Source organism: Oryctolagus cuniculus, chromosome 4, assembly GCF_051225735.1.
Source record: "Oryctolagus cuniculus isolate XC-2025 breed Fujian yellow rabbit chromosome 4, ASM5122573v1, whole genome shotgun sequence".
In the NCBI taxonomy this organism is placed as follows: domain Eukaryota; kingdom Metazoa; phylum Chordata; class Mammalia; order Lagomorpha; family Leporidae; genus Oryctolagus; species Oryctolagus cuniculus.
Window position 1 is genome coordinate 153,385,105 of NC_142870.1, and position 72,089 is coordinate 153,457,193.

Here is a 72,089-nt window from a genome sequence, read left to right on the forward strand (position 1 = left end):
CTCTGTTGCAAAACCCAGGGGTTACTGAGTACTGACCATGTGTCATTCTCAATGACATTCTCGCACTCAATCCTCATAACCCACTAAGAGAATTTCCATGTTGCAGGTAGGGGAACAGAGTCACAGTGGTGAAGTAGGTCACATGGCCAGTAAGTAGTAGTGCAAACCTTCCAGCCCAGAGTAGGCTCCTAAGCTCTTTTCACCTGTCTGCACACTATACCACCCATGAGTAGCCTTTAGGTGAGGGTTTAATGGAAACTCGAGTTTCCCTGTGGGAATCCTGAAGGGAGTTTTGTGGGTGATCCTGTGCCTGGCTGGAAGATTGCCTGCCTAGCCTATGCAGGAGGTCAAGAGGACGTGGTACACCACGCCTTCCCAGGGAAAACCCTGGTTGAGGACTCAGCACACTGAGACCCTCCCATGACCTGACTGCTGGCAGGGAGCAGGGGCCCCAGGCACATTCCCCCACCTCCATTTCCTGTTGAGGGGCTTTGTAATTGTCAGCTAGGTAAGCAGCTCCTGGTATGGCCCAGACCTATAAGAGCACCAGGAAGGCTATGTGGGCTATGTGACCTTTGTCGCTCCCCCTCTTCGTGGAGGAACGACACTAAACCCTGCCTAGGCTTCATATCCGAGTCACGGCACCATTATGTCGCTCCCCCTCTTCGTGGAGGAACGACACTGAACCCTGCGCTGTTCTTTTCGTCTGCTCGGCCCTCCCCGGGTTTGCTGCTGGTTCTTCCCGGGTTGGCTACTATCCCTTCCACCTCCGTGGAAGGGCAGTTCCCCCTGGCCACATTCCCCACTTCCGCAGGGGAGCGGCACACCGCCGGCCGGCTTTCTCGGGGGCTGCACGGGTTCCCTTAGATGTTCCCCATAGATGTTCCTGGTGCATGCCGTCTCTCTCCTCCTTTATAGTCCTCCTCCGCCAATCCTAACTCGGCTGCCCACACGCCGAGTACGCTGCTCTCCTCCAATCAGGAGCAAGTCCTACAGTTTATCAGTTGAACTGGAGGCAGCTGTGCGGAAGCTGTTTACTTCTCTCCCAACGCCACATTGTGGGAGAGCAGATGCATAGAATAAGTCTTAATTCGAGTAACTTAGTCTAGTCCGGATTGCTCCCCACAGATCCCCCTTTCTTTTTATTTTTTGGCGTTGATACGCGCCTGTCTTCGGTGTCCCGCGGCACACACTCTGCTCTACTTGCTAGAGTTGCCACAGGTTCTTACAAGTCCTATCAGGCAAACCGAATCCGGGTCCTCTCTTCGCCATGTTGTGAGGAGGTTTTTAGGCGCTGATGCGTGCCTGTGTTCGGTGCCCTGCAGCGCATGCTCTGCTCTGCTAGAACTGCCTGCAGGTGCTTACAAAACCTATCAGGCAAACCGAATCCAAGCCTTCTCATTGCCGTATTGTGGGGGAGACTTATTAGTGTTGGTTTGTGCCTATCTTCGGTGACCTGCAGCTCATACTCTGGTCGAGCTGCTTGCTGGCGCTTACCGCCTTAATCAGGCAGACCGAATCCAAGCCTCCTAATTGTTGCATTGTGGGGAAGCCTTACTGATGTTAATTCGTGCCTGTCTTCGGTGACCTGCGGCGCATAAGCTGCTAGCCGCCCAGGTGCTCATCGCCTCACTTATCGGGCAGACGGAATCCAAGCTTTCTAATTGCCATGTTGTGGGGAGGCCTTTCTATTTCTCTATTTCTCTATGTCCAGGCATTCCTATTTCTCCCATTTTACTTCTATCTTCCAGCATTCCTATTTCTCACTTTACTTCTAAACTTCTGTTTCTCTTATCCCTGCGGCTTTCCGGCACCTCGCCCCGCCGGCGGGTTCCCGGCTCTGCGCCGCTTCAGCCCGCGCGCCTCTCTCATCTGCGCAGCTTCCCGGCTTTGCGCGGCTCGGCTTCGCGCGCTCTGCGGTCTCCACGCTTAACCCTTTCGCGTCTGAACCACAGCCTCGCGCCAGCCCCGTTCCCTATCTATTCACGCCCCGTGCTCTCTGCACGCGGCGGCTTCCGCGAGTAACACAGCGTAGCTTACGTGTCCGCCACTAGCATTCAATCTAAGTTCCCCGGGCTAGCCTGGCGAATTCAACCCAGCGTACGTCTCCACCCCACGGTTTGGCTTCCCGTCCTTTGCTCCCCGGGCTAATCAGACGGATCCCAACCAGGCTCACGTTTCAGCTTCTAGTTTCAACTTTTCGCCCCCTATTCCCGGGCTAACTTGAGAATCCCAAAGTGGCTTTCGTGTCCGCCTTGGCCTGCCCCCCACGGCTTCAATTTCCCTAACATTTTTCTCTACCCGGTATGTTTCCCCAAACTTTCCTCCAACGATATTCCTCCCTCATTTCTCCTGGCCTCTCCCCACAGTCCGCGTCCGAGTCTGTTTGTTCTAGCTTTCACTTTCGCTTTCGACCTTAGAGATTTCTCCCAGCTTCCCCCCGTAGTCCGTATCCGAGTCTATGCCTAGGCTTTCAATAGCTTCTTCCGGCTCCTTTTTCGTCCGGCTTTTCCCTAGGCTGTTTGCTAGTCTCTCTCTCCGATATTTTCCCTAGGCTGTTTGCTAGTTTCTCTCTCCGATATTTTCCCTAGTTCTTCCCGTTTCTTCCCTCCTAAGTTTTTTATCCGTCCTAGGTTTCCTATCCGAGTTAGGTTTCCTATCCGAGTCACGGCACCATTATGTCGCTCCCCCTCTTCGTGGAGGAACGACACAAGACCCTGCGCTGTTCTTTTCGTCTGCTCGGCCCTCCCCGGGTTTGCTGCTGGTTCTTCCCGGGTTGGCTACTATCCCTTCCACCTCCGTGGAAGGGCAGTTCCCCCTGGCCACATTCCCCACTTCCGCAGGGGAGCGGCACACCGCCGGCCGGCTTTCTCGGGGGCTGCACGGGTTCCCTTAGATGTTCCCCATAGATGTTCCTGGTGCATGCCGTCTCTCTCCTCCTTTATAGTCCTCCTCCGCCAATCCTAACTCGGCTGCCCACACGCCGAGTACGCTGCTCTCCTCCAATCAGGAGCAAGTCCTACAGTTTATCAGTTGAACTGGAGGCAGCTGTGCGGAAGCTGTTTACTTCTCTCCCAACGCCACATTGTGGGAGAGCAGATGCATAGAATAAGTCTTAATTCGAGTAACTTAGTCTAGTCCGGATTGCTCCCCACAACCTTCAAGCTGATTGGAGAAGCATAGCGGCACCAGTATCTGCTTTATCCTATAGAATTAGTGTTGCTACCCTGAGCTAACTACTCCCCTTTGCCTGCCCTTTAAGCTTGTGCCTAACTGCTAATAAACAGACATGTTCACTGAAAATGTCTCCAGTGCTTCTTGTTGAAGAACGCCATCGTCCCACTATCCTGACAGTGTGGGTCTCATGGGATGAGCCCACGGAGTTTGACCAATGAGAGGCAGGTTTCCAAGAAGCCCTCACCGCAGATGTGCTGATGGTCCTGTTTGAAACTGGTGTGTTTGACATCTTCTGTCGGAAAGTAGTTTGTGAATCACCTACTAGGTGTTCAGTTGCAGTCATTTGTTACCAAAGCCCAGGAGAATACGCAAGGCAGCTTGCTTGTGTGTCCTCTGAGCTGGTGGAGCTGTGTCGCTCCCCCATTCGTGGAGGAACGACACTAGACCCTGCGCTGTTCTTTCGTCTGCTCGGCCCTTCCCGGGTTTGCTGCTGGTCCTTCCCTGGTTGGCTGCCGACCCTTCCACCTCCGTGGAGGGGCGGTTCCCCCTGCCACTTTCCCCACTTCCGCGGGGGAGCGGCACACCGCCGGCCGGCTCTCTCGGGGGCTGCACAGGTGTTCCTTCAGATGTTCCTGGTGCATGTTGTCTCTCTCCTCCTTTATAGTCCTCTTCCACCAATCCCAACTCTGCTGCCCACACGCCGAGCACGCTGCTCTCCTCCAATCAGGAGCAGGATCAGCTCCTGCAGTTTATTGGTCGAACTGGAGGCAGCTGCGCAGAAGCTGTTTACTCCTCTCCCAGCGCCATATTGTGGGAGAGCAGATGCATAAAATAAGTCTTAATTCCAGTAACTTAGTCTAGTCTCAGTTGCTCCCCACAGAGCTGGGCACATGTGATTCCAACATTGCCATCATCTCAGGGCTGTGATGTCTTTCCTCAGACTGTTTAGAGCTTGTCCTGGTTCTCTGAGATGGAAACAGAGGGAACGCTGTGCCAAACAATTGTTAATTTTCTTTTCTTTTTAAAATATTTATTTGAAAGTCAGAGTTACACAGACAGAGAAGGAGAGGCAGAGAGAGAGGTCTTCCATCCACTGCTTTACTCCCCAATTGGCTGTAACGGCCAGAGCTGCGCCCATCCAAAGTCGGGAGCCAGGAGCTTCTTCTGGGTCTCCCACGCGGGTGCAGAGGCCCAAGGACTTGTGCCGTCTTCCACTGCTTTCCAGGCCATAACAGAGAGCTGGATCAGAAGTGGAGCAGCCGGGACTCGAACTGGCACCTATATGGGATGCTGGTACTTTAGGTGCCAGCTTTACCCGCTATGCCACAGTGCTGGCCCCACAATTGTTAATTTTCATCCCACTTGTGGATAATGGACTCTCAGGAGAGTCTAAACTCTCTCCTTGGCTTTGGGGCTTGGCAACCTGAAGGCATTGCCAACCCTCATGTGTGGACAGGTGCAGCTGCAGATCTGCTCGTTGCTTCCTGTTTGTCCTCATGCTCTCGGCTCGGGTGTCCTCTCCTGGCTCTCAACCTGCAGCTTGAGCAGGTTTGACCCTGCTTTCCTCCTGGTAGCGCCAGGAGATCCAGGAGACAAAGTCAGACTGTGCTCTTCCTACCCTTGTTTATTGCTGCATTTGTACCACACTGAACTGGTCAGGAAAACCGCTGGTGAACCTCATGTGACTCAACTTCCGCTGCCCAGCGGGTGGACTGTTATGAGCAAGTCAAATAGAAGAGAACCACCACCTACTGGTTAGTTACTCTAAATATCTCCCCCTCCTTCTTTGATGACAGATGATCAAAACCTTGGGATTAGATACAGGTAAGAAACTGCCCCTTCTCCACCAGCTGGGTGTGACTGTGATGGAAGCTCACAAAATACTGAGCAAATGAAGAGGACAGAATGGAAAGAAATTGATCCTCCGTGGTTTCAGGGAGTCTCTCAATGGACCGACTCTAGAGCCATTTTCCTTTGGAACTTGTGTTTTATGAAATAATAAAATATCCTCATTACTTGAACAGTTTTAAATTGAGTTTTCTGTTAGGTACAGTGAAATACATCATGATATAATAAGAATTTCCTTCTCATTCTTGTTTGTAAGAATACAAAACTTCTGCATAGAATTTAGGGTTGCACTGGCTGCGCATCTAGCCCATAGTCCACCGTTCCTCTTTGTCTGGCTGCCCTTTCACACCTGGCCATTCAGGGGCCAGACTCACTCCTGCTGAATAAGCTGCCCTTTATCTCCATTCAGCACCAGAAGACCTGCAGCACAAAACCCTAAGCAGAGTGCCCGTGGGTGCGCCTCAGCGGGGACAAGTGACCCACATGGAGCAATAATTAGATGACTTCTAGAACTTCTTTGTCCAGGGTGGGAGTTTGGCCTAGTGCTGAAGAGGCCCGCATCCCACTTGCCTGGAGTACCTAGGTTCTGTGGGGAGCAACTCGGACTAGACTAAGTTACTGGAATTAAGACTTATTCTATGCATCTGCTCTCCCACAATATGGCGCTGGGAGAGGAGAAAACAGCTTCTACGCAGCTGCCTCTTGCCAACTTGAGTGATGACCTCCAGGAGCTGATCCTGCTCCTGATTGGAGGAGAGCAGCATACTCGGCGTGTGGGCAGCTGAGTTGGGATTGGCGGAAGAGGACTATAAAGGAGGAGAGAGACAACATGCACCAGGAACATCTGAGGGAACACCTGTGCAGCCCCCGAGAGAGCCAGCCGGTGGTGTGCCGCTCCCCCGCGGAAGTGGGGAAGCTGGCAGGGGGAACCGCCCTTCCACGGAGGTGGAAGGGTCGGTAGCCAACCCGGGAAGAACCAGCAGCAAACCCGGGGAGGGCCGAGCAGACAAAAGAACAGCGCAGGGTCCTGTGTCGTTCCTCCACGAAGACAGGGAGCGACAGGTTCTGTCATTGGCTCCTGCTTCTGACTTCAACTTCCTGCTAATGCAGACCCTAGGAGGCAGCAGGGGTGGTTTCAGTCACTGGATTCCTGCCACCCACGCAGGGGACTTAAACTGAGTTTCTGGCTCCTGACCCAGTCCAAATGCCCACAATAAGGGATGGAGGAGAGCTATCCCTATTTATTTAAAATTTCTTTGTGCATGCAAAGCATCTGAAAACATTAGGTAGAAAAATCCAGGGACACAGATTTGCTTGACATTCACTCAGGCACCTCCTAGAGATGTGACCTTGGGTCATGTTATTCAGCTGCAGGCCTTAGTGTTTCATCTAGGAGGTGGGAACCAAGCATCCTAGAGCACCACGGTCGCCAAGGTCAGGTCTAACAAACGCCGGCCCTTCCCCGCCTCTCCAGGCTCTCTGCATTCCAGCGACCCTAATTCTCCCTCGAGTGGTCAGAAGTTCTCTGCCTCCTCTCCCCGTGGGACTTTCCCACGTGCTGTTCCCTCCGTGAAGGACGCTCTTCTGCTGCTCGATCACCCTCCACCGTTTGGCGATCCCCTGTTTGTCCTTCATGCTCTCGGCTCGGGTGTGTCCTCTCCTGGGTCTACTGTGCGGGTGAGTTTCCTTTGCTGCTGTCCTGGAACCAGGTCCCTTTCAGAGCGTTTACCACCTTAAGCCTGGGGGTCTTAGTGCATGGCATTCTCCTTGGGCAGCCTAAACTTGCAGGAAATCAGGGGTCAGGTCTCAGGCTGACTTCTGTTGGATCCCCAGGTGTCTAGATCAGTGCTTGCCCTGTAATACAAATGCAATAAAATGTACGGAGTGAATGCACACATGTGCAGATATCCGAGATTTGGAAGGGGCTCAGTAAGTCCTAGCCATTGCTGTAATGGTGTTCTCCTATCACATTGGCTCGTGTTTTCTTGAATGGAATCCTGGGCATTTCATCACTAAGGCACAAAGGAGCTGAGGATTGGGGATGAACCATGGGACCGTATCTCTCTGAGCCTCAGTTTCTCCGTTTACTCTGAGTTAGAGCCTTACTTCTCTGGAGCTCGAGGCGCCCTCAGGAGTGGGTTCAATTGCAGGATGGTTCACTGATTTTTTTGGAGGGAAAGAAAACACACATCATTAGACAAAAATATTTTATTGAATCAACTTCCAAAATGTATACACATTTTAAGGTAAAGAGGTTCTGTGCCCAGCGTCCTTGGTGCTGTGCATTTGTGTGTCAGAGTCACAGGGAGGGGCCCAGGGCCTGTCCCAGGAATTTGGTTCCAGCAGGCCTGGAGTGGCACATCTTCTGTACATGAATTCAAGGCTGTCTGCATGATACTGGCTTGCAGGCAGTAGAAACCACCACTTCAGGGGAACTTGGGTGGAAAAATGAGACTCAGTGCCGTGGAAGAATTCAGAGCTCCTATGTTGTTCTGACCTTGTTTCTCCTGCCTCTCTTCAGGTCTTCTCAAATGTTCTTGCAGTACTAAAATTCTGCATCTAAAATTCTACTAAAATTCTGCATCGAGCTCTTTTAAGAGCTACTGTTGGCTCTCCCCTGTGGGAGACTGTTCACTAGCAACCTGGGTGATGCATTCGTGAGAATTGACAAGGGTGCCTGGACACCATCCCATGGCCCCTGTTGATGAGCCCAACTGTTTACAGAGAAGAGAAAACGTATGCATCTCAATTTCTTGATGTAGGATCCGGACAGCTCTGCTTAGATTTGGAGCCACGGGTCCCAGGGCAGCTCAGGTCTACACGTAGGAGAGCCTGCTGTAGCCCTGCTGGCTTGGCTGCCCGGCCATCTCCCCTGTGGCCTGCGCCTGGGTTTACTTGAACAGGAGCCTGAGCCTCTGCCTGGGCTTTTGTTACTGCGCCGGCTGCACAGCAAAGCCTGTGCGAGCTCCCTCAATAAAGCGTCGCAGCACACTGCCTTTCTGAGCAGGCACATTCAGGGCTCTTAACGCACGGCATACAGGGATGCTATGAAAATCAAATGTGCTTTATTTATAAGTCCCTGTGCTCCCCCTCCCAACCGCCCAAAGAAAAAAAATTGCAAGCAGTGGATGCAAATAATTTTTCAAATCGATCGTTTTATGAAAATGCCGGTTTTTATTCCGTCTTTTTTAAGGACTAGAGAAACACATAAATGACAATTCCAGAAACCGTAGATTTATGACTTTTTTACTTTCCAAATATGTTGGCACAGAGTAAAAAAAAAATAAAATTTTGTAATTTCGGGAAGAGAATAATGTACTTTTTTATTAAAATGGAAATGACACACTGCTGCATATCTAAGTTGATTTAGTGTTTTTATTAGTTATATAACTGTTTTAATACCTCACTAACTATTGCATTCTCCCTTAAGGTTTCCATTGTTCACATACCCTAGAAACAAATTGATAATTCTGAAAAAATAAAGTATTTCTTGGTTGTTTGCTAACAGCAGAATAGCAATCAGTCACCACAGGGTTACCACAATGGGCATCATTATATCTGGATCCTTATCAATTTCACTATACGGGGAAGTATTATTGCTGTATACCGGAACTCCTTTGGTGTTATTGCTTAATTTTAATTGTGATTGTAAAATGTGAACAATGTGGATCTTTAAACCACAATTAAACACCTGCTATACTTGTTGTCTGTTGGCATTTAAAGATATATTGAGTATTTAAAAACTGCTGATTCAGATATTACATAGAACGTAACAATAGAGGTAATTTGAGAACGAATGCTTGCTCAAGGAGGAAGTCAGGGGAAAGTTTTGGGAAGTCAGGTAGGTGGGTCCGCATGGAAGGCCGGGGGAGAAGGCAGGCCTGGTAGGAAGCGGGTCATTGGCAGAACGCTCCTCTGCCTCTTCCTGCCGGGGCTCCTGCCAGCTTCCTCCAGCAGTGGGAATCCGGCTCTGTCCCACTGACAACTTGTTAATGAAGAACGTCCCTGCAGGAAGCACCTGCCCGGTGTTGATGAGATATTAATAGGAGAAATCACAGAGTTACCGAGGCGCAGGGGAGTGGAGTGAGGAGAAGGGGTAATGATCGCTGCTTTCAGCCCCAGGTCCCAGCCCAAATCAAATGTGGAAAAGAGCTGGTCCTGGCCTTAGGGGCCTGCATCCTGCAGATGAAGGGTGACGTGAAGTTTCCTGAAATCCATATTCTGAGAGCACTGGTCCCCGAGCTGGGTCTGCAATCTGCAGCCCAAGGTTTTCCTCCTTTTTCTGTTTTTCTGACGGGTAGGTGGGTTTCTCTGTCATCTCCATCATCATAATTAACCACTTACACAGTGCCTGCAAAACCCTCCACTAAGTTCTGAGCCTCCAATATAATTTAAAACGGCATCATTTGCCTAAGCTCAGCTATGCTTCCGTTTCTTTGGAAAACAGCATTTCTTGTTTTAATTTCCCAGCAGTGTTTTTATAAACAGTGAAGAAGGGAGTCATATGGGTGGGACAATGGGACAATCAAAGAATCTTTCCTCGGAGAAATAGGACCACAGGTTGGATGTGGGGAGCAGGAAAGGATAAAAGATACTCGGTTATAATCATCTCAGCTTAATTTTTTACTTATAAAAAAATCAAATCAAAGTCGGTTTGCAACTCCCAACTTTCCATTTCAAGTAAACAAATCTGATTGTGCGCCAGAGAGCTGCCTCAGTCGGGTGGGGAGGGCCGTGGGAGATGTTAAACTTCTTGCACGCAGTCTGTGAAGCAGTCAACCAGGAGGCGGCCGCCATGAAACGTGGCACAGGTGGAACGTTCCCCCTCAGAGCCCAAGACCTGAGCGGGGCGCGGGTCAGTTCAGATAGATTGTAAGAACAGAGTCAGACATGAGACTCTGAGCCCTGGTTCTCTGGCCATCAGCCTCTCTCAGTGCCATGACACATGAAGGAGAAACACATCAGACTTTTTGAAAAGCCATAAATGGAGCCTGGCATTTCCTGACAGCCTCTTGAGGATCCAGAGGAAGGGGCTACACTAACATATCCAATAAATAATAACAATCCCTTAATTTCGTAAGGGCAAACCACTTCCCTCCCTGTGTCTCTGTTGTCAGCAGTACGATGGAGATGGTTTTCTCCCCGACCCGAGTGCCTGTGAAATCACGGATCTGAACTGAGCGTGAGCGAGACAACCTCCTGGGGAACTTCCCCCCTCTCTTCAACATCACTCAGGCTGAAGCTGCGTCTCTGTTCTGGCACATGGGACATGCAGGAGGCAGGTGCGGTAGAGAGGAGGGTGGGGCGGGCCTTGAGAGTCAACAGGTCCAGTCTGTGTAATTGTTGTAGCGAGAAACCCGTGCCCTTCAGAACGGCGTTTGCCACGAGAATTGTCCCTTTTTCAGGGACTGTTAATCTATCATGCTTGTACCCAATAAAGATAGACAGGAAGTGCCTGATACCTAATCTGAGAATGGCTGAATAAGTACCGAGCAGGCCCAAAGGATAGATGCTGACGAGAGTTGATGCATAAAGAAACTCTGGTTCACCAGCCCATCTTGCGCAGTGATAGGGATAATAATGAATGTCATTGATTATGAAGTCACATGAATTAAGATAATGTTGGCTGCTATAACAGGCAGAACCCCAAATCTCAATGGCTTAAACCCATGTCAGATTTCAATCTCACTTAACCTCAGCAGTGAGTGTCCTGGTTGGGGAGAGCCTCCTCCAAGCGCTGACTCAGGTCCTCAGGATCCTCCTGAGTGTGTTTCCTTCCTCTTCTGGGATGCTGGAGGAGGGGCAGGAACATGAGCGAGCAGATGCGGGAGAGTTCATAGGGCAGGCCGGGGCGGGGGTGAGACCAACATCCCTGCTGTCCACATTGCCTTGTCCAAGCTACGGAATGCAAACTAGCCCAGGACAAAGAGAAAAAGAACAACTGTGGTGACCAGAGAAGGCTTGCTTAACTGTGGGCTGCCAGTATCCAGCAGGTTGGGAAGTTTGCCCCTGCTCTTCTATCTGCAGAAGGAAAGCATACTGGACAGCATGGGTGATCTTTGGCGGGATGGGAACATAAAGTCTTTTCTGTTTGGGGCCTGAAATCAGAAATGGCCGGCGTGTCTAAGATTCAAAACTGCAGGAGCCCCTGGAGGATGAGAGCTCTGTTGGAATGCTTGGGTGCTTCCGTGAGAGCGTTGCCCTGGACCTGAGCACATGAGGCTTTCAAGTGAGCGCAGCTTCTCTGTGGTGATCAGCACAGTGGCAACCTGCCTGCATCACCTGTATCCCAAGGAAAGCTCATCCCTGCCTCGTATATACAAAGGAACATCAAAAAGTTCATCAAGTGAACAAACAAAGTTCAAAATGCAAAAATTTTGAAATCCAAGCATAGGTTTTTCATAACATGCATTTTATTAGTCAGCTTTTAGTTTCTTTAGCAAAAACACCTGGGCAGGTAGAAGTTTATTTGGGCTGACAGTTTGGAGGTTCACAGTGTAGGATCAGTCTGATGTCCATTGGAGATTGGCCATGGCGGAGCGTGTGTGCAGGAATGATCACGCAGCGAACAAGGAAGCAGCAAGTGGAGCTCGGTTGAACTTGGCTTAAGTAATGAACTTTGTCACCCATATCACCTTCTAAGGACAAACCTCCAATGTCCTAACGACCTCCCACCAGCCCCACCTCTCAAATGCTGTAATTAGAGCATATCTACACCCTTAATGCAGGGGAGGTGCAGTGGACATCCCACATTGGAGCACTGGTTCATGTCCTGGCTGCTCTGCTTCTAATCCAGCTCCCTGCTGATGCGCCTGGGAAAGCAGCCAAAGATGACCCAAGTACATGGGAGACTGGGATGCAGTTCCAGGCTCCTGGTTGTGGCCTGGCCTAGCCCCAGCCATTGTGGTCATTTGGGGAGTGAACCATCGGTTGGAAGATTTCTCTCTTTCTCTGTCTCTCCCTCTCCCTCACTCTGCCTTTCAAGTAAATTAAATAAATCTTTTTTTTTTCCTAACATGACTTCAGAATTTAAAAATTTGCATGAGTTTGAGGGCCAAGTCTTGTTCAATTCATAACATGTGTTTTCCATGAATGTTTTCAAGACACTTTCCTATACATGGCTTCAATTGTTTTTGCACCAAACTATATTTATTTATTTTTAATGATTTATTTATTTGAAAGGCAGAGTTACAGAGAGGCAGAAAGAGAGAGAGAAAATCTTCCATCCATTGGGTCACTTCCCAAATGGCCTTAATGGACAGAGCTGTTCCAGGCTGGAGCCAGGAGCTTCTTCTGGGTGCAGGGAACAAAAGGACTTCTAACATCTTCCACTGCTTTCCCAGGTATATTAGCAGAGAGCTGGATTGGAAGCGGAGCAGCTGGAACTCGAAGTGGCACCCATATGGGATGCCAGCACTGCAGGCAGTGGCTTTACCTGCTATGCCACAGTGCCAGCTCCATAATTTTTTTTTTAGTTTCATTTTCCATGAACTTGCTGAGGTACCCTCATGTTTGTATGTATAAATGTCAACGGAATTCATGTGATACAAAAGTTGGATTCATGTTAATAAAAACACAGATGATTTATAGATAAATCCTTATTCCCCCTCTAAAGGACACAGTAGGTATCTTACACTTCTTGTATGTACAGCTTGTTCTGAAGCAGAGACAGAAAGAGAAAGGGAACTTGTCTAATGGAGTTTTAGCACTTTTTAGATCAGTGCTATTCAAAGTATTATTCTCTAACCCATGCTAGTCCTTAACTGCTTCTAAGATATGACGAACCAAGAAATTGACAGATTTGCTGTCAAATCTTCAGAAATTTGTAAAACGATTTGAGTCTATTTATGTGTTGAATATAATAATTAAAAATGTGCACTTATATTTTTAAGTCATTATTCTAAAAATGCAATTAAAATGTATATTTTATTCTAAGTGTTGGTCTGCAATAGGCTGGAAGCAGAACAGTGAGGTGTTCCGTCACCAGAGAGTTGGATCACTAACTGGGTCAGTGGTGGCGGCTGCTGGGAGAATCAATAGGTAACTGCAGAGAGAAGTATCAGTTGCTATACTGTAGCGTTTTTGCCATTGATGCATTCATCAAGCTGGTACGGTCCCAGGAAGACCCTCCAACGCGTTTGAGAAAAAACAGGGCAGGAATGCATTGCAGAGTGTGGTTTTTCAAAACTGTTCTTTCCTGTCCTGCAGGTTTGGCTTGTGTTCTGACCTGTGTCCAGAGACTCACTGCATGTCAGCAGGGAGAGGACCCTTGAAGGATGTCCCCTCACTGCCCTGCAGTGTCCAACTCTCTCGTTTGGTTGTTTTAAGGTCCCCGTGTGGAGTGTTCCTGGGTACAGAGATGCATGATCATGATCAGAGTGATTTTCAGCAACCCGGTCTTGCGTGCTGTGTGAGACAGATTGGAGGAAGAAAAGCATGAGACTGGTAGCACAGCTGTCTTGGTAACCCAGCAGGTCACTTGAGGAACTGGGTCCTTGACATCATCTGGGTGTGGGTGTCATCAGGGGTGCCTACATGGGGACCCCGATGTTATAAGCTGCCATGACTCATTCCACCAGCGAGGGTGCTGGAATACTGTAGGAGAATCCACTGACCCCTGGCACAGTTAGAGAAACAATCATTTCACTGCTTAGCAGAAGAACAGCAAAGAATTTGTCCACAAAAACTAACAAGCTAGTTAAAGAACAATCTGCTTTTTTTTTTTTTTTGACATGCAGAGTTAGTGAGAGAGAGAGACAGAGAGAAAGGTCTTCCTTTTCTGTTGGTTCACCCCACCCCCCAAATGGCTACTATGGTCGGCGGGCCGCGCCAATCCGAACCCAGGAGCCAGGTGCTTCCTCCTGGTCTCCCATGCGGGTGCAGGGCCCAGGGACCTGGGCCATCCTCCACTGCCTTCCCGGGCCACAGCAGAGAGCTGGACTGGAAGAGGAGCAACCAGGAGAGAATCTGGCGCCCCAACCGGGACTAGAACCCAGAGTGCCGGTGCCACAGGCGGAGGATTAGCCCAGTGAGCTGTGGCGCCAGCCTGCAAGCCTGTTTTAAACTTCAGGTTCTTGTTGTGTGATGGTGGTGAGTCTGCATAGAGGAGAAGCAACAGACCCACTAACCCAGGCTGAGAAGAGGCACCTGTCTCCATGACCTGGTCAGAATTGAGCCCTACAGGCCAGCTTGCTGCTCTGTGGCTCTCTGGCTGCTCTCCATGACAAAGCACTGGGCAACACTCACTAGTGCTGATGGTTAAGTAGTTTTGGGCATCTGTCATGTGCCAGGCACTGTATTGAGGTAGGAGAATGCAAAGACTAGTGAGATATAAGCATTTATATATGGCCGAAGTATCGATCAACTAACTGATGTCTGAAATGGATAAACCCAAAGATGTCCTAGCTTCGTATCTGCAGATTCTCTAAGTACATCTGAATATCCGGTTAGACCATCCAAAAGTTCCATCTATGGATGTAGTGACATGTAATTTAACAACATGGCCTCAGCTTTTAGTCACAGCAATATTAAAACCATAGAAATGCAAAGAGCATAAATCCAACTTTCGTAACTTGTATTGAAGGCTTGGACCATAAGAACTATTGTCCCTCTACAAGGGTTTGAAAAGTAAAGTTTTACAAAATTTAGTGCCAGTGAAAAATTTCTCTCTTCTAATTTTCCTTCTTAGAAAATGGGAATTGAGCAAGTTTTACAGTTTTCTTTCTGGCTTTTGCTACCAAGATGCCCAAGGACTATGTTTCCGATAAGGCGTCTGTCCTCCTCACATTGTGACACTTTTCTTTACTAAAAACAAACAAACAAACACCCTTTTTTGGGATCTTTGATTTAAGCTTCCTCAGACTCTTACATGAAATTTTGGAAAAAAGTGTAACCAACACACACACACACACACACACACACATTCCGTTATAATTTCTGTTCTTTGCAGGTGCTGGGCGAATTCTAGATGTGAAGTTGTCTCATAACCTCGTGAGTGTCCCTGATTGGGGATAACCTTGTCCCTGTCATTTCCTTCATTTATTAGCCCGGGAATCATTGTTTTGTTCTCAGCAGAGAGCAGGCATCTCTAAGGACCTGCAATTCGTAGCTGAGGAGGTAGGGGCTGAGGCGTAGGACTTACTGCTCTGAGCCTTGATGGGCTGGCTGCCCTGGGACGGGGACAGACACTAGCACAGCAAGGAGGGCATTGTTGGACAGCAAAACCAAAGACAAGCAGCACCGCTTCTCCCTTGTGGTGGGATTTGTGGTTGGAAAGCCCGGGAACTCTGGAGTTAGGGATCAGGTTAGAAGACTACGAAAGCATCTGTCAATTAATTAACGAAAATAAAAATGCAGATAACACCACGTGGAGAGAATAGTGGTGAAGGAAAACTCACCAGAGCTCTGGAACACGGCACGTTCTTTCAACGTCACACACGGGCATTGACTAACAAGACCACGTGAGGATAATTAATTATTTTGGGGACTACTCCTTTGCTCAGGCTCTGTGAAGTACCATGTTCACTTGTGGGTCTTAAGTGGCAGCGATGCAAATAGTTTCTGTCTAGCAGTGAGGATAACCCCGTGGGTTACAGTTTTTATCACCCCGTGGAACATTAATCAGTTTGGTGTTTAACCTAGCAATATAATTCTAACATTTCTTTTAAAATGCCCATAAATACCCCATTCCTCAGAATGCTCTCCACACTACATTTTTCTTACTGCTTCCCTCATTAATGAGTTAATAAATCTTTGACAGGTGCTCATTTTGTATTTGTATGAGAGTCATGTTTTCCACTAGAAAATTACACTTTGACCTTATGTATAGCATTTTATTCATCATATGTTATTATTAGTGCAAAATCAATTTCCATTCACCATCCTGTGGGCTAGAGAACTTCCAGGACCTCTCTTCCCTGCAGTTGTAGCGAGACAGGCAGGGAGGTGCTCGCTCTGCTGGCGATGCCTGGAGGAGCCCAGCCGTCCCAATTCCCATCAACGCAGAAGAGTTTTGCCTTTGCGGATTTCTAACTTTTGATTCGGTCATGGGGTTCCACCCTGCTTCTCAGCACAAGGACGCCTGATGGGGAGAAAGTGTCAGAGATCCTTGGTTTAATCCCCTTGCCTCACTATGGCAGAGAGAAGTTTCCCTGCCATTCTTCCCGGTATCGGCATCCCTACCTGTAATGAGTCCGCGTCAGAGCCCCTGGGGAGAAAGCAGAGCGTTCTCACTGATGCTCTCCATCTCACGTGTTTAATTTAGTGCTGGCCTCTGTCCCCCCCACCCCCCTAATAATTACTGCACTAGTTCAGCAAACATTTATTGTGTGCCTGACATCAACTTTTCACTCAGGTATTAGCAACAGCGATGTCAGAAAAATAGCAAAAAAAAAAAAAAAAAAAAAAAGAAAAGAAAAAAGGGGTTTTGAATGCCTACTATGTACCAAGCATGAGTGTAGGCATGTTAGGTTGTTAATTCAGATGAACAAGATCTCTTGAGAACAGAGCTTAATAGGATTAAGAACCAAGACTGCAATAACCTGACTTCACTGATTCCAGGTCATTTTTGTCCAGACAATGAATTTGCAGATTTATTGTTTTTCTGAGTAATGAGCAAGTGAGCCAGGTCTCAAGAGAGTAATAAGAGAAGACCTTTTTAGAACAATACTTGACTAGATTATCAAATGATTGTTTATTCTTTTCTTTTTTTGACAGGCAGAGTTAGACAGTGAGAGAGAGACAGAGAGAAAGGTCTTCCTTCCGTTGGTTCACCCCCCAATGGCTACTACAGCTGGCACTGCACCGATCTGAAGCCAGGAGCCAGGTGCTTCCTCCTGGTCTCCCATGCAGGTGCAGGGCCCAAGCACTTGGGCCATCCTCCACTGCCTTCCCGGGCCACAGCAGAGAGCTGGACTGGAAGAGGCGCAACCGGGACAGAATCCAGCGCCCTGACCAGGACTAGAACCTGGGGTGCCGGCGCCGCAGGTGGAGGATTAGCCTAGTGGGCCATGGTGCCAGCCGATTGTTTACTCTTTAAATTTCCCTTCAAACTGTCATCCATGGTGTCCATTTATCCTAAATGATCACAAACTTTATTCAATTCCAATAGGGTCCCTGCACTGAAATACCTGAATTAACCTGAAGCCTCAGACCTTGAATTATCTGTCCCCACTTCTCTTTTTCCGAGATGATTCTAAGCTTTTCCAAGGCACTGAAGCCCTTTGCTGCAGAGAGCAATGAACTTGGCTTTGCTTGATGAACCACTAAAGGTGATAGTCTCTTCACAGCCACAGTCCATGCCTGCCTTCAAGGAAGTTACATTCTGGGGAGAGAGATGGGCCATGAACAAACAAACACATAACGTGATTTAAGGTAGTGATATCGTGCAATGAAGGGTAATAAACACAGGGGAGGGGACGGGCATCCCGGTGGTAGGGACCCTTTGGAAAGGCCCAGGGGAGGACGCGACAATCTGAGCAGGGCTCTGAGGAGTGGAGAAGCTCCCAGGAGAGGAAGTTTAGCTGAAGGGAACAGCAAGCATAGACGTCCTGAGGTAGCAATCACTGTGCTGTATTCAGGCAGCTGCAAGAGGACTGGAACATGAGGAGGAGACCTCAGAAGCTGAGTCGGGAAGGAGCCACGGGAAGAGGGCTGCCTTCGTTCTAAATGGGAAGGGGAAGACTGTGGAGGAGTTTAAGTGAGAAGTGACTGATATAGATGAAAAACATTATGTATTTGAGAAGCAGGGAGATGTAAAGGAGAGAGAGAGAAAAAAAGAGAGCGCGAGCTCCCATTTGCTGGTTCACTCCTCACATGCCCAGGTGGCTGGGAGCCAGGAACACAACTCCAGTCTCCCACGGGGCATCACTGAGGCATCTTTGCTGGTCTGCATTAGCAGGAAGCTGGAGTCAGAAAGCAGAGCTGGGAATCGAACCCAGGTGCCCCAATGCACTGTGGGATGTGGGCATCTGAACCACTGGGCTGAACATCCACTCTTCATTGAGAGTTCTAAGATCATTCTGGCAGCTCCACAGAGAGATTGCGAGGGGTTCAAGTGATCTAGAGCAAGCCCAGAGCTGTTTTAAAAGTCAGAGTGAAAATGCTGATGTCCAGCTTGGGTGCTTGGACTGAAAGTGCTGGTGGGATTTTGGGATATGTTTTGAAGTCAGAACTCAGTGTGGGGAGTGCACTTGGGCCTGAACACTCTGCAGCGAATTCAGGGAATTAGAGGAGAAGGTGGAGGAAGGAGAGACAACGCTCTGATTTGGACATGTTAAGCATGTGGTGCCTTTAAAATGCAATGCTGAGGGGTTTTGACTTGATCTCTAAATTAAACTGATGCCTAAGTGGAAATGGAGAGAGGTGACCTATGTCCAGGATGGAACTCAGTCCCTGTCTCTGGATGGAGAGGAGTAGATGGCCAAACCCTGTGCGTAGGCACTACCACTCTCTACTGTCTCCTTTTCTCCCTGTGTCCCCAAGACTTTGATTTGTTTCATTTTATCTGAAAGAGAGGTGGAGAGGTTTTGCCCTCTGCTGGGTCACTCCCTGGATGCCTACAGCAGTCAAGGCCAGGCAAAGTCCAAATCAGGAGCCTGGAACCCAATCTGGGTCTCCTATGTGGGTGGCAGAGACCCAAGTACCTGAGCCATGTGGGTGATTCAAATGGCAACTTTATTGCTCACCATACACCTGCCGCAGTATCCCCTAATCCTCCCTTTTTCTAATAATTCCTAGTAGGAATGACTTGGAATTTACATATGCTCACGCCAAAATGAATGCAGATGTAAATCTACATATTCTAGAGTTTCACCTAAGGGAAATTTAAAGTGGGGAGAAGGATTATTTAATTAGCAATATATTGTGAAAAGGGCTATAGTACAATTTTTTTTTAAACAGTTACAGTTTGGGACCCACTAGTGGGTTGTAAAATCAGTTTAGTGGGAGGTGAAATCAATTTAGTGGGTTGCAAACAGCATTTGAAAGAATGAAATAGAATAGAGAATAAAAGAGTGCATCACACTTAATAAGGGCAAGTACTATGTGAAATTTTTGTTTCCATACCACACATGTATATACTGAGCTGCAGTGTAAAATGTATTTCTTACAGAGAATTGTAGAAGTCTAGAGTTACTGCTGGGGAAAGGTGTGTCCCAAGTAGTAGGTTTCAGATAGATAGCAGCAATCTCAAAGTCTAATATAATATTCATAGTTAAGGCCAAGCCATATAATCTTTGGTTCATTAGGCTTCCATTTTCTTCCTTTCTTTCTTTCTTTCTTTCTAAAAAATATTTATTAATTTATTTGGAAGGCAGAGTTACAGAGTCAGGGGAGAGAGAGAGAAAGAGCTAAAGAGAGAAAAAGATAGGATCTTCTATCTACTTCTTCACTCCCCAAATGGCTGCAACTGCTGGGGCTGGGCCAGGCTGAAGCCAGGAGCCAGGAACTCAATCCAGGAACCACCCCCCTCCACCCATGAGGGTGGCAGGTACCTAAACACATAGGCTAGCTTCCGCTGCTTTCCCAGGTGTGTTAGTAGGGAGCTGAATGGGAAATGGAGCAGCTGGGACTCAAACTGGTTCTCTGTAAGGCACACCTGTGTTGCAGGTGGTGGCTTAACTTGTTGTGCCACAATGCCAGCTTCACCTCATGTTTTCCCATCTATAAAAATGGGAATAATATTTCCTTCCTAATAACCTGCATTCTTCTGGTTACAACTGAGGGGAATTCAGTTCAAAATAGCTTCAGTTAAGAGATTAGGAAGACATTGGGTCAGTTCATAGGGTCCGAAGCAAGAGCTGGCAGGGAGCTGGGAGCTGGGAGCTGGGAGCTGGGAGCTGGCAGTTCTTGGGCCTGAGATGAGACTAGAGGACACGGTGCTGCCAGGACTCTCTGAGTCCAACTTGTCTTTGCTTGGTTCCATTCTCCACCATGGCAGATAGCTATCTTCACACGGTAAAAGATTACCATTAACCATGGATTTGTTTCCTTCTAGCTCTGAGACTGACCAGACAAGAGGCCTTCCTTGTTAACATCAGTTAGAATTTTCCCAGGGAAAGGTTCTGATTGGTCCATCTCTGGCCCGTGATCACCCTGACCAGGGGCATGAGAACTTAGCTGGGCCAGTCTGGGTTTTGCACCCAACCATGTGGGTGTATGTGTATGGTGTATGTTGTGTGTGTGTGTGTGTGTGTGTATGTGTATGCCTGTATGCTTTTAGAAGTGAGGAAAAGTATGATAAGACAATGTCGGTTACAGCATCTTCTCTGTGATATGGGAATGTTCTATGAATTAATAACATATAGTTCATGCAAGGTTCTGAACTTGAAATTTACCTTGAAGAATAACTCAAATGTCTTCACACTAAACTAGCATCTGTGGAAATAATTCTTGGGCTCATAAGAAGAGCAAGACGTGATGAACTCTGCAGGAGGTGCCTTAAAGGCACCCGACCCTCGGCTTGACGTGCAGAATAGCTTCCCAGGTCTCCTGTGCATCAATCCTCGCTCAGCTGGGGCTGGGCCGAGCCTCGTGATTGATGAAACACACCGGCTAGAGCGGCCTTCCATGGGAGAGACCCAGAAACACTGCTGCTGTAGAGTTCTCAGCTCTGCACTGCTTTCCAGTACAATCCGGGAGATGATGCTGTCTGGTAATGGTGAGGAAAAATATGTGCTAATGAAAATCTCAATGAGGGATGATGAAGCTAAACGCTATTAGATCTGCTTAGTTTCCCTACGTGATTGGCTGAGGGGATCTCATTCATGGTTTCTTTAGCCCAGCCGTTCTTTTCTTGGAAGGCTCACCTTCCTCCAAATAAATCGTTTGAATATCTTACGCTGCTCCCGAGACTGTCCTGGCTACCCGAGTAGTTTCTTGTCAATCTTCTGTAATATGTTCTGTCACACCGGGCCCTCCTGGGGATGAAACAGGTTTACTCTAAGATTTTATGAGATCAACTTCTCGATATCCAATGGCCACTCATAGAATAGGATTATTAATACAGAATAAGTAACTGGCAACTGAATTAGAGGGCTGCAGTTCCTTTGAGAGGCTCTAGATTTTTAAGTTGATTTAATGCTTATGAAGACTAGAAGACTGACAGTGCCGGAGAATGCAGTGGGCTTTTCCCTCTGTTGAGCAGGCACCGCTGTATCTCAGACTGAGACCAACACTTTGGGCGAGCCTGTCCTGCTGGTGTCTCCCTCATCTCTAAAATGGGGCAAATTACACTTGCCTTGCATGGATACTGAGGGCTTGCATGACACACCTTTGTCATTCAATGAGTGTTTATTGATTGCCAATTCTGTGCACTGACCAAAACAGACAAGAATCTGTGCACAAAGTATATATGTCATTGAGGGTATAAACAATAAGCAGCATAAATAATTGTGTCAAATGGCGATGTGTGCTACAGAGGAAACACAGCAGGGAAGAGATAGGGATTAGTGATGAGTCAGGTTTTATTTATTTTTGAGAGACTGAGTTACAGACACAGAGAGGGAGAGACAGAAAAGAAAGGTCTTCCATCGGCTGGTTCACTCCCCAAATGGCTGCAGCCCGAAGCGAGGAGTTTCTTCTAGGTCTCCCACATGAGTGCAGGGGCCCATGCACTTGAGCCATCTTCTACTGTTTTCCCAGGACATAGCAGGGAGCTGGATCAGAAGAAGGGCAGCCAGCACACCAACTTGTGCCCATATGGGATGCTGGTGCTGCAGGCAGAGGCTCAGCCTACTACCCCACAGCGCTGGCCCTGGATTTTATCTATTTTTTAACTTATTTGTTTGAGAGAGAGAGAGCAAGAATGAGTGAGAGCGAGAGCAAGAAAGATCTTCCATCTGTTAGTCCACTCCCCAAATTCCTGTCATAGTAGGGATGGACCAGCCTGAAGCCAAGAGCTTGGAACTAGAGAGACCCAAGTACTTGAGCCATTGCTTCTGCCCCAGGGTGCACATTATCAGGAAACTGGAACAGAAATGGAGTCAACTTGAACCCAGAGACCTTGATAGGGGATGGGGGTATCCTGGACAGTGCATTAACCACTGCACCCAATGTTTGCTCCAAATGTTGGGATTTTAAGTTAGTTAGTCTGGGAAAGCTTCAGACAAAAGAATATTTGGAAGGAAGGAAGAAAAGAAGGAAGGGAGGGAGGGAGCCAGCCATGCAGAGAGCTGGAGGGAGAAGATCTCACACAGTCAGCCCAGCAGGGATAGCAGTGCCAAGCTGCACCTGGCATGGTGGGGGAACAGCAGGGAGGTGGGCATGGCTGGGGAGGAACGTGCCAGGGCCTGGGAGAAGGCTAACATGTGTAGGATGCCTGTGCGTGCTTGGTGCCCCTTATTCCTGCCCTGGGACCATATCGACCCAGACAAATGCTACTTGGTGACTGAAGAGCACTCTGGAGGTCTCAGGTCTTCCAAAGCTTGGCTTGAGGGCAGCAGTTTCCTCAATCACAAAGTGGGGGTGAAAATGACAGTGCAGCCTTCCTCACCAAGAAGTTGAAGGAAGCAGCAGAACAGAGGTGAGATGTGCAAGAGGATGTGTGAAGCCCAACAGTCAGGCCTGTGGAGTGTGTTTACTGAGAACTGCACGAAGCCTGGTAGCCGCTTCTACTCTCCTGCCCATGGTGGGAGGCATGGCCAGGGTGTTTCTGTAGCTCAGTGTGCTCTGCTGCCTTTAGTTGGTTTCCCTGAAGCTCTTGATTGGTGAGTCTAAGGCTACAGGATTTGTTGTGATGGTCAGTTAGCTTCACTCTGTTCCCAACCTCAAGGCATAGTTGAAGCCCCAGTTTTCTGAAAGGGCAGGTTGGGTGTTGTTAGCCCACATGTCATAAGGGAGCCTTGCTTTGAGCTTTAGAGAAAAGATTAGAGGGACAGAGACAAGGCCCAAGGCTAGGGCATCATCCCTCAGGTGAGAGATGTTGGGCAAGAGGCCCCAGGAGACGGTGGCCTCAGTAGAATCCAAAGTTCCCCATTATTTGGTGATGCCAGAGTTGCAACCAAGAGTGGCACAAAATTATTGGTCAAGTGTTCAAGAGCGGGGCTGGCACTTTGGTGTAATAGGTTAAGCCTCTGCCCGTGGTGCTGGCATCCCATATGGACACTGGTTCAAGTCCTGGCTGCTCCACTTCTGATCCAGCTCCCCGCTAACGGCTTAGGAAAACAGTGGAAGATGGCCCACGTGCTTGGGCCCCTGAATTCACATGAGAGACCCAAAAGAAGCTCCTGGCTCCTGGCTTTGGATTGGCCTAGCTCTGGCCATTGTGGCCATTTGAGGATTGAACTAGCAGATGGAAGATCTCTCTCTATGTCTCTCCTTCACTCTGTGACTCTGCTTTTCAAACAAGTAAATAAACCTTAGAAAAACATCTTAAGGAGCAGTTTGGTACCAAAGATAGTTTGTGATCAGGAACTCGGGGCTCAGGTAAGGAGAGAAGGGAATGCCTGGACCCAGGGGATTATTGCCAAAGGAAAATGAGAAGGAATAAATCCTTAAACTGGTTTGTGTCTTGTTTTGAGTACGATTGGAAACTACCTTGATTGAGAGCGATAAAATACAGCTTGCTAGGTCCCAGCAATTCAGAGACAGTGGGGTGGAGCTAGAGACCCTAAAGATAAAAGTGACCCAATGATTCTGATGTAGAGCCGCTCCTCTGGTTTGAGACCTGTAGGAGGAGGCAGCGTGCTCGCCTGTTGAAGTGAAGCGTGAAGGCAGAGAGAGGGTTGTTCCCAACACTTTAACCAGACTCTCCTGGTTGTAGTGTGTGTTTCCATACCAATTTCATCCTCATTGTCTCTGTCTCCTTTCAAAAAACTACTATTTGAAAGAGTGATAGAGAGTAGGAGAGAGAGAGAGAGAGAAAGAGAGAGAGATCCTTCATCTGGTGGTTTACTCCCCAAATGGCCACAAGGCCCCAGGCTGGGCCAGGCTGAAGCCGAGAGCCCAGAATTCCATCTGGTCTCCTACTTGGGTGCAGGGGGCCCAAGTGCTTTCCTAGGCGTATTAGCAGGGAGCTGGATTGGAAGGGACAGGGCCAGACTTGGAGCCAGCGCTCATATGGGATGCTGCTGTTGCAGGCTGAGGCTAAACCCGCTGTACTACAATGCTGCCCCTCTGTCTCCTTTTTTCATAATGTTAATCTTGACTTCTCTAACTAACTTAAAGTGATCTGAAGATCAGGGACCATGTCTTTTACTTGTTTGTTTCTGACATAATACTGGATTTAGTGCTGGGGATTTGGAATTTCTATAGCTACCTTCTGATTGTGAGATTCCAGTGGAAAGAATGGGTCATCAAAGAAGGAGGTACCTTTCTCTGAAGGGAGGAGAGAACTTCCACTTTGACCATGGCCTTGTCTAAATATGATCAGAGTCGGTGAACTCAGGGGGCTTCCATAGCCTTGGCAGCTCATGACAAGAGCCTCGGGTGATTACTGATGCCATAAACAAGAGTGCCAATTTGTTAAGTCAACAAGAGGAGTCACTGTGCACTTACTCCTCATGTAGGATCTTTGTCCTTAGTGTGCTGTACATTGAGATTTAATGCTATAACTAGTACTCAAACAGTATTTTTCACTTTATGTTTCTGTGTGGGAGCAAACTGTTGAAATCTTTACTTAATGTATGCTAAACTGATCTTCTGTATATAAAGAGAATCGAAAATGAATCTTGACATGAATGGAAGGGGAGAGGGAGTGGATAAGGGGAGGGTTGCAGGTTGGAGGGACGTTATGGGGGGGAAGTCATTGTAATCAATATTCTGTACTTTGGAAATTTATATTCATTAAATAAAAGTTAAAAAAAAGAATTAATTACACAGCCATTTTGCCTTCACCTTACCTGTGATCAACATTTTTGCAAATGTGCTGATCATCTTAGCCAGCCAGGATTGTAAGCTATGGGTGCATCTGCATAAAACTTTTCTCATTATTTGTAAAATGCCTTATTGCAATGGCTGGATATGCCTTGGCTGCATAATACTATATTTAAAAATCCTGAGGCCCAGTTCCTACCCAAGACCAATTAATTAAGAATCTCTAGGAATGAGACTCAGGCATTACTGGAGAGGGAAAAGTAAGGGTTAACGGAACTGGAACTCAGAGGAGGAGGAGCCTCTGCAGAGCAAGTGGTTAACTTCCTGAAGGGAGTTTCGAGGCATGATGCTTAGATCTGTGGCAAAGGCATTGCTGGTTGATGCTGTGAGCTTTAGAAAGGCACAGCCAACTATGCAGACAGGAAAGCTTGGTTGGCATTCAGGCAGCACTAGACTGGCTGGTGGTCAGATCCTGGGGCACCTCTATCATGACTGCTGTTAGTACTGCAGGTGCCGTAGGTGCCAGAAGAATTAGGAAGGTGGGGCCATGACTATCCTTTGCTGATGAGGGGTGTGGGCTAGAGCTGGATGCAGGAGAGCCAAGTTCCCCCTCCCGCCCCATTTTCTTCCAACCTGTAATGACAGGGCCACCTGGCTAGGGAGTTTGGAAATGCAGTTTGCAGAGTAGCCCTGCTTAGAGAGATGGAAGAATGGATACACTGCTCACAGACAACTGACAAATATCCACCAGCAGTCCTGCTCGTGGATAGTAAAGCCGGGATTGGAACCCACAGTTTTCCTTCACTGTCCATGCTTAACCACCACACTTTGCCCAAGAGTAGCTCATTGCTGTGGTTTGAATATTTATGTTCCCTCCTAAAGTCATGTTGAATCTTTACCACATTGTGCTGGTATTAAGAGGGCCTTTTAGGGAATGATTAAGTCACTAAGGTTCTGTCCTCATGAATGGATTGGGGTCTTATCAAAGGGCTGGAGTGAGCTAGTTAAGGCCCCTCGTGCCCTCCCAACTTTTTTGCCATGTAAGGACACAGAAACCAGGCAGAGAGCAGCCCTCCCTCCCCAGAGAACAATTCTGCTGGTGCCTTGAATTTGGACCTTCCAGCCTCCAGAACTCTGAGAAATAAGGTTCTGTGGTTTATATGTTGTCCAGCCCATGATCTGTTGTTATAACAGCACGCATAGACTAAGACATTCATCCTTCCTCCTATTTGGGCAGATATTCACCTGGTCATTTTTTTTAAGACTTATTTATTTGAAAAGCAGAGTTACAGATAGGGAGAGAGAAAGAGAGAGAAAGAGAGAGAAAGAGAGAGAGAGAGAGAGAGAGATTGAGTATGAGTTTTCATCTGCTGATTCACTCCCCAGATTGCTGCAATGGAGTCTCTTGCTGGTGGAGTCCCAGGGTGGCACAGAGCATCACCTGGCCCGAGACAGGGAGCACCTGCGTCTGTCCATGTCTGCATCCCTGTTCTTCAGTAACCAATCTGGGGCTCGGCTCTAATGACTTACTCCAATCCCAATGACTTCCCAAGGCCCCAAAGCTAGAACACCACAATCAGATTAAGTTTCCACCCTCTTAAGACTGTCAACAGAGACTTTAGGCTTTAAACTCCTTCCTGAGTTCAGGGATCAAATCACATCGAGACCATAACTAATCATATTGTCAAAGCTAAAAGTAATTGTAAACAGGAATTCCTACTTTATTTGAATTTTGGGAATCTGCAAAGGGTCCAAATGCAGCCGACAGCCACTCTCCTCTCTTCAATCAACTCTCTCACTTTCGCAGTCACTCCACTATGTGATCCAATCATGGGTCCCTTTTTACAGCCTATAGAACCCTAGACAATCAGCCTTCAAAACAGCTCCCTCTTCTAGGGACCCCTCTCAGTGCTGCTGGGAGGGGGTTTTGGTTTGCTTACTTCCTCTGCAGATCCCCTTGGTGCTGCCCAGGTTTGGTTTTGATTTTTTTCCCTCCTTCACTTTTGCTTGCTCCCTGCTTTACACGCCCTTTCTTGTCCATGCTCCTCATCTTTTCATGAACTTTAGCCATGGACCTGGTGGAGAAAAAAAGAATTGTGATCATTGCAGACTCCTGCAGTGCTGTCGCTGTCTGGAAAGTTCTGAACTCCTCTTTTGCCAAGTTCCTCAGAGAGAGTTTATGAGAGACGCAGAAGGCCATCAATCTAATTTCTTCACTTTTGTCTTTTTTGGACCAAGACAGGGTGACTTGACTTAGGTCCATAGCCTTCTTGTTCACTAGAATTTTGTTTGCTTCCAAGAATTAAATCAATTTTCAGAGGAATATATTTGGTATCATTTAAGATAAATGTTTGCCTATATATCTACCTATCAATCAATGGATCAATGAATGAGTTATCTTTATTAAGATATTCAAGGTGATTAGAAGGGCAGATTCGGGGTCATCACTTTATAGTCCTGTGACACTCAGCGTAACTGACAGGCCTGAGATGAAGCAGAGAGCAGGATCCTGCCTACTGGTACTGGGTGGGTGGAAGAAGAAGGTGAGGAGGATAGCTTCTGTATGCTCCCAGGAACCCTGGCATAAGTGTGGGCAGTGAAGTGAAGCGACCCTGCTATGGGAAGGGTGGGCCTCCTCTGGACATGGTTTACGGTTGTCATGGCAACCTGGAGTGGAGGATCCAGAAACTGCTCCTTCCACTCTTGATTGGGAAACCACGTGAGATGCTCCTGGGAAGTCTGTTCTCTGTGGGGACGAATGAGATGCCAGGACTGACCCCACACTGCCTGTGGTTGATGCGGGGGCGGCCCTGGAGACAGGCAGGGCCTAAAGCCAGGGAAGCCCTGGAGGGCACTGAAGTCCCTTGTTGAACTTTTTGTCAGTTTCCCTAAATGTGAGTCGAAGATTTCATTATTTGTGAGCCCTGATTAAAAATTGTTCCACTTTTGGGGTGGCACTGTGGCGTAGTGGGTAAAGCCACCGCCTGTGGTGCCGGCATCCCGTATGGTGCTGGTTCGGGTCCCAGTTGCTCCACTTCTGGTCCAGCTCTCTGCTATGGCCTGGGAAAGCAGAAGATGGCCCAAGTCCTTGGGCCCCTGTACACACATGGGAGACCTGGAAGAAGCTCCTGGCTCCTGGCTCTGGATTGGCACAGCTCCGGCCATTGCAGCCATCTGGGGAGTGGACCAGCAGATGGAAGACCTCTCTCTCTCTCTCTCTCTTTCTTTCTCTCCGTCTCTCTCTCTCTCTCAGCCTCTGCCTCTGCCTCTCTGTAACTCTGCCTTTTTTTTTTTTTTTTGGACAGGCAGAGTGGACAGTGAGAGAGAGAGACAGAGAGAAAGGTCTTCCTTTGCCGTTGCTTCACCCTCCAATGGCCGCTGCGGCCGGCGCGCTGCGGCTGATCTGATAGCAGGAGCCAGGTGCTTCTCCTGGTCTCCCATGGGGTGCGGGGCCCAAGCACTTGGGCCATCCTCCACTGCACTCCCTGGCCACAGCAGAGAGCTGGCCTGGAAGAGGGGCAACCAGGACAGAATCCGGCGCCCTGACCGGGACTAGAACCCGGTGTGCTGGCGCCGCAAGGCGGAGGATTAGCCTAGTGAGCCGCGGCACCAGCCTGCCTTTCAAATAAATAAATAAATCTTTAAAAAATACTGTTCCACTTTTATATAACTGCAGATCGTGTGTTATCAATAGAGCGTGGAATTGCACTGAAGGCATAGTGGATGTGTTAGTTTCCTATGGCTGCCACAAACTTCGTAACTTACAGCAAAATCAGTTTATTTCCACAGTACAAGGCACCAGAAGTCCAAAACCAGGCTGTTAGCAGGCCCTTGCTGCTCCCTTGTAAGGCTCGAGGGGTGAATGCCTCCTTGCTTCTTCTGGGGAATGTGGGCAGCCCCGGTCTTGTGGCAGCATCACTCCAGCCTCTGCCTCGGTCCTCTCCTGGTCCCCTCCTCTTCCTCTGTGTCTCTTCTCTGTGTGTCTCTTATAAGGATGCTTGCCATTGCATTTAGGGTGCACATTTGAATAGTCCAGGAGAATCCTTAATTACATTTGCCCAGACCCCTCTATACAAATAAGGTCACATTCTCAAGTCCTGGGGGGTAAGGGTGAGGACATACCTTTGAGGGGGGCCACGATTCAACCCACCACAACGGGTTTGTCAGTCTTCTCACATACGTTAAGATGTTTGATCTGTGGCATCTAAAATTTGTTGTAATCAAGAAGTAAACCTTACTGAGCATTTTCTCTGCCATATACCTTTCAAAGTCATTGAGCTTATTGTTTCATAACAATGCTATGATCATTATTTCCATTGCACAGATGAGAAAGTTGAGGTTCAGCGAGGTTAAGCGATTGATTCGAGATCAGAGAACTTCTATATTGGTTGAGGTGTGGAGCTGAGCCTGCATCCAAGTCCATCTGTTTTGAGCCTAGGCCTGTAATCATCATGGTGTGGGAGAAGTAACAGCACATTAAGTGTCTTAAAAACTTCAATCAAAAACAATCCCCCCCCTTCTTAAAAATTGCTAGTGAGCAAATAATGCTAACACACATGTATTTCCTAATAATCCATAGGCTTTTCTATATCCCAAAGCTAAGGCATAGAGCAGAACCCAATAAATGAGTTCATTTGAAAATGAAACAAATACTATGTCTCTGGGAGATACATAGCAGTGGGGTCATCTTTCTAAAATTTGGAGAAAGGCGGCCGGTGCCGCGGCTCACTAGGCGAATCCTCCGCCTTGCGGCGCCAGCACACCGGGTTCTAGTCCCGGTCGGGGCGCCGGATTCTGTCCTGGTTGCTCCTCTTCCAGGCCAGCTCTCTGCTGTGGCCCGAGAGTGCAGTGGAGGATGGCCCAAGTGCCTGGGCCCTGCACCTGCATGGGAGACCAGGGTAAGTACCTGTGCGCTGGCCGCAGCACGCCATCCGCGACGGCCATTGGAGGGTGAAGCAACGGCAAAGGAAGACCTTTCTCTCTGTCTCTCTCTCTCACTGTCCACTCTGCCTGTCAAAAAAAAAAAAAAAATTTGGAGAAAGGCACAAAGCTGTTTTCCTAAGCAAGACTGAATCCCTCAAACGTTCCTCAGTATAGGTAACTACTTGAGCGCTTATGTATGTAGGAACATGGAAACACGATGGACCTATGGTCCAACATTCCCTGGAGATCCAAACTCCTTTGTGATTTTTTTCGGCTTTCTTGACTTTTAGTGCACCCTCGGATTCTTCATTCAGGGTGGCATGTGGGTTACCTGGAGGCAAGAAGAGAGGTGCTCTCTTCATCTGGCTGTGGTGGCAACAGTGGTCAGTAGGTGTGTCCAGTCTGACCTGAGCCACAAGCTAGTTGATGTGATGATGGAAGCCCCTTCATTTCTCTGGAACTCGGTTTTCTTACTTAAAATGGCTAGATCAGTGATTCTTGCATTTCTGTGGTCTTTGATGACTTGGCAATAACTACGTACCTTATTCTTTTTTTTTTTTTTTTTTTTTTTTTTTTTTTTTTGACAGGCAGAGTGAACAGTGAGAGAGAGACAGAGAGAGAAAGGTCTTCCTTTTGCCGTTGGTTCACCCTCCAATGGCCGCCGCTGCAGCCGGCGCACCGCGCTGATCCGATGGCAGGAGCCAGGATCCAGGTGCTTTTCCTGGTCTCTCATGGGGTGCAGGGCCCAAGCACCTGGGCCATCCTCCACTGCACTCCCTGGCCATAGCAGAGAGCTGGCCTGGAAGAGGGGCAACCGGGACAGAATCCGGCGCCCCGACCGGGACTAGAACCCGGTGTGCCGGCGCCGCAAGGTGGAGGATTAGCCTATTGAGCCACGGCGCCGGCCCTACGTACCTTATTCTCAGAACAGTGCCCACTCACAATGTTATCTGCCTCTTCCTGCAGCCCAGTCAGGAATTACCTGTGGCTCCTGGACTAGACCATCCCCAGAGTCCATTTGAGCTCCAATATCACAGGATTCCATTAATACTCACATTCACCTCTGCTATTAGAGAGGGAATGCTGGGTGTGAGTTGTGACACAGAAATCCTTCACCTAACAGGACGAAGAGAGGGCTGTGTGAGAGACGACAGAAGGGCATCTATTTTACGAGAGAGAAAAATGTACACATTGCGCAAGTGCTCTTAGACTCCGCAGACCCTCTAAGAGTCTCTCAGTAATTACTCTGCACGTACTGAAGGGCTTTGACTTTGGAAAGATTTTGACTTTGGAGTTCTCATACAAATTACATTTCCCAGCTGATGCCAGGGAGGCAGTGCTGCTTTTGTCACAGCCAGAATCCGAGGGAAATGGCTGCTGGCAGTTCCAAGGAGTCAGAAAAAGTTCATGTGGCACACGGCTCATGCCCCGTGCACAAAGAAGCTGTGCTCTTCTTCTAGGGTGGCTTTGTGTGTGTGAGCTGGGGCTCCGAGGGTGCTCGGTAGGCTCCAGGGGGGATGCCCAGGAGATAAGACAGGCAGCACAATTGTGAGAGCTTGCTTGTCGGTGGAGGAGCACTTTCTCTCTGAACTGCTTCTCCTCCTACGGGCCTATCGTGCTGCAGTCTGCGTTCCCCTAGCTCCAAGTGGCCACGCGGAGATTTAGTGGCCATCTGATGAGCGAAGGTGTGGCCCTGAGCGCCTGCACATCGCACATGCCTTAGGAACAAGATTGTCCTGCATCGCTTGTTGTAGATAACTGACCACCAGGTGAGCGGTCAGGTCAGCCTTTGTGTGCTTGTGGGTTGGTTTTTCCTTGGAGCCTCAGGTAGTCTATGGTAGCAGTTATTTGTGTCAGTCTCCTTTGAGTTTAGGGTACGTAGGGATGCCTGCACATGCCAGTGTGCAAGACCTTCAGCAGGATAAGGGAGAAGCAAATGGCTCAAGACCATGGCTAGAGAGAAGAGAACTGGGGACCAAATTCCACCTCCTGCCATTCACATCGAATCCTCCTCTCTTTCTGTGGGGACTCACTGTCCGAAAGAACTTCCTGCTGTGACCTACGTCCTACGTCCTACCTGACCTGTGTCCTACGTCTGCATTGTCCAACGTGGTGCTCACAAGCTGCTTGTGGCAACGGAGGATTTGAAACATTGCTAACCTGATAGAGAACGGAATGTTAGATTTTACTGAATTTTGATGAACTCAAAGGAAAATTCAAAGAGCCACGGAGGACGAGTGGGAACTGTAGCCGGCACGCAGCTCTGGATGACTCCTTCTGATTTCATTTCCATGGGATCTTTTCCAAATATGAGACACTGCGTCTTAAATCACTGTCATTCTTTTGATAGGCAAACCTAATGATCAGCTTAGAATAAAAAAAGCCTTATTAGCTTGTCTGTATAAATAAAGATGTGCTCCATTACTGCCTGCTCAATGGCGTTGTTTCTCGGTAATATTTATACCCGTCTGTGGGCTCATGTGTCACGCACACATCAAGGCAGCTTCCTAATGGGTGGCCCTTGTTTCTCACATGGCCCTGTCAGTTCTGCCTAGGTGGTACCTGCCAAACCCTCCTTTTTCTACCCTCAGTTTTTTTTTTTTTTTTGTTCTTATTCCATTCACTTCCAAATATCATTACCATTGCAAACAAGGAAAATGTGTTTATCAGAAACTGCAAACTCCTTTAGGGCCTCATAGGATTAATCACGGTTATAAAGTTTTATTAAACACAATTTTTGTTTAATGACAAGCTCCACCAGTCCTTCCCATCCCAAACCAATCCTGTCCTAAGGGTGAATTGAGCTCAGCAGATTGTTTTCAACAGACTCTTGAAGACAATCCCTATTACTTTGTCATGCACAGAGATATTTTTCTTCCTGGATAATTTGAACTTCCTTAAAAATCACATCTGTTTCATACTTTATTTATTTGTAATTTAAATCCTTAAATTGAATCTTTCATTACTAACATCTGGGCTTGAAATGCAGCCCACTTGAAAAAATACAAATTTTATTTTATTTGTAGTTACCCCCCTTCACTCGGTAGCACTGGTACGAACGTTCTCTGGCCAGAGGCAAAACAGCCGGGTATCTTAAAGCTGTGATGCTGTACCACGTGTAATGTGGCTCACTTGATTGTCCCTGAAGTGACTGGCAATTTGCCCAGAATTAGACTGAATGCACGTAATAAGCTGTAGAATTTCCACAATATTGACAATTAGATATCTCTATACAGCAGCAGCTGTGTATTGTTCTCATGGTATGGTCCTCTCAAAGCACCTCCTAAAAAGAAGAAAAAAAAAACCTGGCAGAAGGTTGCAGGCAGTAGAAAGGTAATATACATTGTATGAAATATCTGAAATTCAGATTAATAGGGATGTTTCTATTAGGACAGTTTTCTGCAATGGAAATCATGGCTGAAACAGAATGCTTTGCAATAGGAGTTTATAACACCACATCTGTATCGGGTAATTGCTATATTTTTAGCATGTTTCAGAGGAAGATACCTTTTCTCATTTCCATTCATTGTGAAAGGGAGGGGGTTTTATCAGCGCTTCTGGAGTGTTCCAAAGCCTTGAGAGCAAGCAGTTCTGACCCGGTGGATGCGCTGGTGTGCCTCTGACCCTTCAGACACAGCTTTGGTCATTGCAAACTATCCCCTGAATGGAAATGAGCCCCAAGCAATTGTCATGCTTGTGGACAGTTTTGATGAAAAAGAACTCGGCTCCTAATTTGCCACTTTGCACACAGAGAGCCATTCGAGTAAACATGGAAGCATCTCTCCATGTTTCCCCAGTTCTCACAAGGTTTCTCCACCAGCCCATTTTTTCCATGATTACAGAAAAGAAAGGGCATGTCGGAACTGAGCCGACAGGTTCTCACCATCTAGAAGACACTGTCCACAGTCCCAGTCTTTGAATGCTATTTTAAACCACGCATTTGAAGCTTGCATGAGGAACGGCTGATCTTTGATCTTTTGCCCAGTGGATCTGGGGCAGGCGGTTGTTCTTTGGAGCCAGTCTCAGCAAACTTTGGGTTTGGCTGTTTGTTTCCTTGCAATGGAAATGAACATTTTAAAAGAAAGCTGCTGTTTTTAGAAAAATGCCATAAAACCTCAGGAACAATAAGATGTCATGTTTTCTGTTGCAGATCTTAATTTATCAAGCTAATTACCAACAAAGTGAGGCTAAATTGCTGATAATCTTGAGACTGATTAATTCAGCAACAAGGCACTGTTGGGTTCGGTAAGGGTTAGCAGCAGTGTTTGGGTAGCGTTGTAGTGTGGGGTACATTCTCACCTTTTTAAATGGTATTGTACCCTTCTTTCAGAAAATGCCACATTGGTAAGGATGCATTCTGTTTCAGTCCAACACATACATTTATTTCCCCATGAATGGGAACTAAAAGAGAACGACAGAAATCAAGTTTCTTATTAACAAAAAATCTCAAGGAAATTTCCTTGACAATCTGGTTTAAAATTCCATCTAACACCCATCATCTATATCTAACTGTGTATCCTTTAAACTTTATTCATATTTATATGTCTGCTCCTCTCCCTTCCCTGAGTCCAGTATTCAATGATTGCCCCATAATGATCATCTTCTATGTGCATAAGGCATCAAGAAATGGGGTGGGACCTCCTTTTAGGAACGGGGAACCCTGAATTCTCTGGGTTCAGTTATGTTCCTTACAGGCTGGGTGACTTGCAGCTGGCTGTGTTGCTTCTCTGGGCTTGCGTTCCCTGGAATATGGACAGAAATCCACAGAGCTTGGTGATCCAGAGGATCCCGTGTATCAGACGGTCCGTGAGAGCTGTCCTCAGCCGTGAGTTGGCTTTGGGAAGGGCGGTGTCTTTCCCCAGGTGTGAGCAAGGTACTTTCTTGGCACCCACTTTCACCAGCCTTGCCCTCTGCATCCACCTGCAGTTGAATCAGCGCCTAATGAGGTCAGACCCTGATGTGAATTCCCGTGTGCTGCGGATGGGGCTGAGACGGCACGAAGCGGTATCGTGTGGGTCTTTCTATTGCCAGCAGCATAACACCGGGCCCCTCTGGTGCCCAATGTACTCTAATAAAGGAGGTTAAAGAGCCAGTACATTAATTGAGTCCCGTCCTAAGTCCCTTTTATAACCTGTGTTATCAGCACAAGTCCAAGTGCGGTGTGGTAAGGAATATCATTATGAAACAGATTTCCTGCGAGAGGAATTAGCTGGCTCTGGTGGGCATCCCTGCTGTAATGAACACACTTCTGTGTTTATGAATACAGTTAGAGATGTACTCTTAACAATTCTGCTGGGGAAAAAGGCTTCACTGGATAGCTCATGCCTAACGGAGCATTTTCTCGGACTGGCTCTTGAAGGGTTAATCTGTAGTTTACTATTGAATAACATAAAATGAGCTGTAAATAATGTAATGATATGTATTGTTAAGCTACATATACCATACCAGGTGCTACTACACCCACTCCTCACTCAGATATAATCTGGGGCAGTCAACAAACACAGATGTATTTTAACAAAGAGAGAGAGAGGGAGATAAAGACAGAAAGAACAAGGAAAAAAATTAAAACATATGTAAGATAATTTAACCAAGATAGAGATCCAGGTAAAACTTGGCCTATTTTTTTCCCCTCTGAGTAGCTTCTCTGTGCCGGATGAAATACAACAGCATTTTGGCTTGTTTTTGGAACACACACGAGCCAAACACGTGGGAGCCACCTTGACAGGCCTTTTGTATAACTACAAGGAAACTGATAATCCTAAATAAATTACATGGGAAAAATATGAATCTTTGAATACTAGTAATTATAATGGTTATTTTTCACTTTTGTAGCACCTGCAAATGATGTATATATAACAAAGCTTCAAAAAGCTCTAATTAACTTTTTATTTTTTTCCATTTACTGGCTTTAACCAGTTTGCATTAATTGGCAATTTATATCTATATATTTTTACCAAATATTTCTATTACTTTTGAGTGGCTGGAAATCACACATTATTGAATTTATTTTCGCTGAGTTTGTTTCTGATTTTTGTCAGCCACTAGCTCTAAACTTCTCCTGCCTGCCCTGCTCTGTGGAGGGGGAAAGGAGGGAGAAATATGCTTCTAGGTTGATTTCCTGGGCGGGAAAGGCCCAGCGAGGACATGGCTTCCGATTGCTGGTGCCAGTCAGCCTTCTTAGCGGCGAGTGCCAGGTGGAATTCCTAATTTCTAGTGCCCGTGGGAAGTCTGAACAGCTCTTCCCCAACGTGCAGTCGGGAATTCTTCCTGTTTGCACCGCCTCCGGGGTCAGCCTCATGACACGCAGCCCTGCGCTGCTTCACCTCCCCAGCTGAGCCGAGTACCGCTAACACCTGGCCCTTGTGCGTCAGGGCTCGGGCAAGCAGACCCAGGTGGAGCAGAGCTCTGGGGGAAGGGGGAGGATCTCAAAACGGAGCCCAGCCTGCAATGCCGATTCGCGCAGCGGCTGCTTGCTGCCCCCTGGGGTGGCAGTGCCCGGGGGAGAGGGGGGTCCGTGATTGCCTGTGACCTGGGCAGGAGAAGCTGATTATCTCAGGACTCCTGGCAGCAGCAGGTGTCTGCAGCTCTCTGGCTTCCAAGCCTGTGCCATCTACACAGAAGTCCATGAGGGTGGAAGGTCTGGACGGTGTCGACGGAGCCTCTCCATCACCAGGAGGGAAAAAGGTTCCAGTCTAAGCGTTGGCCAGTGCCCCGGGGGTCCCTCCAGAAAGCTGCGGTGGGAGGAATCAGAGCGCACACGAGTGCGTGTGAGTGTGTGTGTGTGTGTGTGTGCCTTTTTTTGGGGAGGTGGGGGAAGCAAAGCCTTTTCGCTGCTATCCACCCAGAAGTGGAAGCTGGCGGAAGGGCCTGGCGGGCGGTGAGTGCCCGCGGGCCCAGCGGCGCAGCTCCCCGGCGGACATGGGCGCGGGCCAGAGTGAATGCTGCCTGAAAGTAAGACGCGGCCTCTCCGGGTGCAGCGGCAAGATGGCTGCCCCAGCCATCTGCAGGACATCAAAGGCTGCTGCCTGATGGTGCTCGGGCTGCCAAAGCTTCTAAAGGGTTTGGCGCCGGATTGGAAATCGGATGCAAACTGTCCATCTGCCGCATGGCACTGGCGACAGCTGATTCTTTTGCAGTCTGCAAGATGGACGCGACCTAAGCCAATCGGCCCCCGTCCCTGATTGCACAAGGTTTGTCCGACCCGTTTCATTAGCCAGACACACGAGAGGCAGTATGTGGCTTTTCATTGTGCTGGGTACGTGACGCTATCAACACCAGTGTTGGGGACTAGCGGAGAAACCAAAGGGGACACACTGCTGCTTCTGCGCAGAAAGCATATTGGCAATGCTCGAAGCATATTGGGGCATAACAGTAGCCTGAAAACCCCAATATGGATCAGGACAGATGACCAGCTGTCTTGACTGACATTTTTTAACACGTTTCAAGGGTATCCCTACAGGACATAAAAGCTAACTATACATCTGTGTACCTCTCTTTATGTCCCACCCCTCCTGGCTTCTACTGAATGTGTGGTACATGGAAAGTCAGAACCTAGCTAACTGCTCCAGTGACAAAGCGATGTCTGGACGTGCTCACATAGTGGCCGGCCCACCCAGGAAGTGTGGGAGCTCCCCTGGGAGGGCAGGACCCCTCCCCCAGCTCTGGGAATGAATGAGTGCCTGACGCCAAAGTGGAGCCAGCAGCCAAGCTGTGCCTTTAAGGGTGGAGGAGTGTTTTTGGGATTGGAAACTGTTTCCTTTACTGCCCTCTGCACCCAGCTTTTATGGCCACTCTGCCATCCCAGAATCCTGTAGTAAATTCAGCTTGGCTCTTGGCTGACCTGGTTGGGGCTGCAGCCACAGGGGAGCCAGACCCTGTGCTGCAGCCCTGTGCTGAGGTGGAGGGTTGGTGGAAGGAGAGAGAGAGGAGAATGTTAGGGGGAAAGAGCATGATTGTAATTCCAGTTTTGGAAAATACACATCTGAGGGCACGAGAGAGTAAGCTGGATCTGAGGAGTCTGGAAATCACAAGGAATATTTGAGTTCTCCAATGCTGTGGTTGAAATGTGGACTCTTTGTGGTAACAGCATAGGTTGCTGATGTCTTTGTTACACTTCGTTTTCTATCTGACTTGCTCTCTATCTGGATCCATTGGATCATGAAGGAGTATAACATTGGGGCTGCAGACCTACTGGGGCGGAAGCTTAGGCTCTGTGCATTGCATCACTCACAGCTTTCCTTTCTCTGGTGATAAGCATTGAAGTACACTAGAAACTATTCTCCTTGAAGTAAAAGGTGCATGGTGGAAGGCTAGGCTCTTCTTTGAGAATCACAGGCTCATTTTGGAGTTGCAGTGGAAATTCGAGGTGATCCAAGCCAAGAGTCTTGTAGTAGAGATGAGGAGGTGGTGATGAAGAGGAAGGTGGAGTGACATGTCCAGAGAAACAGCAGCTGGGGTGTGGCTGAGTTGGAACCCAGGTTCCTGCCCTCCCAGTGTATTTCTCTCCATGTTTAACCATGTCAGCTCAAGAACTGGAGATGTTCGTAGTGCAACATGACATAACTGTACACCTACTTACTAACTTATTTGACTAAAAGATTATGTTTTCAGATAAAGTTAAACATGTTGCCATTGAAAACTCCAAAATCTTGCTTCAGTCTTGCTGTGCAATAAACGAAAAGATTTCCTTGGTTCAACTTTATCCATCTGCTGTTCAAAGACTGTTTCAACGAATGTTTTGCTCTGAGATGGGAAAGAAGTGAGATTTGTCAGCTGTCGTAGAGGACTCAGGCCAGGGCTCCTGGTGACCCTTCTCTGCATGGGGAAGCTGGGAGGCAGCACCACCCCCACGAGGAATGCAAGCTTGCCTTCGCTCTGCCAGAGTCTTCCAATAAAACTGTCACTGCTGATGGGAGCCCAGGGTTCATAGGTACATGACAAAAGTTTATGTGTTGGATGCCGAAACACACTAGTGCCTTGTCAGGGTTGGCACAGGCAATTCTGTTGTGCAGATAGTTAAAAAAATAATGCCAGGTGCAGCATAAATAAGAGTTCCTAACAGACACTGTGCCGTTCAACTTTCTGTTCTAAATCAAAGTCTTTCTTTGTTCCCAACTTCTTGCCGAAACAACTTTTATGTTGGCCGATGAAAGGAAAGCGCCCAGACTCAAATCTTCCCAGAGAACGCGTCGTGTAGCTATGAGTCTGGATTCCAGGGCCCAGTCCTTCATATCCCTTCTCTCCAGCTTGCAATCCATTTTGGGTTTTTTTGTTTGTTTGTTTTGTTTTGTTTTCAAAGATGGATGGGTGGTATAGAAGCCGTTTTCCCTATCAGGCACTGCCAAATTATACGGCAGTTTTGATTCTATCTCCTGTGGTAGGCTCATAAAAATCATTCTGTTAGGCACACTCACAGCGTTCATGTAATTTGCTCGGGTGATCTGAAAGAAAATCACAAGTGTGCTAAGGTCATGATTTGAAAAATTAAAAACCTGGAAAGCCAAACATAGAGGCAGAATGCTGCAGCACAATTTAGTGATGTGTAGATACTGAAATTCTGGTTAACAACTTGTGGACAAACCTTGACTATTTAAAAAAAAAAGCCAGAATTAGAAAAATTATTTAAAACTCTTCCATGATCTTCAGTTTCACCCATTTTTACTCCCTGTCTCCAGCATGAGCTGTCCATGGAGCCAAGACTTCCTGGATGCTGGACAAGTTAAGGCAGGATGGATCAAGTATTGATGCCTTTTTAGCACCAAGTCTGAACAATCCGACTTTATTTGTCCAGAAGATCCAAGTGGAAACAATTGGTTAATTGATGGGATTTTTTTGGGGAAAGATCTGGCTCCTATTCTAGAATATCTGGATTATAGAAGCGGCAGTTAGTTGCTTTAGAACACAAAGACAGATTGAGAAGTTTCTAAGAGGGGAAGTGGGTTGAGAGTGGATGTTCCTTCCTTTCATGTGCACCTGTGCCCTCCCCACCACCCCCAAACATGTGCAGGCCTCGCATTTGTTTGTTTTCTGGATTTCTTTGGATCCACATGATGATAAATAGCAGGAAGGAAAGTAAAGAATGAGGCCAGCCATCCAGGTGTTTTGACTGAATGTTCCAGGCATTTGAACGTTTATTGAGTGGGTTTTAGAAACGTAGCAGAGTGCTGAAGGTGTGGAGAAACACCAAAGTGAGTAAGATAAATATCCTATTCTTACAAAATTTGTAGCAGAGTCAAGGTTTGTGCAAAATCCACCAGAGCTTCCCTGAATCCTTGGATTTTTAGTGAATTCAGTGGGTGCAACTGGAAAGCTGTGGTTGGACAGACTGCATGCCTACGGCCATGTCTGTGAATCGGACAGCGTGACTCATTCCGTCTATTTCTTCTGAAAACTTTGTCCATTGTCCATGGGAGTGGAGGATCATAAATGCTAGTTGGGATTTGCAACCTTGCCAGCTGACACAGCGCTGGTGGCTGGGTCAGAATTATAACTGATTCCAATGCAGGCGTGGGGTGTGTCTCGTAGGTTGTGTTGTGGTTTGGAGCCTGTCCGGTTGATCATCCTTAATCAGGGTCTTTTTAAAAGCGTAAATAGAAGACAGCAATGATCATGTCAGGACAACAGGAGTAAACTACGATGTCCTGAGCCAGTGGGACATATGGTCACCCTGGTTCTACATGAGATGAAGCCTCTGGAGTTTACCTGTGGGAAATGAGAGTGCACTGGAGATTCCCTAGTGTGACAGCTCTGGACTCAAAGATGCCAGCTTGAAACAATACAGAAATTCAACTTTAGTGGTCATTCCTGCCGCATTTACTTAACCTTAGCTTACTTGGAACACATCTGCCTTCTTAGTTACTTTTCCACTAACCCAGTGACTGTCTGGATCTTACATGTGACATTGACTTGGATCATCTACCTTAACACAGTCACCTGTTACTGGAGGTGTTGTATCTTCCAAGTTAAGTGTAAAAGATCATATATTCTGATTACTGCGAAAGAATGGCTGGAATCAAATTCTGATGTATTGTCAGTGATAGCCAGAAAAGGTAGTTAAAGTGGTATTTGTTTAATTTTCCCTTGACCTTTAAAGTCAGATTTAAAATATTTTCTTAATCATATCTTATTCATTTCACTAGGTTTGCAAAGCTTGTGATGCAAATGACCTAGGAATCAATGATTTCTTTTTTCAGCATTTATTTATCTCATGAATTATACTGAACTTAGCAAAAACATGTAACTTGGCACATAGTAAGAGCTCACTAAATATTAAGTAAATGAAGAAATAAATTTGATTAAGACAGGATACAGTCATTTCATCTTTCCCCAATTTATGAATTCAAAATATATAAGGGATAATAAATTTATAATTTTTTCTTGTTTATAAAGAATTCAACGTTCTTTAAAAGGTTTTCTCCTGGGAGAAATACTAATTTGTGTTTGTGGGTAATTTTTAAGTCACCTGTTTTGCTGTGATCACTGTAGAATGTGCACACACACACATACCCACATACACACAAGCACACACATAGTTGTCTGCTGAGACCTCAAACATAAGATGTTGCCAGAGCATAGCATTTAAAATTCCACGTAGGAATCCTACTGATGCTTATATTTCATAAGCTGCATGTGCATGTGGGTGAATCCATCTTATTGTCATCTTCTCATCTTTTATGGGGCCGCGGTTGTAACTGAACAAATGGCTCTACCTATACTACTTAGCATATCAGACAGAATCCAGCAATACGGCGACTATTTTCCAATAATGATGAAAATGAGGAGGTAGAATCTTCATTTGTTTGTATTTTATGAATAGAAGCTCAAAAATGGGTCTCAAAATTTTAAACTATGGTATTTTTATCCAAATCATTAAAAGTGGTATCAAATGCAGATTGTTTAGTCTGTGAAAATTTTAATGTTAATTTGATATTTCCTGGGAGCCATGGCTTAATAAAGCCGTCTATCTTTTTTCCATTATTTAACATAAAACACAGAGATACTGCACAAAATCTACACAGAATAGGAACAAAGTGGCATGGGTTGTAATAAAAGGAGCAGGAAGAGTAAACTGGGAGTGTGGACACGGCACCCTCTTAACCCAAACAAAATTAATAGTTCACTTGGGTTTTGGAGAGATTGCTCCTAGACCAGCAGTGTATTTCTGAATGACACAAATATAAGAAAATTAGAAATTAACTTTAAATGGATTTAGGCTTCTTACATAAATGAGAGTCACCCTTACACAAATTACTAAATCTAGTCAGAGTCATTTATCAAGCAGTTCTATGTTGTTTTGCTGTGTTGAAATTCCAGAAAATTTAATAACAACATACTTTCTGGAAATTGCATTAGCATAGACCATTAATAAGTTGGACCTATGGAACCCATGTGGGAGTATAACGTTGCCATTAGCAATGTATAGCAAAGTGGAAACTGGTTATCGCGTAAGCATACCCACGGTAATGTCACAAGATGAGGGTTTGCAAGAGCTTTCAGTATTATCTGAAATAGGCAGTTAGGAAACCGTCCGGTGGTATTTAGCAGTTAATATGAGCCAGCAGTGATGAGTGAGTGGTCCCAAATGAAAAGGAGATGGGGAGCCAATTGCAGAATTTTACAGCCAGAAGAGTTCGTACCATTTAACTACCCCAAACTTCAGCTAAACAGGTTCAGAGAGGTCAAGTATCTCGCTCAAAATCACACAGCGAGTTCATGGGATCGAGAAGATGAAACAGTGGGTCTCCAGACTCTGTGGAGCGCTCTGTTGTCACACGGAAAGTGTGAGGTGCTGGGTTAACACTGCTCACAAATGAACAGGGATTTGGCAGCAGCTGGATAAATTTGGCTGGCGCAAACAATTGAGCAGAATAACCGTAACACTACAAAAAGTGTGAAAATTTATTTTATCTTTGATCTGGGTTTTTGGAAAAGAGGCTTCTAGCTGGTCAAACTTCGATAGCTGCTAGCTGTTTCTAAAGTGTTGCTCTGCTTTTAGAGAACCGTAAAAAGAACGACTCAAATATGCGCTCCAGGCTTCAAACTTACTGTTAACATCCAACTATGGTGGCAAAGTGCTGGTTGCAGCTCTCGTCCTCAGGTCTCCTCATAATAATTAGGGAACAAAATAAGTTACTTCAAGTGCAAGGAAAGAGGTCGTTTGGGCTGTAACCCAAGCTGTTTGTGTCTTATTTGGGGATTTTCCAATTGTTTGAGACACATCAAGCTTGGAAAACAAAGACAGCTGATCATTAAAAATTAAACCCAGGTGCTTTCTAAGCCACTTCTTTCGTTGGCGAAGGGAAAGGGGTGTGCGGGAAGGCTCCAGCTGTGCTCCAAGTTAATGAGGGGTTTCAGTCACCCTACTTGCCCTCTGACCTGGTTGGCACCTCTGCTGCTCTCCTTTGTGCCACGGTCCTGTATTTGCAATTACAATGGTCTCGCAGAGCAGGAGGAAGGCTAGGTCATCAGCCAGCCATGGGCTTCAGGCTGCAAGGGTAGCCATCAGCGGTGTTGCTGGGAATCCAAGTGTCATGTCCGTGGTGCAGAAGACCTACAAAGCGGCAGCCACAGCAGCAAGAAATTTAAAAAAGAAAGATAAATAACGCGGTTTGGAGGGTTCTCAGAGTGGCAGGTGTGAGAACAGATTATTTCTTCCCTCTTTCTAGCTGCCCGTGTCACTTCCTCCCCCTCTTTTGTTATTATCGTATATATTTCAGCATGATTGTAACTGCTGCATTTTGTGACGCTGCAAAAACACGGTTCAGAAAAGCTGAACTTTTAATTGTGGTGAGAAATAAGTTGGTTTAATTATTCTCGGCTAGCAGAAAAGATGGGTTTTGTTTCTCTCTCGAAGTCTTTCCTTCCTAATCGCAATTCAACACCCTTTCCCCAGCATTGCTATGTATGAACTTCATGCTGGTAGACAAATAAATTCTTTGGAAAAATGCACATTTTTATTTGGAAATAATGCCATCTCTTTGTTAGATTTGCAGCAATCCTATTTTGCCTCTACTGTTTTTAAGTCGAAAATGAAAAATTATAGAGAAGATGTTTGTGCATCATATTGTACTGAATGGTATGTAGGTCAGCACGCTGCAGCACCGCAGATAAGGGACAGGGAACAAGTGTTCTATGTACTTACAAGCAAATATCAGTCATAATAGAGGAAGACAGATCTACAAGAGCGTTTTGGCTTCGGAAATGTTTCTTGTCATTAGCATTTAAAAAAAGCTGTGAGATTCAGGCCTATCAGCACCGATTCACAGCAAACCCTGGCTTGCACAGGTTGTTATCTATTTCGCACAGAGGTACAGCTGGTTAGCAAATGGATTTGCAGATTTTTTTTTGCAGGGATGAGTAAAAAGGCAAAGAATCAGGTACTTACAACCCATTCAGAATGTAACAATTTTGTTTGTGTTATAAACCAAACCTTCTGTTTTTGCAAACTGCATTATTTTTAGAAACAGAACCAAGGAGAAAAAACCCAGCTGATTTAAAAAAAATCTTTATTCATATTCCAATATCCCTAAGGGTTCTAATATCCACGAAGTAATACCAGCAAAGAGAGCAATAGGCACAACAGACTCCCATGATTCAGTGTGCAATGCTGCTTTATTGTGTTAGCAGTCAAGTCAAAGGCGCTCTCTAATATTTTTTAATTTTTTATTCCTCTCTATACTCTGAGATGTAAAGGGGGAGAGGGTGCTAGGTAAAGTCACGTGTGCATGTGGCAGAGAGAGAGACAGAGGATATTGAGTCCTCATTTGGAAAGGTGCAGGTAATTCATTCCTTTTAATATTTACATGACCCGATAACAGTGATCCGAAATTGATGCAATGAAGACGGTTGCTTTGTCTGAAACTATACTACATGGTAGCTATAACTGATGGAGTACTTTGGGGAAAAAAAAAAGGCAATTACTGAAAAGAGAAAATAATCAGCAAGGTGTTTCTGCTGCCTCCTGGGTCTGGAGACATTTAAATCCTTGTCTTTTATTAAAGGGGTGTTATGGAGAGTTTCCCAAAGGAAGAGCTGGAGCGGGGACCTCATTTCATCGTGCAGGTGCGTATAGATCTCTGTGAAATAGTGTGTGTGAAGATGCTGAGCTGTGGCGGGTGTCAGATTTGGCATGCCAAAACACAGTGCCCCCGAAATCAAGCCCAGCGGATGCATTACCATGAATGATTATGCGTGCAATCAAGCAATCTCCGAGGCTTCTAATGTCACAGTTACTGTTCACATAGAGAATGCTTCCATCAGATCCCCTTCTAGTGCTATTTGCTTCATTAATAGGGAGGTGGTGGAATCTTGTGCAGCGAGGCAGGATAAGCCAAATCCTTTGTCAACATCTAAGACTTAGATCAAAGATTGGAATAAAGCAGGGGTGCGTGGGGGGAGATGATGAAAGAGTAAACAGAAATTAAGAAATGGATTGGATGTTCTGGAAACATTTGATAAATGAAACACTGTTGAAGTACAACACCGAGTATTTTTGATTGCACTGCTTTATTAGGAAATAGACAATCAGCCACTTCACTTTTAAATCAAGTTTTCCTGAGTTAGTTTATTCCTCTGTCTGGCGAGGCAGATGCATTTGTCTTCAGTTAAGTTGCTACCCTGAAGCCAGTCATCTTTGGAGGAAGCAGTCCGAAGAAGGCCTTGCCGTCCCCTGTTTGTCTTAGTATGGGGGCCTGTCCTGGCTCAGGAGGTTGGTGGACTGCAGGGCATTTCAGTGTGATCGGTTTCTTTGTAATCCAATAGATTCTTATTTTATGCATTTAACGGCCGCTCTGATAAGGAGCTTCATTAGGAGTTCATGGCCTGAAAAAAGGCTAAAGAGGTCGACGGAAAGAGTGTGCTAAGACCCCTGGGAACAAACAAGCAGGACCCCTGGAGTTAGAAGAACTCACTGAGATTCCAGCCACTGGAGTCACTGCCTCTGAAAAGCAGGGTTGTCTTAAATGCTGGGGACCCAGCGGACTGAGGGGCCGTGTGGCGCTAGGGACAGCTAACAGTGCGGGCTTGGTCATTCACATCCCTTCTTGATGTGGGGAGCCCATCTTCATTCGCTCCCCCCCACCCCACTTTCCCCTCTTCTGCTTTTTCTGTTGAATGATCCTTTCTTCTTATGCTGAAATTCCTATAACTGTAACTTTGGTGAGAACAGGCTGCTCTGTGTTATTCACAGCACCTGCCATGGGGTGGTAGGTCAATATATACTTGTTGAACGAAGGAGTGAATGAATGAATCGAAGTTCGTGGATTGGGAAGTGACCCCCTGGTCTAGAGAGTTCTGGTGTGGACCTTCGCAAAGGCTCCAAAGAGCCAGTGGAATGTCACTCAGAGTTGGAGATGACGTCTTACAGAAGACGTTCCAGCTGTGCCAGACAACTAACACTATGCCTGAGATGTAAGACTCCAGTGTGGCTGGCGGCTTCCGCCTGCCCAGACCTGAGCCCGCGTGCCATTCCCCAGCCACACTGTTGGGTCAGGTCGAGGGTGCTCCTAGTCAGGTCAGTCTGTACATTTGGGATCACGAATCCCCTCTTTAAACATGTTGAAAAAGATCCCAGGCATGCCAATAACACAAAGGAATAGTAAAATGGAAAGTCAGTGGAACACTGAACATCTTGCTGAAGCCCCCATTCACCGGCTCTCACGGGTCCTGCACCTGCCCCAACAGGAATCATATAATAATCGTGGTTCTAATTTTGGTTTATCATTGCCTTGCATGCAGTTACAGTTCTATTACAAAAATATTTATCAGTTATATGTTGTTTTGTATTTTTTTAGCAGATGGTTTTGTCTGTGGTATGTATTTTCAAATGACTTACTTTTATTCACTCAAATTATGTATCTGAAATTCATCCGTGTTGATGTGTGTGGCAATAGTTCACCAATTTTTCAGTGCTGTCTGATACTTTATTGCATGAGCAAGCACAATTTATTTGTAACAATTGCCTGCTGACAGTGCGTTGTTAAGTTTTTTTTTTTCCTGCCACAATCCATGGTGTCATGAACAATGTCACACAGTCTTCAGGGGCTGAACATAAAGAAAATAAATATATGTTAATTTGTTAAGGGTTATTTTTATTGCAGGAAAATATGACATGGTGATGAATAGATTACTTTTAAAATTTGAATTAAGATTTTTTAAACTTTTATTTAGTAAATATAAATTTCCAAAGTACAGTTTATGGATTACAATGTCTTTCCCCCCCCATAATTTCCCTCCCACTTGCACCCCTCCCATCTCCCGCTCCCTCTCCCATTCCATTCACATCAAGATGCATTTTCAATTCTCTTTATATACAGAAGATCAATTTAGTATATATTAAGTAAAGATTTCATCAGTTTGCACCCACACAGAACATAAAGTGTAAAATACTGTTTCAGTACTAGTTATAGCATTACTTCACATTGGACAACACATTAAAGACAGAGATCCCACATGAGGAGTAAGTACACAGTTACTCCTATTGTTGACTTAACAATTTGACACTCTTGTTTATGGCATCAGTAATCTCCCTAGGCTCTAGTCATGAGTTGCCAAGGCTATGGAAGCCTTTTGAGTTCATCGACTTCAGTCTTATTTAGACAAGGTTATAGTCAAAGTGGAAGTTCTCTCCTCCCTTCAGAGAAAGGTACCTCCTTCTTTGATGGCCCGTTCTTTCTACTGGGATCTCACTCGCAGAGATCTTTCATTTAGGTCCTCTTTTTTTTTCCCAGAGTGTCTTGGCTTTCCATGCCTAAAATACTCTCATGGGCTCTTCAGCCAGATCCGAATGCCTTAAGGGCTGATTCTGAGGCCAGAGTGCTGTTTAGGACATCTGCCATTCTATGAGTCTGCTGTATATCCCGCTTCCCATGTTGGATCGTTCTCTCCCTTTTTGATTCTATCAGTTAGTATTAGCAGACACTAGTCTTGTTTGTGTGATCCCTTTTACTCTTAGACCTATCGGTGTGATCAATTGTGAACAGAAATTGATCACTTGGACTAGTGAGATGGCATTGAATTAGAATCCCCTGGCACATTTCTAAACTGAGAGGTAGAGTTACAGACAGAGGGAGAGACAGAGAGAAAGGTCTTCCATCCGCTGGTTCGCTCCCCAGATGGCTGCAATGGCTGGAGCTGTGCTGATCTGAAGCCAGGAGCCAGGAGCTTCTTCCAGGTCTCTCATGTGGGTGCAGGGGCCCAAGGACTTGGGCCATCTTCCTCTGCTTTCTCAGGACATAGCAGAGAGCTGGATCAGAAGAGGAGCAGCTGGGACTAGAACTGGTGCCTGTACAGCATGCCAATGCTGCAGGCAGATGATTAACTCACTGCACCACAGTGCCAGTCCCTAAATTTGAATTTTTTTTAAAAAATTTTTATTTGAAGGGCAGAAAGATAGGGAAAGAGATGTAGATGGATAGATGAATTGATAGAGGGAGAGAAAGAAATCTTCCTTTTGTTGGTTTGCTTCCCAAATGTCCACAACAGCTGGGGTTCAGTCAAGCTAAAGCCAGAAGCCCAGAACCAAAATCCAGATCTCCCACATGGGTGGCAGAGACTCAAATACTTGCGCCAACACCTGCTACCTCCCAGAGGACATATTAGCAGGAAACTGGAATCAGAAGCAGAGCTGGGACTTGAACTCAGGATCTATGATATAGGATGAAGGTATCTATGCCAAATGCCTGCTCCAAAATGCAGATAAAAGGAGCTAAATTAGGATAAAGTTTGGGAGGAACAATGTTCAAAGGAACAATGGAAAATTTCTGACTTAAAGAATGTACATTTGTTTTTAAATAGATGATGAAATTTATAAAATTATTATGTTTAGATTCCTTCGAATACATTAATGAGTGATATAAAGATCTCAGTATTTAAAGTATGCCAGTAACTACATCCTCCATGACTATTCAGATTTGTCTAAGAATTTTGAGAGAATGTAAAATCACCTAAGGCGGCACCCAGTTTAAACAACTGGGGTGGAATAGCTGAGTCACATGTCTGCTCAACTTTCCCCAGATGAGGCCAAGTTGCTTTCCAGAATAAGTGTCCTGATTTGCCAGCAGTCTATGGCAAGCTTTTGCTCTACATTTTACCAGCAACACTCGATGTCAGACTTCTCAGTTTTGGTCAGTGTGGTGCAGTCTCTAATAGCGATCTTATTTTTTCCTTCCCTTATTACCCTTGAGCATTTCTCCATGTGTCTCTTTGGCCATTGGTTCTCCCCTCTTCGGTAACGTCTGTGTCTACCCCAGAGGAACTTCCGCTCATTCTTCCTTCTGTGATGCCCCAAGCTTCCCAGCCTCCTTACTGTTGGGTGGGGTCATAGGAATGGTTAGGCCAATGGGCTCTGCGAGGAGGTAGAGCATTTAAGAGTTGGCTCGTAACGTCGCAGCTCTGTCTGCTCCCGTGTTTGCTCCCTGTGTTTAGTGCCAATGAGGCTGAGGTGGAGATGACGGAGCTGCAGGATGAAGCAGCCTAGGTTGCAGAATCACCGTGTAGATGACGGCTACACTGCGGAGTCCCCTGACTGCGGTGGGTGGACCATGTGGGAGGAGGAAGTGAATCTGCAGGGTTTAATTTACTGAGATTTTTAGGTTTATTTGTGGCTTCAGCACAGCCCCATCTATTCTGACTGATCTGCTTTCTTCACTTTTAAATTTTTGTGGTTTTGGTGATTAATAGGGATTCTAACCATATAACCATATTCTGGGTATTGAGATTTTACTGGTTTATATATGAGACAAATATCTCATTTAGTGCACTATGTTTTTATTCTTCTTATGATGTCATTCGGTGAACAGAAGTCCTTTATTTTAATGGAGTCAGATTTATTAATGATGAATTCATTTACAGTTTGTGATTCTTATATATTTTTATTTTTACTAGCAGTTATAAAAAGACTATTTTATTTATTTGAAAAGTAAAGAGAGAGAGTAAGAGGCAGAGACAGAGGGAGACAAGAAAGAGGTGTTCCATCCATTGGTTTACTCCCCAAAAGGCTGTAATAGCTGAGGTTGGGCCAAGTGGAAGTCAGAAACCTAGAACTCAATCTGGGTCTCCCACATGGGTGCAGGGGCCCAGGCACTTGGGCCGTCCTCTGCTGCTGCCCCAGGCACATTAGCAGGGAGCTGGATTGGAAGTGGAGCAGCCAGGACTCAACTGGTGCACATATGGGCTTAATCCACTGCACCACAATGCTGGCCCTTTTTATATATATTTTAAAGAAATCCTTTCCAACTGCAAGATTTTTCTCCTAACAGTTTTTTTCTAGAAGCAGTAAAATAATTTTGTCTTTTACTTTTAAGTTTTGTTCACCTTAGAGTTGATTTTTTTGTCTTGAAAACCCCTGATGATATTACAATTAGAATTGCATTGTCCTTTTAGGGACATCTGGGCAGAGTTGATATCTTTATCATATTGTTACTACCTATTTATTTATTTTTCATTCCATTTATTTAGACCTCTTTTATATCCTTCAAAATTTTATTATTTTCTCCATAGAAGTCTTTTACATCTATTGTGAAATTTATTGCCTTTATATATTTTTCTTGCCCTTGTATGTGGTATCTTTTATTTGAATTTTTAAAGATTTATTTATTTATTTGAAAGGCAGAGTTACAGAGAGAGAGAAGGAGAGACACACACAGAGAGAGATCTTCCACCCGCTATTCACTCCCCAAATAGCCACAATGACTGGGACTGGGCCAGGCTGAAGCCAGGAGCCAGGAACAACTTCTGGGTCTCCCATGTGGGTGCAGGGATACCAGCACTTGGGGCATCCTCTGCTGCTTTCCCAGGCACATCAACAGGGAGCTGGATCAGAAGTGGAGCAGCTGGGATGCTGGCACCGCAGGCAAAGGTTTTACCTGCTTTGCTACAGCACTGGCTGCTATCCATGTTTTTATAACAGAATAATATTAAGTATGTCAATCTTCTTTCTTTTACCCTCTTCTCTTCCTCCCTACCCCCAGGAGTATTTTTGAAGCAAATCCCAGACACCATGTAATTTTACCTATGAATACTTCAATATTCATGTCTAGATAATAAGAATTTTTTAAAAAACAACCGTGTCATTATTATAACTAACACAATTATTCATTTATATCCTTTAATTCCTAGTTCATGCTGAAATTTTCCAAATTGTGTTCAAGATGGATGGTTTGTTTAATGAGGATCCAAAGTCTCCACGTTGGATTTTATTGTTTGTCCTTGACTTGCTATTCCTACACACCCCCTTTACTGTTTTAAGTCAATGTGTTGATGCCCCGGCTTATTTGTCTTGTAGAATGTCCTGCAGGTCGGATTGGGCTAGTTGCTGTCATGTTGTTCCTCTGTGGCTCATTTCCTGTACACTGGGAATCAGGTTTAGCTCAGTTAGATTGTAACTGGGTTCTTTACAATACATCTCAGGGCCTGCTACTGCCCCTAAGCCTGCAGAGCGAAAAACTGAGGGTGTTGTTATCAGTTGAGAGCAGGGAGAGTGGGAGGTGGGCCACCTGCAGGGGGCTGTGGGGGAAGGGAAAAGCAGTCCGATCTGCACAGCAGCTCGAGCTGGAATGGAAGGTCCATGCGATCCCGTCTCCCACCTCTGTCCCTGGCCGAGGCTTCTCAGGGAGGGAACCTGGGTGAAGCAGTCTATCGGAGGTGGATACCTGGGCACCCAGAAGTCCAGGGAAGGCCAAGAATGAAGCTGATACAATGCAGAAAAGTCAGTGCAGCATTCATTGATGATTATCGCCCTGCTCCACTATTTCATTAAATAATCAAAATTGGTGACTATTTTCTATAATTTCTTCTGTATTCAGTAGTTGGGATTTCTCTATAAGGAAGGATTTCCCTTCATCCGTTATTTGGTTACTCTAAAACTAGAATTTGTATGCGAAGACAGAATAAATGCTTGATTCTTTCACTGTATTAATGAACTTTCAGGGTAATTAGTAGGTGTTGTAGCAATGTTCAGTGGTGACTTAGGAATTTCTGTCAGTATCAGTTATGAACTGTGGATTTTTTTTTTCTTTGAGAACTTTTTTTTTTTTTTTTTTTTTTGACAGGCAGAGTGGACAGTGAGAGAGAGAGAGACAGAGAGAAAGGTCTTCCTTTTGCCGTTGGTTCACCCTCCAATGGCCGCCGCGGCCAGCGCGCTGCGGCCAGCGCACAGCGCTGATCCGATGGCAGGAGCCAGGAGCCAGGTGCTTTTCCTGGTCTCCCATGGGGTGCAGGGCCCAAGCACCTAGGCCATCCTCCACTGCACTCCCTGGCCACAGCAGAGAGCTGGCCTGGAAGAGGGGCAACCGGGACAGAATCCGGCGCCCCGACCGGGACTAGAACCTGGTGTGCCGGCGCCGCTAGGCGGAGGATTAGCCTATTGAGCCGCGGCGCCGGCTCTGAACTGTGGATTTTAATACATTTGCTGTTTCAACTGTTGTGTGGCTGCCATTGTTATGATATGTCTGATGCTCAAATGGTTCCAGATTGATCCAGGGAGCCCTTTCCAAGTTGGTATCTTTTTTTTTTTTTTTTTTTTTGACAGGCAGAGTTAGAGAGAGAAACAGAGAGAAAGGTCTTCCTTCTGTTGGTTCACAGCAGGGAGCTGGATCTGAAGTGGAGCAGCTGGGACTTGAAATGGGGCCTATATGGGATGCTGGCACTGCAGGTTTTACCCGCTACACCACAGTACCAGACCCTATACTTTTTTTCTTACATAGAAAATCTTGGTTCATAAGACCACGATTATTTGCTTTATCCTACAATTAATGATAATGATTTCAAAATAACAAAACTAATATTACTACTGGCAATAAGACTACAGAATGCAGTTTAGGATTTCATTGATTCTTTTTTGTTTTTAGAATATATTCTATGTGGCCCAAATTCTGGAATAACAGGCAAAGCTGCCACCTGCAACACTGACATCCTATATGGGCACCTGTCCTGGCTGCTCTACTTCTGATCCAGCTCCCTGCTAATGCACCTGGGGAAAGCACTGGTGATGGCCCAACTGCTTGAGCCCCTGTCACTCATATGGGAGACCTGGATGAAGCTCCTGACTCCTGGCTTCAGCCTAGCTCACTTCTGGCTGTTGCCGCCATTTGGGAAGTGAATCAGCATATAGAAGATCTCTCTCCCCCTTTCTTTCTCCCTCTTTCTTGCTGTAACTCTGACTTTTAAATAAATCTTTTTAAAAACTGTTATATTCTATAAAATAAAGTATTTTAGCATCAATTGAAGTAAAGTTTTTGAGTGGTTATGCAATCAACTTGATATTTAGTTGGTTTCATTTCTTTCTGTTTATTTTCAGTTTTGAAGCTCTGATTTTTTTCCTTCTTATTTAATTTCATTTTATGATTTATTTGGTTCCAAGGTCAAAACTATTTAATAAAATATATTTACAGAAGTACAGTTTTATCCCTATTCCCTCATTCCTACTCCCTGTCTCCCTCAAAGATAACCATTTTTATGAAAAGCTTAAAATTTGTCCTATTGTTTCCTTTCAAAAATATGGATAAGTAGTTATATAAAATCTTATTTATCCTCCTCTTTTTTGCACAATGTTATATTATGGTCAGTATCCAATAACAATAAAACTTTAAAATGACATACAATAAACCATAAATAATTTTTTGAAGATTTTATTTATTTTATGGGCTGAGTTACAGAGAGGTAGAGGCAGAGAAAAAGAGAGAGAGAGAGAGAGAGAAAGGTCTTCCATCTGCTGGTTCACTCCCTAGATGGCCACAACGGCTGGAGCTGTGCTGATCTGAAGCTAGGAGCCTGGAGCTTCTTCTGGGTCTCCCATGTGGGTGCAGGGGCGCAAGGACTTGGCCCATCTTTCACTGCTTTCCCAGGCCATAGCAGAGAGCTGGATTGAAAGTGAAGCAGCCAGGACTTGAACCAGTGCCCATAGGGGATGCTGGCACTGCAGGTGGCAGCTTTACCCACTATGCCATAGTGCCGGCCCCAGCGATAAATAATTTTTTGCCTGTTGCTTTTATTATTAGAAATATATTTGGAGAGGATTCCATATCAACATTTAGAGAGTTTTTTTTTTTTTTTTTTTTTGCAGCATACTCATTTTTACACCTGCAGCATATTGTATTGTATGGATTTATCATAGTTTATCTACCCAATCCCCTACAATGGATATTTGAGTTGTATCCTGTATTTTGCAATTGAAAATAATATCACAATGAATAACTTTGTGCCTACGTTGTTTGCATTTTGCTAGTGTAGTTTGGGATCAATTCCTAGAAATGATATTGCTGGATCAAATAAACATGAAATTTTACTAAATATTGCTAATTTTTTCTCCATAGGGATCATACAATTTTTGCATTTCAAGCACCATTATGGGAGATTGCTTATTTCTCTGTAGCTTTTATTTTTTTAAGGTTTATTTATTTGAAAGGCAGAGAGGCAGAGTTACAGAACGAGAAGGAGAGATGGGGAATATATATATATGTGTGTGTGTGTGTGTGTGTGTATGTATATTTAGAGAGAGAGGAGAGAGAGTTAGAGAGATATCTGATATCTATTGTTTCACCCCAGCATGGCTACAACATCTGAGGCTGGATCAGGCAGAAGCCAGGAGCCAGGAGCTTTATCTGAGTATCCTGCTTGGGTTCTAGGGGCCCAAACACTTGGACCATATTTGGCTGTTTTACCAGGCACATTAGCAGAGAGCTGGATCAGAAGTGGAGCAGCCAGGACTTGAACCAGTGCCCATATGGGATGCCAGCATTGCAGGTAGCAGTTTAACCCTGTACACCACAATGCAGCCCCTTGTACATCTTTTTCTTGATCAATCTTACCATATATATGTCTAGTTTACTAGTCTTTTAAAAAGTCAGCATTTCAATTTGTTGTATAGTATTATATTCCACTTTAAATTAGCTAATTTTAATTATTTAAAATTTTCTATTTTATTGAAATTAGTTTTGTTTCTCTAACTTTTAATGTTGACACTTTGGTAATTAAATTTCTATTCCAGGACCAGATGGCTTCACTGCTGAATTCTACCAGATATTTAAGGAAGAACTTATTCCAATTCTTTTCAAGCTATTCAAAACAATTGAAAGTGAGGTAATCCTCCTAAACTCCTTCTATGAAGCCAGCATCACCTTAATTCCTAAACCTGAAAAAAGATAAAACAGACCAATTTCCCTCATGAACATGGATGCAAAAATCCTCACAAAATACTAGCCAATCGAATCCAACAACACATCAGAAAGATCATTCACCTGGACCAAGTGGGATTTATCCCAGGTATGCAGGGATGGTTCATTATTCACAAATCAATCAATGTGATACATCACATTAACAAACTGCAGAACAAAAACCATATGATTATTTCAATAGATGTACAGATAGCGTTAGATGAAATGCAACACCCTTTCATGATGAAAACATTAAGCAAATTGTGTATAGAAGGAACATTCCTCAACAAAATCAAGTCAATTTATATAAACCCATGGCCAGCATCCTACTGAAAGGGGAAAAGTTGGAAGCATTCTCCCTAAGATCTAGAACCAGACAAGGATGCCCACTCTTACCATTGCTATTAATTATAGTCCTCGAATTTTTAGCCAGAGTCATTAGGCAAGAAAAGGAAATCAAATGGATGCAAGTTGGGAAGGAGGAAGTCAAACTATTCCTATTTGCAAATGACATGATTGTATATATAGGGGGTCCAGAAAACTCCACTAAGAGACTATTGGAACTCATGAGTTTGGTAAAGTGGCAGGATATAAAATCACACAAAAATCAATAGTCTTTGTGTATAAAGACAATGCCATGGCTGAGAAAGAACTTCTAAGACCAATCCCATTCATAATAGCTACAAAAAAATCAAATACCTTGGAATAAATTTAACCAAAGGTGTCAAAGATCTCTACAATGAGAATTATAAAACATTAAAGAAAGAAATAGAAAAAGACACAAAAGTGGAAAAATCTTCCACGTTCATGGATTGGAAGAATCACTATCATCAAATTGTCCATACTACTGAAAGCAATTTACAGATCCAATGTGATACCAATCAAAGTATCAAGGACCTTCTTCTCAGATATAGAAAAAAAACAATGCTGAAATTCATATGGAGACCCCAAATAGTTAAAGCAATCTTATACAACAAAAGAAAAGCTGGCGGCATCACAGTACCAGATTTCAAGGCATACCACAGAGCAGTTATAATAAAAACAGCCTGGTACTGGTACAAAAATAGATGGATAGACCAATGGAACAGAATAGAAATGTCAGAAATCAACTCATGCATCTACAAACAACTTATCTTTTTTTTCCCCCAACTTACCTTTGTCAAAGGAGCTAAAATAATCCCTAGAGCAAGGACAGAGTCTTCAACAAATGGTGCTGGGAAAACTGGATCTCCACGAGCATCTCCACATGGAGAATGAAGCAAGACCTCTACCTTACACCTTCCACAAAAATCCACTCAGAATGGATCAAAGACCTAAATCTATGACCTGATACCATCAAATTATTATAGAACTTCGGGGAAATCCTGCAAGACATTGGCATAAGCAAAGAGTTCTTGGAAAAAACCCTAGAGGCACAGGCAATCAAAACCAAAATTGACAAATGGGATTACATTAAGTTGAGAAGCTTCTGTACTGCACAAGAAACATTCAGGAAAGTGAAGAGGCAACCAATAGGATGGAAGAAATTATTTGCAAACTATTCAACTGATAAAGGATTAATAATCAGAATATATAAAGAGATCAAGAAAATACACAGCAACAAAACAACCCAGTTAAGAAATTGGCAAAGGACTTAAACAGACAGTTCTCAAAAGAGGAAATCCAAATGGCCAACAGACACATGAAAAAATGTTCAGGATCATTAGCTGTCAGGGAAATGTAAATCAAAACCACAGTGAGGGTTCACTTCACCCAAGTTAGAATGGCTTTCATATAGAATCAACAAAGAACAATTGCTGGTGAGGATGTGGGGAAAAAGGTACCCTAATCTACTGTTGGTGAGAATGTAAACTGGTACAACCATTGTGGAAGACAGTAGGGAGACACCTCAGAAATCTGTATATAGACTTACCAGCCATCCCTCTCCTGGGAATTTACCCAAGAGAAATGAAATCAGCATATGAAAGAGGTATCTGTACCCGCATGTTTATTGCAGCTCAATTCACAATAGCTAAGATATGGAATCAACCCAAATGCCCGTCCACTGAAGACTGGATAAAGAAATCATGGGACATGTACACTATGGAATACTACACAAAAGTTAAAAAAAGAAATCCAGTCATTTGCAACAAAATGGATGAAACTGGAAAGCATCATACTTAGTGAAATAAGCCAATCCCAAAAGGACAAATAGCATATGTTCTCCCTGATCTGTGATAACTAATAGAGCACCTATAAGGTAATCTATAGAAGTGAAATTAACAAAATGACTTGGAACAGCCCTTGTCTCGACTGTTGAGAAACAGTTTTTTTTCTTACAACTTATTGAACTCTTTACTTAATTTAGAGTTAATTGTATGTGTATAAAGTTAATTGAAAATAGATCTTAGTAAAAAATAAGAATATGAATAGGAGAGGGAGGAGAAAGAAGGGTAGGAGTAGGAGTGGGAGGTCGGGTACAATAGGAAGAATCACTATATTCCTAAAGTTGTATTTATTAAATACATGAAGTTTGTATTCCTTAAATAAAGGCTTACTGGGGAAAAATAAATTTCAGTGTTTCTACTTTTCTATTTTAAGCTTTAAAAAATGGTGATTATGAATTCCATTTATTTTGAATTGTATGAGTATTTATATTTTATATTTTATTTTTCTTTGGTCTTTGAATAATTTAGAAATGCATTTAAAGCAACAAGACATACTTTACAAAGCATATCCTTTCATTATGTTTTATACAAAAATTAGGAATGGGTATTGTGGCTGTGGCTCAGTGGGTTAAGCTGCTGCTTGGAACGCCCACATCCAATGTTAGAGTGCTTGGTTTGAGTCCCAACTACTCTACCTCCTATCAGCTTCCTATAGTGTGCACCCTGGAGACAGTTGGTGAAGACTCAAGTGCCTGGGTCCCTGTGCTCCATTTGAGAGATTCAGACAGGATTCAGGGCTCTCAGCTTTGGCCTGGCCCAGTCTTTGCTGTTTCGGGCATTTGGAGAGTGGGTCAGTGGATGGAAGATCTGTTTCTTTGTCTTGCTCTCTTTCTCTGTTGCTCTGCTTTTTAAATAAAGAAAAATAATTATTAAAAAGGAAACAAAATTATGGAATATATGATACCTGTTTTTTGAAATTCTTTGATACTTTATGCCCCAATATTTCATCGAATTCTGTAAATATCAGAAGTCTTCAAAATTTTATGGAAAATACATATGATAAAAAACTGCATGAATTCCAAAAATTTTGGCACCACAATAAACCCACTTTTTAATTCAACTTTCTTCAAACTTTTAAAAGTCTCCTTGTAGTCTGTATGTATCTGAGACTATAGACTCTAAATTGGAGCAGGGTTCTTTATATGTCCACTTAAATCAAGCCCGTTAATTTTTCTATTCAAATCTATATACCGTGACTAATCTTGACCTTGTAACTACTAACATACATTTGTTAAATCTCTCACCAGAATAGCGAATTTTTAAAATTTCTAATGGTAACTTTAGTATTTCAAAGCTATTTTATTTGGTGCAATAAATTTTAGATTTGTTTTCTCTTTCTGGTCTGGTTACACATGTTCCTCTCTGTCTCTGTCTCAGAGAGCTATGAGGGCAAAGGATGAAGTGAGATACTTGGTGGGGTAGATATTAGGGGAAGAACATTATGGGTAGGGGGAACACCATGTGCTTAAGATCCTCAGGAGTCAGGGTAGTGGGAGTGGAGTGAGAGGGTAGGAGAAGATTATATTCAGGAAACTGAGGATCAGAATATGCAGACTATTATAAGGATTTTGATTTTTTGTCCCAATGAGTAAAATGGGAGCTGGAGAGTTCTGAGCTGAGAAATAACAATCTGATTTACCCTCCTCAAGGATTGCTCTGGCAATGGGGAAGGAGAAGAGCAGAGACTTATGAAGAGGCAGTCATAGTAACTCAGGCAAGACAGCACGGTGGCTTAGACTAGGTGGTGGCAGCTGAGCAGGTGAGAAGTAGGTGGATTCTAGAAACATCTTGAAGGTTGAGTCAGCAGGATTTGCTAATAAAATAGATATGGGTTACATCGACAGCCAGAGGATAGAGTCGTCACCAGCTGACGGAAAGACCAAGGGTAAAACATAAAACAGATTTGGGGAGGAAGGTTGGGAGTTTTGAACATGTTGAATTTAGACATGCAAGTAGTAATATTGGGTAGGCATTTGGAGTTCAGGACAAGGCTCTGGTAAGGAGATATGAATTTGGGAATAGTAGCATATGGAGAGTATTTAAAGGCCAGGCAATGAATTCAGGTAGAGAAGAGGAGAAGACTGAAAACTGAGAACTGGGCTACGCCAGCATCAAGCAGGGAGAGGAATCAGCCAAGAGGTAATGGGGCTCCCACTGGTGATCTGGGGGAAGAACCAGGAGACCACTGTCCTGGAGCCACATGCAATGTTACATGTCATCTTTATATACTCCTGTAGCTGTGTAATTTTGAAATTTCTGTAGGTGTCAAAACCTGACACATTCAGTAAACATCTGTTCTGTTGAGTTGAGTGGTTCTTTCTCTAATACAGTGGACACACAGAAGATATTTTCATTCTCTAGAGAAGACATGGCAGGGAACTGAGCAAAGTGAACGTCAGAGTAGACAGATTTTCTCCTTTAGTGTGCATGGATTGGACACAACTGGGAACAGCTGGAGGTCAACCATCAGTATGTATACTAATTTTTTAAAAAATTTATTTATTTGAAAGAGTGACAGGGACACACACACACACACACACACACACACAGAGGGAGGGAGTGAGCGAGCAAGAAATCTTCCATTAGCTGGTTCATCACCCGAATGGCCACAATGGCCAGGGCTAGGCCAGGCCAAAGTCAGGAATCTGGAACTCCCTCAGAGTCTCCCGTGTGAGTACAGAGGCCCAAATACTGGGGCTGTCTTCCACTGCTTTCCCAGGCATGCTAGTAGGGAGCTGGACAGGAAGAACAGACAGGACTCAAACCAGTGCTCCCATATAGGATGATGGTGTTGTAAGTGGTGCTTAGCTCACTGACCGCATCACCAGCCCCTGCACACAGCTTTGGATAAATTTGGGCTGGGGTGTGAATATCCTCAGTTGCCTAAAGCTTTATTTCCCATGATACATAGAAAACTGAAGTCCACATGGGGCAACTTGGAAAGCAAGGAAACTTTCTTTACTGAAGCTCCGTTTTGTTTGTTGGTGGAAGCACGTATGTGAATTTCATTTTTACTCCCTAAAAGGCACTCTCTAAAGACTGGAGTGATCCGGGAGGAAAAGGATCTTACCATTAGGATACAAGTGTCCTATTTGGGCTGCACTGAATGGGTTTCCCCCAACTGCTTCTTTCAGTTGCCGTTTTGGCTGTGCCTGGCCAACCTGAAGCAAATGCCCTGTCGGAGAAAAGGATGCATGAAATTGTGAGTGGCAGTGCTCCTGCACGTGAGTAGACTGCATTGTTTAGGGAGAGTCATCTTCTCTTCAACTTTGGAAAACATTTGTACTGTTACACTATGGGTTAAGGTTAGGGTTAGGACTGAGATGAGGAGGCAGCTGGGGAAGGAAGAGAGAGAAATGTCCAGTTAAAATTCTTTTCACAGCCTAGCCTCCAAGTAGGTTTTCCTAGGGGCAAAATATTTCCATTTTTTTTTAATTTATTTATTGAAAGGTAGGATTAGAGAGAGAGAGAGAGAGAGCGCTCTTCTATTTGCTGGTTCACTCCTTCACTCCCCAAATAGCTGCAATGGCCAGGGCTGGGCCAGGCTGAAGCCAGGAGCCGGGAGCTTCATCTGGGTCTCCTATGTAGGTGCAGGTGACCAAGTACTTGGGCTGTCCTCCACTGCTTTCCCAGGTGCATTAGCAAGAACCTGGACAGAAAGTGGAGCAGCCAGGACTCAAACTAGCACCCATAAGGGATGCTGGTATTGCCGGTGGTGGCTTAACCTGTTGCGCCACAACTCTGGTTCTGACTGATTTTTAACATCTTTTCCAACACCAGGTACATAAACTACATCTGGAAAGTAAATATTATTTCTAAGCGGGATGGCATATTTTGGAAAAGCTTGCTTTATGTCATTTACACATTGATAAAGAAAGAAAAGAAGCATTTTATTTTATTGTAACAGAACATAAATATTTTTGACAAATTGACATCTGACATAAAATGACGTTCATATGCACATCTTTTTGGAACAAATCTTTCTCAGTGGTGTTACGGAAAATCTGAAACCAGTTTCTATAGGTATTCCTTTGCTCCTCTTTGTTCCAGTGGGTAGCCCTTAACTTTGCACACAGTGTTGGCTTTTAAAGTAATGCTATTTAAGTAAAATAAAACTAAGATAAAAATCCCTGAAACATTTCAGAGGTAAAGTCCTCAGACAAGACAGGTTTTAAATTAGCATTTAGTGGCTGGCGCCGCGACTCACTTGGCTAATCCTCTACCTGCGGCGCCGGCACCCCGGGTTCTAGTCCCGGTTGGGGCACCGGATTCTGTCCCAGTTGCTCCTCTTCCAGTCCAGCTCTTTGCTGTGGCCTGGGAGTGCAGTGGAGGATGGCCCAGATCCTTGGTCCCTGCACCCGCATGGAAACCAGGAGGAAGCACCTGGCTTCTGGCTTCGGATCAGCGCAGTGTGCCGGCCGTAGCAACCACTCAGCCACTTGGGGAGTGAACCAATGGAAAAGGAAGACCTTTCTCTCTGTCTCTCTCACTGTCTAACTCTGCCTGTCCAAAAAAAAAAATAAATAAATAAAAAAAAATTAGCATTTAGTGTTGATTTCTTCTTTATCTCTTTCGTTGGTAAAAAAGTAACACTTTTAAATGAACTATGGCTCTGGGAGCTCCTTAATAAAAAGATTTTATTTATTTATTTGAGAGGTAGAGTTACAGAGAGAGTGAGAGACAGAAATGTCTTCTATCTGCTGGTTCACTCCCCAGATGGCCGCAAAGGCCAGAGCAAGACTATCAGGAGCCTGGAGCCAGGAGCTTCCTCCAGGTCTTCCACACAGGTGCCGAGGCCCAAGCATTTGGGCCATCTTCTACTGCTTTCCCAGGCCACAGCAGAGAGCTGGATCAGAAGAGGAGAAGCTGGGACATGAACTGGTGCCCAGATGGGATACTGGTGCCACAGGCAGAGGCTTAACCTACTATGCCAACAACATGGGCCCTAAAACAATATCTTGAGGCACCTTTCCCAATGCTGTTTAAGTAGACTTATTAATCCATTAAAATTAATAATCAATAAGTGGACAATGGAATAATCTTGAGGAAGAGTCTAGAAAGTGTGATATCTTACTGAGACACTGTGTCCTTTTCTCCTAGTGTGTGGTACCAAGTCACAAGAGTTTGTTTTTGTGCTCATTGCTGTACCCTTAAGCCCCTTTGGGCACAGTGTCATTCTTGGTTGAATCCTAGCGTTCTGTATGTAGCATCAGCACCCCATAGATGATCTTAACTCATTACAAAAATGTGAATTTTTCACAGAGGTATAAAGCTTTTCTTGTCGAGACGTCCATTTTCTTTTTTTTTTTTTTTCTTTTTTGACAGGCAGAGTGGACAGTGAGAGAGACAGAGAGAAAGGTCTTCCTTTGCCGTTGGTTCACCTTCCAATGGCCACTGCGGCCGGCGCACCGCGCTGATCTGATGGCAGGAGCCAGGTGCTTCTCCTGATCTCCCATGGGGTGCAGGGCCCAAACACTTGGGCCATCCTCCACTGCACCCCCGGGCCACAGCAGAGAGCTGGCCTGGAAGAGGGGCAACCGGGACAGTATCCGGCGCCCCGACCGGGACTAGAACCCGGTGTGCCGGTGCCGCAAGGCGGAGGATTAGCCTAGTGAGCCACAGCGCCGCGAGATGTCCATTTTCATCATCCAGATAGAGAGAAAATATATAATTGAGATAAATATATAATAGAGAGAAATTCTAATTTGAAAAGCAAATCATCTCGTCTAAAAGTTAAAGCTGCTACTGTGGGCCCAGCCCTGGGCAGATGTTGTGGAAAATACAAGACTAGGAGTCGCCCTCCCTTCTCCCAGGGAACCATCCGTGTATAAATAATAGGTGAGCACTTCTCAAGTACAAGGCAGTAGCCAAGTGCTGAGCTCTGTGGGAGACACCATGACTGATGGAAGAACTGTGGGAAAAGAAAGGTCCCTGAGAAGATCTGGAACTTACTGGAGCGGAGCCCTGAGAAGAAATGTTGCTGAGAAAGTCAACTCGGGAAAGCGGAAGGACTCACAGAGAGCCCTGAGGTGGGAGGAGGTGGTAAAATGAGAGTCACACGTTGACTGCTGTATTTGACCCCTGGTAGGACATAATGAGATACTCACTATTACCTGGAGAAGGCTTAGGAGGGTGTAAAAGGATTGCATTTTGGGATAGCGAGGGCCTGTGCCTATGTTTTATCAGTCATTCAAGTATTCCACCAAGAAATGCTAAAACATAAGAGCTCATGGATTTTAATGCTTGACTTTAGGCTCTACCATCTTAGATTTTGGATAGGAAAATGAGAGCTCAGTGATGTTAGTAAATACAATGTCTTTGGTTTTAATATTGAATGCCTTACATAGAATCTTCTCAAATTCACTCGTCTTCTATATGAGCTGGAATGAAGCGACAACATCAAGATCTTCCCCATGAGGATAAGAGATTTTCTTACTGAAAATCTGCATTTGAGTTTTTTTGGTCAAGAAGCCTGAGCATTAATTTGGGTGAGGCACATGGAACCCCCCTCAGTGGCTGCTGTGTTTTCCTCCTCCTTCACCAAATGTGAATGCACAGAAGGGTTCCACTCCTACATCTCTGATTCCTGATATTTCCAGAAATCATGGTGTCCAGGGAGCAGGTTCATTACTGTGGCATTTTACTGTTCCGGTTTTCTCACTTTCTCCTGATAAACAACAAGACTTCCTCAGCAATAGAACATTGGCTCTTTGAAAACCTACCACAAATCCCAGGGTCAGAATGGCTCACTCAACTCAGCTGAGGTGGTATTCCAGGCTCTCCCAGGCTATCCCACCACCCCCTGTTCCTCCACCCCACTCCACAATTCTCCCGACAATTTCTTCTGGAAACTAGATGAAGGCAAGTAACAAAGGGAAGGTTAAAAATAGAAGTTCAGTAAGGCGTGTGACTCAAACTGTCGGCTTGGTTTTGATGTGAGACTATGGGATGTAGCAGAAAGAGATCTGGCCATGTTCGCCTTGTTAAAAAAAATGGACTACGGACAGGCATAGCAATTTTTTTAAAAAAGGAAAATGGAGAAATGGTTCTGAGTGTTGGATCTGGTCTTTTCTTTTCACAGGAATTCTGTTGTCCCTTTAGAAAATATGAAAGCCGTTCCAAGGCACGTTGGCACCCGTGTGGCGCTGCAGCCTCCTCTTGGCACAGCCTCGTCCTGTTGCTGGCAGGACAGAGCATGGACCTCTTTAGCCCTCGTCCTCTGTTGTGTTCTGCACAGGAGCCAAACACTGTGGCTACTCGCGAGGCAAGGCTGGCAGCGGAAGAGCCCAGATGCCGAGCTCTGGACAGGACTTGTGTTCGGTCTGTGGCTGGTCCCTTCCCTGGCATCTGCCCTGGCTTTGCAGCAGCCGGTGTCCCCTTCTGCAGAGCTGGGCTCGGGATTAGGCTTCTGTTGGCTCTCATGGATGTTCAGTCACTGTTTCCCTTTTGAATTATCCTTGATTATGAGGAATGTGCCTTTATGACACATTCCTCCCTGGGTGCCTTCACCACTCAAACGGGGGTTTTCTCTCAAAGCACCGGGCATTGTTAGCAAGGAAGCTTGGGCGAAAGAACATTCTTCTTCAGGTAGAGTGATGTAAAATGGAGTGCAGAAGCGTGCATTTCAAAGACCTATGCTGAGTTTTTCTTAGTGAGAGGGAAGTTTCTGGGTTTAGTTAAAGGAGCAAACAAAAACCCAAAGCAAATCAAACTAGAAATCCTAGCAACATAAGAAATTCTGGAAGTGTCTTTCTTCTACAGTTCTCTGACTTTCTGCCCCACATCCTTATCCAGAGAGGATGGGCTTACCAGGTCCCAGTGGTAATACCATATTTAGGTTATTTATCAACAAATAGACTGAGTCGAGCTCTCATTGGCTGAGAAATGTGGGGCCTACTGGTGGGGAAGTAAGGGTAACAGGGGTCCGGCCAGTGAGGCTGTCTGCAGATGGGGCTCAGGGAGACTACCACTGGTAACAGGAAGCCTCAGCTGGTCTAAGGATGAAAACCAATCTGAGAAGTTCATGAACAAGAAGAAAAGCTAAATACAGATGCAATTCAGGAACGCTCACCCCTGGAATATCTTTGTACAACTGGGAGGCTTTTGACATTTGTTTATACTCTGGAATGTTTAGCAGGTATTTGTCCCTTGTGATTGGCAACTGTTCATCAGCATTATAGAACAATTGAAAAGGAAGGAATAAATTACAGCTAAATAGAAGTTGCTTTGCTTCACACAGCACAGGAGCTAAATGACCTATTGGAATTTGAGCAATCTGGGACGGAATCCCAATCTGTCATCCCATCAAGATGAATGATTACCCACTCAATCTTTCAGCTGGAAAAGGAGTTTGTCCCAATGGCAATCTCTCCAGCTTCATGAACTCCCAATGAAAGTGAAGTCTTTGGAAACAGGAAGACCTGAATGCTAGTTGTGCTTCTGTGCTTTTGTTGGCTTCATGACCTTGAGTGAATTCTTAAACTTTCTTTAAAACTCATTTTGTGCTTCTATGTAATGAGAAGATAGTAATACCCATTTCATGGGACTCCTGTGAGTGTTAGGTGACAAATTCAAGATCTAAGTAGATGTTGGCTTATTTGAAGATTTTCCACAGGTGGAGGCAGGGAGAATACCACCCACTAATTTACAGATCTGGGTCATTCATTTTTATCTCATTGGTTGACCCTCCAATTTATTGACATATTGCTTCTAAAGAGGCAGGGGAAAAAACTGTGTTCTTATGATCTCCAAGGCTAAATATGACATTCCTCAAAGTCTGCTCAATGAGGTGATGGGTTGTATAGACTCCAAGTTTATCCCTCTAAATTATAATTTTATTTTATTTTTTGAAGGTTTTTACTTAATGAATACTAATTTTCATATGTACAGCTTTCAGGGATATAGTCTTTCTTCCCCCATACCCACCATCCCACCCACACTCCCATCCCACCTCCCACTCCCTCTCCCATTCCATTTGCTATTAAGATTCATTTTTAATTGACTTTATATACAGAAGACCAACTCTATACTAAGGAGAGATTTCAACAATTTGCACCCACACAGACAGACAAAGTATAAAGTACAGTTTGAATACAAGTTTTATCATTAATTCTCAAGGTACAACTCATTAAGGACAGAGGTCCAGCATGGGGAACAAGTGCACAGTGACTCCTGTTGTTGATTTAACAACTGACACTCTTATTTATGATTTCAGTAATCACCTGAAGCTCTTGTCATGAGCTTCCAAGGCTATGGAAGCCTTTTGAGTTCACAAACTCTATTGGTTTTTTAGACAAGGCCGTAATCAAAGTGGAAGTTCTCTCCTCCCTTCAGAGAAAAGTGCATCCTTCTTTGATGGCCCCTTTTTTTCCACTGGGGTCTCACTCACAGAGATCTTTCATGCAGAACCATTTTTGCCATATGTCTTGGGTTTCCATACCTGAATTGCTCTCATGGTGTTTTCATTCAGGCTTTTGGGGCTGATTCTGAGGTCAGAGTGCTATTTAGTGTATTTATCATTCTGTGAGTCTGCTGTGTGGACTGCTTCCCAAAGTTGGAACTTTCTCTCCTTTGTAATTCTATCTGTTGTTATTACCAGGCACTTGGTCTTATTTATGTGATCCCTTTTTACTGATGGTCCTATGTATATGATCAATTCCATACTTAATATGATCACTTTATCACATGAGATGGGATTTGTGCCTCCCAGCTAAATGGGATTTGGAGTCCCATGGCAAGATTTTAGCTTCACCCTTAGGGGTAAGTCTATGGGAATGTGTGCTGATCTGTACAGCTCCTTCCTCTCTCATTCCCACTCTTATTTTTAACTGAGATCTATTTTCAATTGACTTAATACATCTATGATTAATTCTATGTTAAGTGAGGAGTTCAGCCAATGGTATTAAGTAGAGAAGAAAAAAAGAATAAAAAAATAGATAAAATAATAAAGTGTTCCTTAACAGTCAAGACAAGGGCTGTTCAAATAGTTGCTTCTCATAGTGTCTGTTTCACTTCTACAGGTTTCCTTTTAGGTGCTCTATTAGTTGTCACGGATCAGATGAAAGTTATTATTTTAGACAAGTAAGCTGAGATGTAGCCAGTTGTTGTCAAATGGCATCTACTGAGGTGTTCAACACAGGAGATTTCAGGCTTCTGGTAGACAAGTACTGAGGAAATAATTCTATAAACTGTAAACTTTCTGAATTTGGAAACGTAGTCATAGCTGTGGGCGTATAGAGAATATAAATTGGTCTTGACTCATGAAAGTAGCTTTATTGGATGCAAAACACAGGGGAAAGTAGTCCTTGGGTGGAGCTTCAGTGTCACTCACTGACTCTGGAGATGGGAGCTCATTGGCTGCTCCACTTTCCCCGCAGAGGGCCAGATAGAAAATATGGAGGCCTTGCAGTTCACAGCATCTCTCAGGACTACCACACGAACCAGCCACAGACCATGTGTAAACGAATGTGGCTGTGTTCCAATAAAACTTTATTTATAAAGCCAGACAGCAATAGGATCTGGCCCATCCGTGGGCCATAGTTTGCTGACCTCTGATTTGAAGCGTTGAAAATGTAATGAGTCGAAATTCAGATTTTGTTTTTAATCAACACTTACATGTGCCACGTACTCCCTAAAAAAACCGTCTCTTATTTCTTTCTGATTAACAGCTCATTGAACTAGCTAAGATGAGTAAAGATTTTAAAGGAAGTGAAGAAAATGCTCAGACTATAAACCTAGGGCCCAAGTCCAGGTTCAGACAATAAGTGAGAATCAGGCAGTGATAAGATAAACAGGAGCTGGAGGGGTGGGCTGATTGCATACTCCATGCCAGCTGACATTGCCATGGGAACTTGGGCCCACTATTCTGGATATTCTAATCTTACAAAAGAAGCTACAAACCTGGTCAAACTCCATTGTCAGCTCAGCAGTTCTAAAAACACAGTGTGAACCTACCAAGACAAGACGAGAGAGAGAGAGAGAGAGAGAGAGAGAGAGAATATCTTCCCTCTGCTGATGTACTTCTCAAATGTACACAACAGCCAGGGCTGGACCGGACCAAAGCCACAAGCCAGAAGCTCCATCCTGGTCTCACACATGGGCGGCAGGAGTCCAAGTACCAGGGCCATCTTCCACTGCTCACCCAGGCATATTTTAACAGAGACCTGGATGGGAAGTGGGGCAACTGGGACTTGAATCAGCACCCCACTATGGGATGCGGTGTGGCAAGTGGTGGCTTAACAATTGCATCACGATGCTGGCCCCTGGCCTTCGCTTTTATGCTTCAGCTTTGCACCTCTGAAAACTGCAGGTTGTCTTGAAATGAAGCTGAATGCTTTTCCAAAGTTAGTCTGACTTTCACAAGGACTGATGAGATTTATGCCTGCTTCCTTAAAAATCACCCTTTATTTCAAAACTGCTCCAAGGTGGCACCACAAGGCTCTGCCTGACCGTGTGATCAAGGGATGGCCCAGCTAAAGCCTAGCTGTAGAATTCCATTAGAATCCGAGCAGCCTGAAGGAAAGGGCAAGCCTTGGCAGCTTGTTCATTACCGTGAAGATTTACGGACGACCCACCCAGAAATGCAGGAAGAAATAAGTCCACGTGGAGCTTGAAATGGTCCAACTCCGCTTGAATGTGCTAAACGCTCCTGGTCTCCCTGCTCTTTGTGTTTGGCAGATTGAGCTTTACAATTTTCAGTAGAAATTCTTCTCTTTCCCTAATATTAAAACTGCGTTTTTACTTTAGATTCTGATAATTGGGGCCTTTTATTCTTCTGAGTTGGATGTAAACAGAAATTACCTTTTGATCATTTGAAAGATTAAGTCCCTAATTTTAATCAACTCCTTGAAAATGAATTGGCTGGATGAGCGGAAACTTGTATTTTTGATTTGACAATCTCAGACAGCATCCTTGTTGAACTCTTTGGGTGTGAGCTGTATTTTTTTTTTTTTTTTGACAGGCAGAGTTAGACAATGAGAGAGAGAGACAGAGAGAAAGGTCTTCCTTCCGTTGGTTCACCCACCAAGTGGCTGCTAAGGCCAGCGCATTGTGGCCAGCGTGCTGTGCTGATCCGAAGCCAGGAGCCAGGTGCTTCCTCCTGGTCTCCCATGTGGGTACAGAGCCCAAGCACTTGGGCCATCCTCCACTGCCCTCCTGGGCCACAGCAGAGAGCTGGACTGGAAGAGGGGCAACTGGGACAGAATCTGGTGCCCCAACCGGGACTAGAACCCGGGGTGCTGGTGCTGCAGGCAGAGGATTAGCCTAGTGAGCTGCGGTGCCTGTGTGAGCTGTATTTTTAATGTCCCCTGCTTGCTTTGTGGGGCATTGATCTCTTTGGGATTGCACTGTTCCTAAGCTGCCTGAAAATTTCTTTTGTGGAATAAAACTTGCATGCTGGAAACCTGTGGAAGCTTTTTGAACCCAACTGCCTTTTTCATCTCTCTCTCTTTAGCAGCAGTTATCCCAGAAACAGTTTATTGTACCTGACAAAATATATCCAATCCAGAACCTGAAAAGGTTCCTCTCCTGTGTGTAAGTCAGGTGACCCTGAGACCCACATCGGTGCTGAACTTCCTGAAAAATCTCCCCAGGTCCTTCAATAAGAACTTATGGGTAATTAGCACCCCAGCCTGGGCCTACGTTTTGGGTTGTCAAAATAAAAATCAAGTGGCATCTGTTGATCTAGAAAAAAGCAAAACCAGCTATCCACATTCAACTCTGCATTTTTGGAAATTCCTGGGTCTAAGCCTATTTTCATGTTCCAGAGAAAGGTGCGATGGAATGAAATGATCCCATGAAATCCTTGTGCTCCATAAGGTGTCTTGAAGTTTGATTGGATATTAACTAAAAGATCATTTTGTTTCTTTTTTATAGCGGGAGACGCAATGTGTTCATTTTATAACATCTCTGCTGTTTGGAATAAATCACTAAGGACAGATGCTCATCACATTTTGGTTCAATAAAATTCTTTGCAGAGTCTGAACAGATACATGGCTAGTTGCTGTAGGTCTCTGTCCAGGCCATTATTGGTTTGGAAAAGCAAATTCACAGAACAAAATAGAGTTATTGTAAGGGCACTGAAATTAATATTTTGTTTGCTGCCTCGTGCGTTCATTGTTCTCTTCTGGTGGAGATGTGTCGACAGGACTTACCCTCAGTTTCACAACTCCTGCCTTATACATCTCATTGACCACCTCTTCATCTTCTTTTCTGAAACAGCACAACTAATCAGGTTTCCTGCTGTTAGATCTTCTGGTAATACCATTTTAAAGGTTCTCAGCAGAAAAATTTGCCAGTACTCTTGTAGAAGTGCTAACATCCCATGTTCAGTCTTTCTCTGCGGCTGTAAGTGGGTTTTCAAAGAGCAACGGCGAGGCGCTCATTCTAAATCAGATGTGTGTGCTGCGGAGCTGTTGGCGAGTTTGGATGTCTTTCATACGCTCTATAGCACTTCTCTTGAATTAAAAAAAAAAATCAGGAAAACATAACCTACTGACTTGCCAAGGTTCATTTTTTTTTTTTTTTAAAGAGGAAAGATTTCCGCGTACACAGTTGTGATGGTGCATCCTCAGCTGATGTGGTCGTGAAGAAGTTTTCTATGGGTTTTGATTATTGATGCAAAAGGATATGGGAAAGTATGGAGATCTCCCACGATGTTGTACAAGGTAAAAATGTACACTCATAAATGCATTACGCCTGCCTTGACAAAGCTGCATGAACCTCCTGAGAAAATATTGTGTGCGTGCGCTTGTGTGTGCGCATGCGCGTGTGTGCGTGTGTGTGCGTGTGTGTGTGTAAGCGTGAAGGAAACGCTCACATGTTGAGTAGAGAAAGAAACCCCAAGGGTGGAGTGGCTTGGGGTGACAACCACCCCAAAAGAGCATCAGCAAATGCTTGCTAACCTGCCGTGGTAATTTGCCTTGAAAACGAATCTAGGAAAAGAGTGAGTAATAGCCATTTGGTGAGGCTGATGTTCTGAGCCATCCAACAGGTCCAGAGAAGTGGGGAGGCAGGTGCGTGGCTCCAGCCCCCGCCAGCGACTTTTGCTTGCTGTCTGTTTAGTAACAACCCTGGCAGTGCTGGATTGACTTCCGAGCCTCCTCCCTCGCAAGAATGTGTCTCTCAGCCCAGCATGAAAAGCGCATTTTTTATTGGTGTGTATCTTGGTTTTGACAAAGGCCTCAGCGGATGTCAGGCCATGTCAGGGCTGCCTCTGGTTTTTTTTCCTCTGCCCCCTGAAGTGGGATCCCCAACTGCCGAGAGCAACCTGCCCCACGCACAGATCCTCAAGTTTACAGCAAGCAGCCGAGAGGAAATAAAAACGATGCCCTTTCTTGTATTTAAAAGATCGCCTTGGTGTTGAGTCAACTTTTTACTGCCATTAAATATTTGCTTTCTGGGAGCATTTGTATATATTTTCTTAGCTCATAACTACCACATTTCTGCTCGGTTTTGTATCTGCTAGCCCCAGCATTTACAACCTACGAAAACCTCATAAATCTACTTCATTTTTCTAATAAGACATGAAAGTCCTTAATTGGCTTTAATGAAATGCACTTACAGGGCAATAAACGTGTTTAAGCCCCTCTTTCAGGGTGAGCTTCAGCACTCTCGCTCTACTCTGTTTTAGCCTTTCTGGTAATTAATCATTTATTCATATGTGACGAATCAGTAACAAGATCAAGGCACTACTGCACAATTGCACGATAATAAGCTGCTCATATATGTGTCAAGATTTAGCAATCCTTTTTAAAGCCTAATTTAAAGTCATTTTACAACTAACCAGACTGCTTCTCCGCAGCGTTTTTCCCCCAGTATCTTTTTTACATATTTTCATTTGAATGCCATCTTTTTATTTTGTTTATAGAGCCCAGTCTGCCTTAAATCCACTTATGGCACCAGCGTGAATTTCAGCAATGCAAACATTTACCATTGTTTTTCGGTCTGCTTGGAATTCTCTCTTTGATCCAAAGGG

General features: G+C 45.1%; 1 long non-coding RNA gene across 2 annotated transcripts; it reads left to right on the forward strand.

Annotated features, from left to right (window-relative positions):
* Positions 1-35,702: 35,702 nt before the first annotated feature.
* On the forward strand, positions 35,703-57,472 carry LOC149127183 (uncharacterized). Of its 2 annotated transcripts, none has more exons than XR_016232836.1 (3): positions 35,703-36,527; positions 44,760-44,820; positions 54,743-57,472. It is a non-coding gene; the product is annotated as an uncharacterized LOC149127183 (long non-coding RNA). The 2 variants fall into 2 exon arrangements; XR_016232835.1 differs by lacking the exon at positions 54,743-57,472 and adding an exon at positions 52,605-53,259 and having other exon boundaries at positions 35,708-36,527.
* The last annotated feature ends 14,617 nt before the right edge of the window (positions 57,473-72,089 follow it).